The 72,089-nt window shown below is 45.8% G+C and overlaps 1 protein-coding gene across 2 annotated transcripts; it reads left to right on the forward strand.

Moving 5' to 3' along the window:
- Nucleotides 1–819: 819 nt before the first annotated feature.
- Nucleotides 820–54,909, forward strand: USH1G (USH1 protein network component sans). Of its 2 annotated transcripts, XM_040331605.1 has the most exons (3): nucleotides 822–1,241; nucleotides 15,660–16,499; nucleotides 54,484–54,909. In XM_040331605.1, the coding sequence occupies exons 1-3, from the start codon at nucleotides 1,003–1,005 to the stop codon at nucleotides 54,485–54,487; spliced, it is 1,083 nt and encodes a 360-aa protein (XP_040187539.1). In that variant the 5' UTR covers nucleotides 822–1,002; the 3' UTR covers nucleotides 54,488–54,909. The 2 variants fall into 2 exon arrangements, with proteins under 2 accessions (XP_040187540.1, XP_040187539.1); XM_040331606.1 differs by lacking the exon at nucleotides 54,484–54,909 and having other exon boundaries at nucleotides 820–1,241; nucleotides 15,660–16,602.
- The last annotated feature ends 17,180 nt before the right edge of the window (nucleotides 54,910–72,089 follow it).

A 72,089-nucleotide genomic window follows, 5' to 3' on the forward strand; every position in this document is an offset into this window, starting at 1 on the left:
CGCTCCACCGAAATAGAGCAAGGTCAGATCAACAGGGCAGCGCGCGGTGATAGCGGTGCCGCTATCCACGGGTGTCACCCCTCTGACGGATGTCACCCGGGAGCGGTCAGCACCCCCAGCACCCACCTAGCAACGCCTGTGTCGGGCGGGCGACTGTCCCGGTCAATTTTCCGCCCTGGGCAGCGCTGCCGCCGTAAGGCAAGTGCCCATGTTGCCTTGCGCTAGCACCGGCCCTGCATTTAATGAAGGTACAACATTTCGAAACTCACATTGTTGATGATTAAACAGGCACATCTAAGTATGCAGGCATCCAAGGTTAAGCTGGATAGACCATTCTCCTCACAGCAATTGATGTTGTCCCTTCCACGAGCGTTTCAAGCCTCACTTTCAGATCACTCTACTGAAGCTCCTGCTGGATTTTGCTTCTAATCCCCTTGTGGAGGCTTTCATTTGTGGATGGACATTTTATGGTTACACAACTTATCACATTGATATAATCTTTCTATATGGACTATAAACTGAAAGACCTATGAATAAATGGTTGTGGAACAAATCATTTAAGTTTCCATTATTTCTTATGGGAAAATTTGCTTTGATATACAAGTGCTTTGGATTACAAGCATGCTTCCGGAACGAATTACGCTCATAATCCAAGGTTTTACTGTATCAATATAAAAAAGAGCCATTCAGTAGACAGTTTGTGTATTTTAAGTGAGTTTTAATGCAAATGTCATATCTGACTGGATTACCTCTATCAAAAAACAAATCAGAAATTATTAAAAGAAGGGTCATGCTTTTGCTTTGTTCTTTGTAATCCATGTTCCTCATTTTAATCTGCTTTGTTGTGTCTCTTTTAGGGGGGATCCAGATAAATGGGACATTTGGGGAAACACCCCTTTGCATCTGGCTGCTGCCAATGGGCACCTAAATTGCTTGTCCTTTCTAGTGTCTTTCGGGGCCAACATCTGGTGTCTGGATAATGACTACCACACGCCATTGGATATGGCTGCCACCAAGGGCCACATGGAGTGCGTGCGTTATCTGGATTCCATTGCAGCCAAGCAGAATGGTTTAAATCCCAAGCTGGTTTCCAAACTGAAGGACCGTGCTTTCCGTGAGGCAGAAAAACGCATCCGCGATTGTGCAAAACTGCAACGCAAGCATCATGAGCGGATGGAGAGGCGTTATCGAAAAGAGATGTCTGACCGTTCTGATACCATGAGCTTTTCCAGCTTTTCCAGGTACCCGAATATACCCTCTCTTACTGTTATTCTGTTACTCTGCAATGTGTGCCATACTGCTCCATAGAGAATAATAATAAAAAAACAAGGGGCAGGTTCATGACAGCCTAGGTCAGTGGTTCTTAACCTTGTTGGAGGTACTGAACCCCACCAGTTTCATATGCGCATTCATCGAACCCTTAATTGGAAAAATAAAATATGATTTTGCATGTGATGGGCACAGTGGCTGCGTTTGATGGGCACAGTGGCTGCGTTTGATGGGCACAGTGGCTGCGTTTGATGGGCACAGTGGCTGCGTGTGATGGGCACAGTGGCTGCATGTGATGGGCACAATGGCTGCATGTGATGGGCACAGTGGCGACAATTGATGGCACAGAGGCTGCATGTGATGGCATAGTGAGGCTGCAATTTATATATATATATTTTTTTGCTAGTCAGAGAAGGCTCATTTAAAATAACACAAAAACATTTTTTTTATCTGCCATTTTATATTAATAAAGTGCTGGTCACCTCATCTCAGTCAGCCTCCTACCCTCCCCCCCAATCCAGCCATTTAATTATATGCTCTTAACAGGTTCTACTTGCTTTTAAACAAGTTCAGTAGTCTTTTTTTAGCACACTGTCTGCTAGGTTCAAATTCCACTAGTCAGGCAGGCTTCTCGAGACTAGTCCTTGCCTCTCTAGCTCGTCACAGGCAGCGCCGACACACAGCTCTCTGCACAGCGCTCCGAGTCCCCCCCCTTCTGGCCGTGAGTGGAGTGACGTCACGCCGCTGGAAGGGACCAAGAGACTCCTTCATAGGGGGAGAAAACAGGCTGCAGCAGACAGGAAAGGGAGCCGGGAGGTGACGGTCCCGAATACAGGAGTGCACTCGGCACACAATTTGTACAGTGCCGCTGGCCGCGCTGCGGCCGTGGCAGAGCTTCACCTGCAGCTGCGCCCCCCCTCCTATACGAAATGGTATCGCCCAGGGCACCCGTCCGCCCCTGCCTTGTACCGGCGGCCCTGTGTGACCTCCGCCGAACCCCCGAGACTCATTTACCGAACCCCTGGGGTTCGATCGAACCCAAGTTAAGAACCACTGGCCTAGGTGGTTCTTCAGAAGATGTGGATTAAATAATGCTAGCCATGGCAAAGGATTTGTCATTTTGAGCATTCGTGTGATATACATTCCACGGTCACATTCACACGATTTACAATAGAATGAATGTGCACCAGGAGCTATCACATATAAAATGTGAAGAATAATAATCCCTCTACAAGAGAATCTACTGGCAATAACTCTCCATGGTGCTTAAACTGTGTCCTTATACAGCTAAAACACTTGTGCCGCGTACACACGATCGGTTCGTCTGATGGACCGTTTTCATCAGACAAACCGATCGTGTGTGGGTCCCATCGGTTTGTTATCCATCGGTGAAAAAACTAGGAACTTGTTTTAAAATTATCTGATGGTTAATAAACTATAGAAAAAAACGATCGTCTGTGGGTATGTCCATCGGTTAAAAATCCACGCATGCTCAGAATCAAGTCGACACATCGGAAGCATTGAACTTCATTTTTCTCACAACGTTGTTGTGTTTTACGTCACCTCGTTCTGACACGATCGTTTTTTTAACCGATGGTGTGTAGGCACGACTGATGAAAGTCAGCTTCATCTGATATCTGATGAAAAAATCCATCAGACCGTTTTCATCGGATGAACCGATCGTGTGTACAGGGCATTGGGGGTCAATTTATAAAACATTTGTTACACTAATGTCAGAAACTGAACAAAATTTTACCATACTGTGTTTTTGTATAGCTTAATTCCTGTATCATCAGCTCCATCTGGTGGCCAAAATGCAGTATCATTTCCCATATTCCCTATACGGCATTTTGGCTACTAGATGGAGCTAATTATACACAGAATTAATCTATTCAAAAACATGCAGTGAAATTTAGTCCAGCTTGAATGAATGTTTTTGACATTTGTGCAACAAATGTTTTATAAATAGACCCTAAAGGTCCCTACATACGATACAAAAATCGGATGGAAAAATCTGTACGATGAGTTTGTCTGCTGATTTTCAGGTCGTTAGTATGGTGCTTTCGACAGCCGATTTCGGTTTTCCGTCAGACAAAAGCTGGATGTGCAGACTATTAAATTTCTGTCGTATGTGAACTCAACGTCCAAGTTTTCTTTTCATTAGTATGGTTTTCGTACGACAAAAATTGTAATGCCGCGTACACACGGTCGTTTTTTGTGATGAAATAAAATGACATTTTGAAAAACTTCATTTAAAATGATCGTGTGTGGGCTTCACATCGTTTTTTGTCTTCTGAAAAACGACAAAAAAAAAATTCGAACATGCTTCAATTTTTTTATGTCGTTTTTCAAAATGTAATTTTTTGTCGTAAAAAATGATCGTGTGTGGGCAAAAACAACGTTTTAAACCCGCACATGCCCAGAAGCAAGTTATGAGACGGGAGGTAAAACTACCATTCATAATGGAGTAAGCACATTCATCACGCTGTAACAGACAAAAAAAGCACGAATCGTCTTTTACTAACAAGTAACCAGCTAAAAGTAGCCTCAAGGCGAATAGACCTTCTCCTTTAGAGTGCCGTCGCTTTGTTCATCATTTTTCAAAAACGATGGTGTGTGGGCAACATCATTTTTAATGTTGAAGTTGGAAAAATTTCATTTTTTTTTTTTTTTTTTTATTCTTTAGTTTGTATCTTTTTCTTTCTCTTTTCAAAAGCTCATACAGAAATAGGTACAACATTAGACACCTAGGCATTCAAATTTACATATACAGTTTAGGTATTACTTTCACCTTATTCCTCTAACCCAGATCCCCACATTCTTAATTCCCTGTCTGTCATTATATTATGTATAGCCCTACCATTGTAACCCCCCCCCCCCCCTCTCAAAAAAAAAAAAAAAAAAAATCCCCCAAAAACCCCCTCTACCCCTCCCCCCATCTCTGCCCCCTCCTCAGGGGTTTTGATCTCTATACCCAATATATGGAGTCCACACCTGACTGTATTTCTCCTCCTGCTCTCTCATTCCCATGGTCAAATTTTCCATCTGCTGAATTTCCGTTACTCTGCCCAGCCATTGTTGTCTTGTCGGCGCAGTCGTGCTCTTCCACAAAATTGGGATACATGCCTTTGCTGCCGTCATTAAATGTCTAAGCAGAGAGTTTTTAAACTTTACCGTGGAGATTGGAAAATCATTTAATAAATAGGCTGCCGGATTGTCTCCCAGATTTACTCCAGTAATTTCCTTTGCTGTATCCGCAACCATTTTCCAAAATTCTTTCAGTTTTGAGCATTCCCAAAATATATGTATCATGGTGCCCTCCGCCTCCCTACATCGCCAACACTGGTCTGATACTTCTGGAAATATCCGCTTTAATGCTACCGGGGTTCTGTACCATCTGGTTAAGATTTTATATCCCCCTTCCTGATATCTGATGGCCAACGAGGCCTTATGTGTAAACCTAAATAAATAAATTTTCTGAGTCTCCGAAAATGTGATCCCCAGCTCTCTTTCCCATGCTTGAATAAATGACAGTTCTTGTGGGGCTTCTGATTCCACTAGCATGCTATACATACATGACAGACCATGTCTCATTGGTTCTCTCTTTAAACATAGTTCTTCAAATTCCGATAGTCCTCTAGTCGCTCCCCCTTGTGATTTCATTGCTCGAATGGCGGCTTTCAATTGCAATTGCCTCATTGGGTGACAGGCTGGATCCTCGATTCTTGTAGTCCCCCCAGTTCGGCCATCGAGCATGTGCCAGCCTTTTATCTACGCGCTGGGCCGTCCACGACATGCCCCGTTGCTCCAGGGGTGGCCGGTGAGCTATACGCTCCAGGGCACACATATGACCGGGCTCTATGTCTGTGTCAAAGTGTGCCGGGCCGACAGCCATGCCGTAACCGCGTCTGGGATGCCTTTAGCCAGTCGTCGCAGGATGGGTAAGTAGCAGTCCCCTTGCTCTGGCAGGGTGGTGCGGCTGGGCAATCCTGGGGAGGTCGATAGAGGGTCCGCCCTGCTTTCCTCTCTCCCTTCCTCCCCCTCCTTCCCTATGTTCTGGGTGGCTGGGTCGGCCGTGAGGTGGGGGGTCCACATGGGGGGCTTCATCCTGAGGCTGTGTCTGCTGCTGCTGGTGGGCCTGCCTGGGGGGCTCAGGTGTTTGCTGCTGTGTGGGTGTTTTTTTGGTGTGTTCACTCGCGGCCGCCATTTTGGCGGTGCCGGGCGCTTTTATTTGATATCGGCGCCCGTTTTCTTGTAGCCCGCATGCTCTACTTACAGAACGGCGTGTCGGCGGCCATTTTGGAAAAGATGTTTTGCCTCTAGTGGCTAAAAAATCGGCGCAAACGGCTCCAGCACACTTCCTAAGGGACGGAACAGCACGGGGCAGCACTCTAGGAGGCGGACAGCAGCGGTACAGGCCTGGTCGGGGTGGTGAGTCCTCTGGGGGTCCCCTGTTCTCTGCTGTGGCTGGGAGGGTAGCCTGTGGGTCTTGCCTTGCATCCCTAGGGTGGCAAAAGGGTGGACAAGCATGGCGTCGGAACCGGATGCTTCTCCCCCCAGACATGCCGGAGTTAACCCTTAGTGCCCCTGTACCTGCGGTCTCTGTGGATGCTATTAAGACAGTCCTAGAGGCGTTTGTTGCCAGGGTGGAAGCGGCGTGTGGTCAAAGGGAGGGTAAAAAGCGCCCCCTCCCCCGCCTTCTTCTGGGGATGCCTCTGACGCGGAATCGGGCCCAGCTACTGCTCCCGGCCCTGGTTCCGAGGTGTCAGAGGATGCAGGCCTAGTCCACACGGACAGTGAGGATGACTCTGCATCAGGGTCGGCGCATGATAGGGCGCTGGTGGGAGCTCTTATCACTGCGGTGCGGGATACTCTAAAAATTGAGGATTCGGCGGAGACATCAGAGTTGTTGGTCCCTTTTGGGTTCCGTAAGCTGGCCTGCACTGCTAAGGTGTTTCCTTGTCTGGAAACGTTTTTGTACAAGGAATTGGATCGGCCGCAAAAGGTTTTTTTCTGTTCCAAAATGCTTTGCGGTCCGTTATCCTTTTGAGGAGGATTTCCTGAAGAAATGGACTTCTCCTCTGTCAGTGGACCCCCCCTGTGTCCAGACTGAACAAGGCTACCACGTTGCCTGTGGAAGGGGATCCTGCTTTCATGGACCCCACAGATAGGAGAGCTGAGGCTGTGGCCTGCTCCATGTTCACAGTGGTGGGGTCAGCGGTGAGACCGGTTTTGGCCGGGGCTCTAGTGTCTTAGACACTTACTTAATGGGCAAAGTTGTTGCTTCAGGAGTTGGAGGAGTATCAGGCTCCCACGGACTGTGTGGCGCTGGCGACCAGTTGGTGCAGGGCCTTAAATTTGTCTGAGTCAACGCTGGATACGCTTCCCTTGCTCTCCAAAGCCTCGGGCCTATGCGGTAGTGTTGCGCCACCTGATCTGGCCCGCAGACCAGTCTTCTAAGAAGGCCTTGGTGGACTTGCCCTTAAGGGGTGAAAGGCTTTTTGGGGCATCTCTAGATGACATTATAAAAGATGCCACGGGAGGTAAGAGCACTCTGCTCCCACAATCCGGTAAGGGCAAGGAGCCTCACCGTAGGCAGGGGCCCTCCTTTTCCGCCCCCAATAATTTTTTCGTCCGCCCGGTGCTTCAGGTAAACGTTCCCAGGCCGCTAAGACGCCAGCTGAAGGACAGAAGCGCCCCTGGTTCCGCAAGCCCAACAAGCCTGTGGAAAAATCTGCATCCGCATGAAGGTCTGCCTCCGCCGTCTCTCGGGTGGGGGGCCGACTTCGCGACTCAGTGGATGTCTCTTTTTTCCGACCGGTGGGTTTGCAAAGTAGTTTCCTCGGGTACAAAATAGAGTTTCTCTCTTGCCCACCGAACAGATTTTTTCCATCCAACCTCCAGCTTCCTCCAGGTCGTCGGGAGGCCTTGTTTGGGGCTGTTCGGGATCTGCTGGTGAGGGGGGTGATCGTGCCGGTTCCTTTACTGGAACGGTTTCAGGGATTTTACTCCAATCTGTTTGTGGTCCACAAGAAGGAAGGGTTCCGTCCAATCCTGGATCTCAAGGCCCTCAACTGTTTTGTCAGAGTGCAAAATTTCAGGATCGAGTCAGTTTGCGCTGTCGTCTCAGCGCTCCATCCGGGGGATTTCCTGGCGTCCTTGGATATCCAGGACGCATACTTGCATATGCCCATATGTGCAAAGCACCAGAGATTTCTGCGCTTTGCGGTCAGGGAGGACCACTTTCAATTTGCGGCCCTCCCTTTCGGCCTGGCGTTGGCACCACAGGTTTTTACCAAGGTGCTCGCCCCGATTCTGGCCCTGCTGAGGCAGCAGGGAATCGCTATTGTAGGATACCTGGATGACCTTCTGAGAGCTTCTTCAAGCTCAGAGTTAGAGGTGGATATGTCTATCACCTGCCAGACCCTCCGGAAATTCGGTTACTGCTAAATATTCAGAAGTCGGTGTTGGTACTGTCTCAACGCCTGGAATACCTGGGGTTGGTCCTGGATTCCTCAGAGTTTTTCTTCCCATGGAGAAACTACAGACACTGCAGGCTGCGGTGCAGCGGTTGTCAACCCAAAAGTGATCGTCGCTTTTGCATGCGAGTTTGGGGACTCATGGTGGCCTCATTCGAGGCGGTCCTGTATGCTCAGTTTCATACTTGAGTGTTACAGAGGGAAAATCTGACGCGTTGGGACAAGCACCCTTCGTCTCTGGATTACCAAATCCGGGTGAGCCGCCTGGTCAGGTCCTCCGTAGTGTGGTGGCTGATGTCTCCGGTTCTTATGGCCGTGAAGTCGTTCCTCCCGTGTCATTGGATGGTGGTCACGACAGACGCCAGTCTCACCAGCTGGGGGGGAGTGTGGGGTGTTCAGTCAGCACAGGGGCGCTGTCAATCATCAGAGGGGCACACGAAGTTCGGCTGCAGCGGCGGAAGTCGCTCACATCCTCCGGTGGGCCGAACAGAACTTTCCGGCTCTGTCGGCCGTGTACATTCCGGGCGTACAGATCTGGCAGGCGGACTACCTATGTCGCCAAACGCTAGACTAAGGAGAATGGTCGCTACACCCGGATGTGTTTCAGAGTCTGTGTCTAAAATGGGGCACGCCAGACGTGGATCTCCTGGCGTCACGACTCAATCGAAAGGTGTTGAGGTTCATGGCCAGGTCAAAAGACCCGTGGGCGGACGCATCAGACGCGTTGGTGGCGCCGTGGTGTCACTATCGCCTAATCTATGCCTTTCCTCCTCGTCTGCTCTGCAGATTGGAAGCCGAGGGGATACCGACGATCCTAATTGCTCCAGATTGGCATCGCAGTCCCTGGTACGCAGATCTGGTGCGTCTGGTGGCAGATGTTCCTTGGCACCTGCCACTGCGAGAGGATCTTCTGTCATCCTGCTTTACAGTCGTTGGCTTTGACGGCATGGCTATTGAAAGCCAGGTGCTGAGGGACCGAGGTCTGTCGGACTCGGTGATCTCTACCATGCTGTGGGCACGGAAGTCTACTTCCAGGAAGATTTACCATCGTACGTGGAAGGCTTACATCTATGTGTGAGGAGATGAATTGGCACCCCTGTGCATATGTGATGCCTTTGCTGTTTTCTTTCAGCGACCCTTGGCGGCGCACTCTCTGGTGTGTACGTTTGTGCAGGGGGTTCGGCATGTGGCACCTTCGGTGCGTCCTCCACTGCCTCCGTGGGACTTGAATTTAGTCCTCTCGGTGCTTCAGAAGCCTCCGTTTGAGAACATTAGGGAGATTCGCTTATTGACACTTTCCCAGAAGGTGTTTTTTCTGGTGGCAATTACATCGGTCAGAAGGGTTTCTGAATTGGCGGCCTTGTATTGCAAGGCTCCCTATTTGGTCATCTACAGGGATAAGGTGGTGCTGCGTCCGCAGTCGTCGTTCCTGCTTAAGGTTGTTTCGGCCTTTCACATTAATGAGGACATTGTTCTTCCATCCTTGTGTCCTCGGCCGGGGAATCCAAAAGAAGCTGCGTTGCATTCCCTGGACGTATTTCGAGACCTGCGGGTGTACCTGTCTGCTACGGCTCTGTTTCGGAGGTTTCACTGTTCGTGTTGGTGACTGGTCCTAAGAGGGGTCTGGCGGTCAGGTCGTGCTTCAGGCCTATGCTCTAAAGGGGCGGGCGCCCCCCTTCCTGGTCACGGCGCATTTGACCAGGGCAATTGGTGCCTCTTGGGCTTTCCGCCATCAAGCGTCTGTTTTACAGGTGTGTAAGGCGGCGACCTGGTCGTCAGTCCACACCTTCTCAAAGTTTTACAAGGTTGATGTGAGTGCATCTTCAGCTGCTTCCTTCGGCCGCAAGGTTTTGCAGGCGGCTGTTTATGGTTGTAGTTCCTCCTTTGAGGAGCTCTGGTTTGTTTAGGGTGCAGTTGGTTTGCTGTGTTTTTCCCACCCCTCGTTTTTCTGACACTGCTTGGGGATGTCACTAAGGTCACGATGCTGCTGTGTCCATCCATGAATGGAAGAGAAAATAGGATTTTTGTACTCACTGTAAAATCCATTTCTCTGAGTTCATGGACGGACACAGTACCCACCCCTCCTTTGTTTGTACTGCTTGTTAATGGACTGAGGCTGCAGATGCAGGGAGAAGGGGATGTACCCCGGGAACCACCCCCTGGGAGGTACTGCACTGTGTGATGTGTTTTAAAACTTAACATGCTGTTTTTCTGCCTAGTCAATCTCCTAGAAGCAGGATAATACCCTAAGGCAGGGGTGTCCAAACTTTTTTCAAAGGGGGCCAGATTTGATTAAGTAAACATGTGTGAGGGCCGACCATTTTGTCTGACATTCTCTGAATTAAAATTCGGTCTAAGTGTGTTCGTCCGAGCACTAATACACTGCCCAACAAGAATTCTTCTGCCTTTGTGGACGTGTGTGGTTAAGACATGAGCTTGGGCGTGTTATTTGGATATATAAATATATATCTTTTGTGGCCCCAACGAATCCCGGAGCGCCGCTCAGGACTAAGGATGCGTTCGGGCGTGTTATTTGGATATACCAAATTTATCGGTGTATAACACGCACCTTCACTTTAAGAGGGAGGTGTCAGGGAAAAATAATATGTACATTTTAAATAAAGAATCTTGAAGCAAAATAAGGGTCAGAGCCCATCTGCAGCCTCACCATTGCCATCAGTGCAGCCTGATCGATGCCCATCTGCAGCTTCGGATGGGACAGGGAAGGGGCGGGATGAGCACCAACAGATTACATACAGAAGAATCTCCTGTTTACTCGGCAGCCTCTTTAATACAAAGTCCCACCTCCTATGATAGACAGAACAATCGTGCAATGGCAGCCCAGGAGATGGGACATACTATTACAGATGCCGCAGCGCCAATAAATACAGTACAAAACCTGGGGGCCACAAAAGATATATATCCAAATCACCAGGGGGGCCGTAATAAACTGGAATGTGGGCCGCATTTGGCCCGCGGGCCGGACTTTGGACATGCCTGCCCTAAGGTTAAGATGCTACTGTGTCTGTCCATGAACTCAGAGAAATTGATTACAAAAATCCTATTTTTCAGGAGCAGGAGAATTGAATTTGGGTTGTTCTTAGGTGGAAGGTTATAGTAGTAGGAAGAAATCTACAGTTACATTAAAAAACATTTTCTTTTTACTATTTTGGGCCAGTTTTTCTTTGATAAAAAATAAAATAACTCAGGAGATATTCATTACCATTTACCACCAAATAAAAGCCCAATTTGTCCTAAAAAAATAAATAGCATAATCCACCTGGATGCAGTAGTTGTGATGACATGTACAGGTTTTACTAACGCATGTCAAAGTTGCAAAGTTGTGCTTAGACACTAAGGCTGCATTCACACCTAAGCGACAGCCGCATTCGTGTGTAGCGGCAGATTTGCCGCGAGTACAAATGTTTCAATTTTTTTTTTTTTTTCCTAAAAGTATTCCCATTGCTGTCTATAGGAAAACGCGCCTGTCGCGTGAAAAAAAGGGTCCGGGACTTTTTTTCAGGCGACAGGCGTTACGCGTCTATGAGATGTGAACCATCTCCATAGACAGCAATGGGAATTCTCCCCTCTAGCGGCAGAAGCGTCCCGCATCGGGCGTTTTATCGCTTAGGTGTGAATGCAGCCTCAGGGCCAGATTCTCGTAGATCGGCGTAACTTTGTGCGGGCGTAACGTATTCTATTTACGTTACGCCTCCGCAACTTTTACAGGCAAGTGCCGTATTCTCAAAAGTTGCGGCGGCGTAGCGTAAATAGGCCTGCGTAAGCCCGCGTTATTGAAATTGTGAAGAGGTAGGCGTGTGTTATGTAAAATAACCATGACTCGACATGATTGATGTTTTTCACGAACGGCGCATGCGCCGTCCATGGAAATCTCCCAGTGTGCATTGCTCCTAATACGCCGCAAGGACGTATTGGTTTTGACGTGAACGTAAATTACGTCCAGCCCTATTCACGGACGAGTTCCGCAAACAACGTAAAATTTTCAAATTTCGTCGTGGGAACGACGGCCATAATTAACATTGGTACGCCGCACTTATGCCACCATATAGCAGGCCCAACGTAAACGGCGTATCTGTACTGCGTCGGCCAGGCATACGTTCGTGAATTCGCGTATCTAGCTGATTTACATATTTTGACGCGGAAATCAGCGTTCACGCCCCTAGCGGCCAGCGGAAATATGCAGTTACGATCCGACGGCGTAAGAGACTTACGCCAGTCGGATCTAATAGAAATCTATGCGTAACTGATTCTAAGGCCCCATGCACACGAGACGCTGCTAAACTCGAGTTCAGAGGCATTTGGGCATTTTTTTCAACTGCCCCTGAACACATTTAATGTTATCCTATGTGTCCATGCACACGATCACGTTTTTTGGCGTTTCAAAGCAGTTGGGTTTAGGACCGTTTTTCCAAACCCAAAATTTTGGGTTCAGAAGCTTTCAGCTTTTGCGTTTTAGACGCAAATCGCGGCTAAATGCGGCAAAACGCTGCTAAACGCGGCACAAATAGTTTGATTCTGAGCTTGGGGAGGGTCTACAGTGTTTTGGAGATAAACGCTGACAGCCGCAAATCGCGGTAAAACGCCGCAAAATCGCGGCAAAACGCTGCGCAATTCGCGGCAAAAACGGGCGTTTTAAATGCCGGTTTTTGCCTTTGAAAAGCTGAGATTAGAGGCGTTTGTAATAGCGTCTCGTGTGCATGGGGCCTAAGAATCAGGCTCATAGATACGACCGGCCAGACTCGGAGATACGACGGCGTATCTGGAGATACGCCGTCGTATCTCTTTTGAGAATCTGGCCCTAAGATTTGTTTTATTCTTATGCACGAAGGGCTTAGTATGTGCTGCGCTACCAATCTCAAAATTATAAATGTGACATACCATGCAAACCACCTAAGTACCAAGTGATAGCAATAGTGTCTTTCATACACATCCAGTGTTACACTGTATCAGTTCTTTAAAAAGTGACAGTTCATCAAAAGCGTATGATGTGAGATTCAAATCCAAATTCTTCTCAATTCTTCTAAACCACCTCTCCTGATCACCATTGTGCCCCTTACCTTAGTAGCATGATATACAATGTGTGTAAAATCATATCCAGCTTGGTTCTCATCAGTCAATACTATGTACCAGAGTCCTCCGTGGACCTGAATTGTGGCCTCCCACTTACTAGGGTGCTCATATCCTGTGAGGTGTTTCTCCAGGGTAATAAAGTGCTGGTCCCTTTAAGAGTGCCTTACCCATGCAATGTGCAGTGATTGCCATTCTATGTCAAATTAAAGAGGATGCCCCTGAAAGTGTATTGTAAAGGAATGCTTTATTACAGTTAAAATTATGTGTAACACTCTTTACCTAGGTAGATGCTAGGAGGTGAGATTTTTGTCGGAGCAGGTCAATTTGAACAGGCCTAGCTGGAAACTAGGCCTGTTTGTTTTGATCTGAGTGGGCTGGGAGTGGCTCATAGTAGGCTGGTGATTCAAAGATAGCATCATCTTTTAGTTACCTCCCTCTGGCTTTTAGATGATTCTAGAAGAGAGGAGGGGAAGAGAGGTGGAGCTGTCCGAGGTGTTTCAGGGAGCCCTGACCAATCCCCCAACTAGGATTGGCAGGGGGCAGGCTTTTCTTGATATACCCAGGGTCAGCCCAGCTGGGGAGGAGTTGTCGGGTGGAAGAAGCTGGAGATGGAGCACTAGGTTGTTGGGGCCTTTGAGGCACTCCCCAGTCTGGGAGTGAGATGACCTTGGGCAAGTGGGGTTTGGGTGCAAGTCGGAGCCTTTCTGAGAAACAAAGAAGAATCTGGACAGGAGGCACAGAGAGGGACCGAGAAGGACAACGGGAGTTAGTGTTGCCAGGCAAGTCTCCAGGAGGGATCCACTGGAGTGAAGCCAGGAAGGCTGGTGAGTGACAGGCACAGTTGGGAAAGCTGGGGATGCATGCTGGAGCAAACTGGGAGTGTGCAGTCTGAGATGGATGACGAGCCAGCAGGAGAGACTGTGATGTCATGGGCAGTGGAGTCAGGTAGCTGCTCATGTCTGACAGAGTCAGAGTTGGGCCTACCATGTCCTACAGTTTCTGTACCAGGAACCAAGTATTGTACAGTAGAGAGAGAAACAGTCTGAAAATAAGCGTGCTGGAGCTTTAGAAGTGTAAATAGAGGCTCCAACTGATCATGCAATTGATTTTACTATTGATTCGGGGCATCCCATAATTTCCCTTACCCTATCCAAGTTCAAAATCTCTCAATAGAATACAAAACAAACATACAGACTGTTCATTGTCTCTAAGGTGAATAGAAAGTGAATGCCGGGCTAGGCAGAGGTGACGACAACATCCAGCAGCCCCTATGAGGGTATCGCTACAGATGCTTACATTCATAAATGTAGCGCTACCCCCGCAGGAGCCGCTGGTTGATTTGGGACCGGCCTACCAAATTACCCTGGCAGTGTCTAGGGGTGTAACTGTGAGAATAGCAGCAGTAAGTGGAGGTCCAGACATCCAATAAAGAGTTTTCAATGCTTTATTGCCCAGGCCAAACACGGTCAACATCAACACACATTGGGAAGGTCAAGGTTGATGAACGAAGAAAAAAAAACATGCGGTATCAGGCCTGGATATAGAACAGAGCAATCAACATTGCTCTGTATAGAACAGGGGTCTCAAACTGGCGGCCCTCCAGATGTTGCGAAACTACAAGTCCCATGAGGCATTGCAAGGCTGACAGTTACAAGCATGACTCCCACAGGCAGAGGCATGATGGGACTTGTAGTTTCGCAACAGCTGGAGGGCCGCCAGTTTGAGACCCCTGGTATAGAACCAACTTTGCTACACGTCACCACTCTGCTTGGAGTGGGTAAAGTGCCCCCGGACAGACCCCTATGATAGGCCTGGCAGCCGGAGCGTCACTCTGGATAATACTGGGAGGAACAGGCCCCTCTCACAGACCTGACTCTAGGGCACCTGCCACGGGCCAATTTCAATAGAAGACTTGGGTGAATGAGGAAAAGAGAATCCTCCCAGTAGACTTTTCTATAAAGGGTCCCCGGATGACAGCAAGCATACCTGTCAGTGGTCTGGACACCCGATCCCAGACTGGGATTCTGTCAACAGCTCTTGGAACCCAGTGAAGCGCTGGGGTCCCTTCTCTCATCAGGATGAGGTTTGATGCAGAGTTCAGCTCTGGCCAGGTGGGCCGCGATGGCGGGGTCCATGGATGCGCGTACCCTGAAGGTGGGTACCTCACCTGGAATGGGGACCCCGCGAAGACTGCCTAACACATGACCCCTGTCCCAGATATATCCTCCCCCAGCATGCCCGCGAGGCAAAAACTCCTCCAATTGGCTGCTGGGGAAGAATTGCTCTGCCAGAACCCCTCTGGCGCCAACTGCCGGCCAGGGGTGGCATTGCACCCCCTGACCACAGACTGACCCAGTGGACTTTCTGGAACGACAGAAGTCCCAAATTTAAGTAAACACGGAATGGGAGCAAGGTAACTCTCCCACTCTCCACTAACTTTAGGCGTAGTGCCCATGCTGAAAGCAAGGGGGAGCTACATAAAAAATGCTATAAGCAATCACAGGGGTACAGTTCTTCCTGGTTTGACGAAACTTCCAGTCTGCGATCCCTTAGGCTCTGCCCTATGCGCTATGTCACACAGCACATATCAATTATATTTCATTAATAAAGTCTTGTATTAGGTCCAGGCTCCAGCTGACCGTGTCCAGGATTGGACACCTGTCCCTTACCGCATGTAACCCTGTGGTGTGTGACTGCATGCAATCTCATGTTCTCGTGACCCCCTCATGTCTTTTAGGAAACCGATGCATTATAATACAGCTACAATGAATCTAAAAGTGCAATCATAGTAACTCCTTGTCTGTTTGTTTCTTTTCCCAGCTCAGTGAGCCAGCGCCTCCCCAGTGCCACATTACTTGCCACCATGCCATATTCCCACACTGCGGGCACCACAAAGGGCAAATCAAAGATGCAGAAGAAACTGGAGAAACGGAAGCAGAACGAAGGAACTTTTAAGATATATGAGGATGGTCGAAAGAGTGTGCGCTCACTTTCTGGACTTCAATTAGGAAATGACGTCATGTTTGTGAAGCAAGGCACCTATGCCAGTCCCCGGGATCGAGGCCGACAACATCTCCGGGATATGTTTGTTCATGAGGAGGATTCGTTATCAAGGGCTGTCAGTGACCCTGGATTACATGTGGATTCTGCTCACTCTGAAGTCAGCACTGACTCTGGACATGATTCCCTTTTCACCAGACCAGGTCTTGGCACTATGGTTTTTAGGAGGAACTATCTGAGCAGTGGGCTGTTTGGAGTAGGCAGGAAGGAAGACAATGAACATACCATGCAAAGGGAGCTTGTGAAGCTGCGGAGTAGACTCAAACGTTCTTCAAGTTTGGACGATAGTATTGGCAGTGCCCGTAGCCTGCAGGAGAGAAACGAGCAGGAGCTGCCATGGGAAGAAGAGGAGTTAGGGTTTGATGATGAAGAGGAACCTGACACCAGCCCCTTGGAGACTTTTTTGGCATCGCTGCACATGTCAGAGTTTTTCACCCTTTTGCAGGCTGAAAAGATTGATCTGGCAGCTCTGACACTTTGCTCAGACAATGACCTTAAGGGTATACACATCCCCTTAGGACCTCGCAAAAAAATCCTGGAGGGTATCCAGAGGAGAAAACAGGCACTAGGTAGACCCCAATCAATAGGCGATACTGAGCTGTAAGTATTTCAACGATAAAAACATTCTTAAATGATATACTGTATTTTTATCTGAAGCGATGATGGTAAATTATATTTTTGCAGTTGTTCTAAAGAAGCATTGCTGGAGTATTCAACCAAACTTTGGAGTCCAGCCGGAAAACTTTGCATATGATCAATTAGGATGAGTTTATTGTGCAAACACCACCAGTAACTTCAAAAGTAGTAAGAGCTAAACACTGTTCATATGATAGTTTTCTTGGGCCCAGAGCAGCTCCTCAGCAGATTGATGGTTATCTGTAATAGAGTAAAATGGACCCCAGAGGGCACTTATAAGTGTAAGTTAGTATTTTTTATTATAAGGAATTTTAAAGGAAATAATTAACCACTTCAATACCCACATATTGCCATATGACATCTGCAGGTGGGATCTCCTGACTTCCTTGACTTCCCAGAGGTATAGGGGGCACGCGCGCTGCGTCACTTGGGAGCCGATGCTTCATACAAATAGAGCTTTCTTTTGGTGGTATTTAATCACCACAGGGTTTTTATTTTTTGCTAAATAAACTGAAAAATACAAACAATTTGGGAAAAAAAACGCGTTACCTTTGTTATTGTTATAAAATTTTGCAAATAAATAATATTTTTCCAGAAATTGGGCTAAAATGTAGACTGCTACATTTCTTTGGTGCGAAATAACCCAAATAAGGGTATATTGTTTAGTCTGTAGGAAAGTTATACAAACTATGGTATATATCTGAAAATCAATCAATCTTGATGTACCGATAGCCTATCTTATTTCTTGAGGCCTGAAAATGCCAGGACTGTACAAATATCCCCCAAATGACCCCTTTGGGGAAAGTAGACAGTCCAAAGTATTTAGTAGGAGGCATGGTGAGTTTTTTTAATTCACGTTTTTTTGGAAAATTAAGTAATTGAAAAAACATATTTTTTTTTACATACTGTCATGAGTGCAGCACATCATTATCATATGACTGGAGGGGTGCTGATCAGGGATAATAATCGTTTTTCCATTTTTTTTTCTTTTTTATTACATTCTTTTTCTTTTTTATTACATTCTTTTTCTTTTTTGTTACGATTTTTATTTTTACTGAATGAAATGGATTCATTCAGTGTTTACTATTATTAGCTGTCACATAGATCAACACAGTAATACACAATGATTGGCATTAATAAAAAACCCTGATCTTCTGTGATTGTCTGGTAGACACAGTGGGTAACAGATCGTGCTCTCAGAACGACAAATGCCGCATCCGCCTGTTATTTGACTATGGGAACCGGCTAAAGTCATCTCTGTTTATAACCCATGTTGTACAATGATTTAAGTGGTAAATTGTACCTTCTAGAGAATTATGTAATCTAGGCAGGCAGATACTTATTGCAGTAAAAAACATAGGCCCAGATTCTCAAAGGCGTTACGACGGCGCAGTCGTAAGTCCTAATCTGGCCCCGGGTATCTATGCGACTGATTCTTAGAATCAGTTACGCATAGATACCCATTAGATCTGACAGGCGTAAGGCTCTTACGCTGTCAGATCTTAAATGCAATTATTTTTCCCGCCGCTAGGTGTCGCCGAAGTTGTTTTCCCCGTCGCTTATGTAAATTAGCAAATTACGACGATTCCCGAACGTACGCGCGCTCGACGCAGAGAATTTACGTAGTTTCCGTAGCCTTTGCGACGCGTAAAGTTGCCCCTGGGTCTATGGAGGCGCAGCCAATGTTAAGTATGGCCGTCATTCCCGCGTCAAAATTTAAAAAATCTACGTCGTTGGCGTAAGACGTCCGTGAATGGCGCTGGACGCCATTTACGTTAACGTCTAAGCAAATGACGTCGGTGCGACGTCATTTAGCGCAATGCACGTCTGGTAATTTACCCGACGAAGCATGCGCAGTACGCTCGGCGCGGGAACGCGCCTAATTTAAATGGTGCCCGCCCCATTTGAATTGGGCGGGCTTGCGCCGAGCGCTTTTACGATACACCGCCGCAAGTTTACAGGTAAGTGTTCTGAGAATCAGGCACTAACGCTGTAAACCTTCTATGAGAATCTGGGCCATAGATTACTCTTTTTGGACCCTTAGGGGTTTATTTACTAAAAATTGGAGAGTGAAAATTCTGGTGCATTTCTGCATAGAAACCAATCAGCTTCCAGGTTTTATTGCCAAAGCTTAATTGAACAAGCTAAAGTTAGAAGCTGATTGTCTACCATGCACAACTGCACCATATTCCAAGTGCTCCAGGTTAAGTCTCCCCCTTAGAGTCTCGTCTTGTATCAGGCCCTGTGGACAGCTAAGACCGCCCACTTTTTTATCCTTGCTAGTCTTTTCTTATTATGGAGATATGGAGAGTTGGAAGCCTGAAATACTTGATTGATGATTCGGCTTTTCTGTAAGCAATTTTTTTAAGAAATTATTGTAAAATCGATGTAATTAATTAGAAGAGTGAAATTGTTGCTACTATGGTACTTACCTTTCTCTAGCATGGTACTTACCTGTTTTTCAATGCGACACAGCTTTCACAGTTCCTGAAGACGTGGGGCAACTGACCCAAGATGTCTGTTGAACTCACTCAAACCTTACTATTGTAATCAACATGCTAGACCAAATTGATATATATTTTCAGCATGTATGCTTCATGGAATGAGAAAGATGTATGTATATTATGTTGATACGGCAACACATCCAAAGAATTACAGTTCATAACATATTAGCGCCAACCCTGTCAGAAAGCCAATGAGACTAAATAAGTACCAGGCATATGACAAGAGATTATTGAAATTCAACATATTGTGTCAAAGATAGATTTCCTTTCAAAACAGGAGAAGCTTGCAATGATTTGCTGGCCCAGTCTGTTGAAACAAGAAGAGAGACACACACAGACACAACTCTCTTGCTTTAGAATGGAGAAAGGGCTGAGCTCCAGCCAGGCATCAGCTTTAATAGCCTCATGACATCACAAATACATGCATTTGATTGGTTCACATTAAACAGACACACTGTCAGGTCACCTGTGGCCAGGTGACAAGTGCACCCTGTAGGGGTCAGGGATGCACCGCAGGGAAGTGAACCCTATAGCCGACTACTGCTGGCAGGGAGGAAGCGTGACCCAAGATCACCCAGGGCGCGGAGTCTAAGACCCAGTTTTGTATTCACCAGAGCCCTTGGTGGTAGGGATGGTCTTGGCCGCAACTGGGTCCAGGTCGCGTTCCCGGGATTCCTCAGATCACACTCCGCAGGGAGAAGGGGGAAGCAGCCAGCAGAACAAACAGTGGTGATGGACAGGCCGAGGTCAGGGCAACAGGCAGACAAGGATAGCCGTGGAACATGCAAATAGTCAGGGGCACAGGCAGACAGGGAAGTCGGGGACAAGCCAAAACGGTACACGGAAGAAGATCGTAGCACTCTGCAACCAGGAACTAGCAATACACTGCAGACAGGAACTGAGCATTGGAACACTGTTGAACAGCACTGCAGACCTGTAGAGCAAAGGTTAATATAGGCTTCCTGGGATGGACTAGGGTGGAGTCATACAGGAAGAGGAAGTGATAAGAAGGGAAACCAGAACAGGATCTGCCTCTAATGACCACATGGAGATCAGGTAGGCAAACAGACATGATGCATATTCATGACAGTACCCTCCCTCTTACGAGGCCTCCCCCTTCCCTGCCTGGGTCCAGGTTTAGAGGGAAACTTCAGATGAAAATTCTTCAATAGACGAGGTGCAAAGACCTCTGATGCAGGAACCCAAGACCTCTCCTCAGGACCAAAGCCTTTCCAATGAACAAGGTACTGAAGAGCGCCTCTACAGAGTCGGGAATCCAGTACTTGACTGACCTCATATTCCTGATTCTCCTCAGAGACTGGTGCCGTGGTGGGGAGAGGACGAGAGAACCTATTAAGGACTAAAGGCTTCAGAAGGGAAACATGGAAGGAGTTAGAGATTTTGAGGTTTTTGGGAATCTGAAGCTTGAAACAAACTGGATTCAGCTTAGCCATTATGGTGTATGGACCAATGAATCTTGGAGCAAACTTCAGAGAAGGAACTCGGAGCTTGATGTTTCTGGTGGAGAGCCAGACTTTGTCCCCTGGTTGAAGAGATGGCGGTTTACGCCTGCGGCGGTCAGCAAAGCCTTTGAATTTGTCGGCAGCTGCCCGGAGGGAATCATGGACGTCGCTCCAGATGGAATTGAATGACTCTTGAGCTGAAGCCAAAGCTGGGATATCCAGAGAACAGGTCATGGGAAGTGGAAGTTGAGGATGTCTTCCATACACTGAGAAAAAGGGTGTTCTCTGCGAACTGGTATTCACATGATTGTTATGGGAAAATTCCGCCCATGGAAGTAGAGAGGACCAATCGTCATGATGAGCGGAGACTAAGGTACGAAGAAAAACCTCTAACTCCTGATTAACCCTCTCCGTCTGCCCATTGGATTGAGGATGGTAAGAAGAGGAAAAATCCAAAGCAATATTGAGGGATTTGCAAAAGGCTCTCCAAAAACGAGACGTGAATTGAACACCCCTGTCCGAAACAATATGAGAAGGAACCCCATGAAGACGGAAAATCTCTCGAACAAAAATGGGGACCAAAGCAGGAGCAGAAGGCAGACCAGGAAGGGGAACAAAATGTGCCATTTTGGAGAACCGATCGACTACCACCCAAATGACCGTATTACCGTCAGACAGTGGAAGATCGGTGATAAAATCCATGGCGATGTGAGCCCAGGGCTCCTTGGGAATGGGCAAGGGCATGAGGAGACCAGCAGGAGCTTGTGTGGAGGATTTGAACTGAGCACAGACATGACAAGCCTTGACATAGTCTTTAACCTCTGAGCGGAGATTTGGCCACCAATAGTGACGAATAATGAGTAGGAAGGACCGGAGGAAACCAGCATGGCCCGCCACCTTGGAATCATGTCCCCAACGAAGGATCTTGGCTCTTAGCTCAGTGGGGACAAAGGTCTTACCAGGAGGAATTTTAGAGTCCAGGGTGGTAGAATGGGCAACAATGCATGAAGTTGGAATGATCGGCTCAGGTTCAAGAGTGAGATCTTCGTCCAAGGTGTCAAAGGATCTAGAAAGCGCATCAGCCCGACCGTTGCAGGAACCAGGTTTGTATGTAATCGTGAAACTGAAACGGGAAAAGAAGAGACTCCACCTGGCCTGTCTGGGATTCAGACGTTTAGCATTCTGTAAGTACTGAAGATTCTTGTGATCGGTGAAGATCGTTATGGAGTGAGGAGAACCCTCCAAAAGATGACGCCACTCTTCTAGCGCCAATTTAATTGCGAGAAGTTCCCGGTCACCGATGGCATAATTTCTCTCTGCCTGAGAAAATTTTTTGGAAAAGAACGCACATGGTTGACGTCTCTTCTCAAAAAGTTGAAGAAGCACCGCTCCCACTCCCACAGAAGAAGCGTCCACTTCAATAAAGAATGCCTCCTCAGGGTTTGGTCTCCTCAAAAGAGGTCCAGAGACGAAGGCCTGTTTCAGATCGTGAAACGCAGAGACAGCTTCGGGAGGCCAGTCTTTGGCATTAGCACCCTTCTTGGTCAAAGCGATAATAGGCGCGGCAATGGAAGAATAATTCCTGATGAACTGCCTATAATAATTTGTGAAACCAAGAAAGCGCTGTGTGGCCTTGAGGCTAGCAGGAAGAGGCCAATTGGTAATGGCTAAGACCTTCCCAGGATCCATACGAAGGCCCAAGCTTGAAACAAAGCATCCTAGAAACAGGACCTCAGAACATTCAAAGGAGCATTTCTCCAGTTTGGCATAGAGATTATTCTCTCTGAGGCGCTGGAGTACAGTGCGAACATGGTTCCTGTGGACATGCAGATTTTCCGAAAAGATTAGAATGTCATCCAGATAGATGACAACAAACTGGTACAGCAGGTCCCTGAAGATTTCGTTGACAAAGTTTTGAAACACGGCTGGGGCATTACATAACCCGAAAGGCATGACCAGATACTCATAATGGCCATCTCGAGTGTTAAACGCAGTCTTCCACTCATCGCCTTCTCGTATTCGAATGAGGTTGTACGCCCCCCTGAGATCCAACTTAGTGAAGATGGAGGCACCCCTCAACCTATCGAACAATTCAGATATCAAGGGTAAGGGGTAACGATTCTTAATAGTAACAGCGTTTAATCCTCGATAATCAATACAGGGTCTCAAGGTACCATCCTTCTTGGCAACAAAAAAGAACCCTGCTCCTGCAGGCGATGACGATTTCCGAATGAAACCTCTGTCAAGGTTTTCTGCGACATACTCAGACATGGCCTGGGTCTCTGGGATGGACAAAGGGTATGTGCGACCCCTGGGCAGAATTGCTCCAGGAACAAGGTCAATGGCACAGTCAAAAGATCTGTGGGGAGGAAGCACCTCGGCTGATTTCTTACAGAACACATCCCGGTAATCGCTGTAAGCAGTAGGAAGATCCGAAGATACTGATGTGGTAGCAACCGGAAGTTCCCCCTTAGGAGTCACCTTGGAAAGACATGACGAGAAACATGAAGGACCCCAAGCCAGAATCTGCCCAGAAGCCCAGTCCACATGGGGAGAGTGGAGCTGTAGCCAAGGAAGGCCCAATACAATGGGAGTGGAGGCTTTAGGTAGGATGAGAAAGGATATCCACTCCTGGTGAAGAATCCCTATCGACATCCTAATGGGTAGTGTCTGGAAGCGAATAGGACCCCCTGGGAGAATAGTGCCATCAATTGCCGAGACTACCAGCGGCGTAGTGAGGGGTGAAAGGGTAAGCTTCATAGAAGAAGCAGTTCTCCAGTCCATAAAGTTGCCGGCAGCCCCGGAATCCAGATATGCAGAGATCGATAGGGGAGAAGTGCCTACATGAAGGGACACCGGAAGGAGCAGACGGGAAGGTGATGTTTCTGGGTCCAATACTCCACCTTCTAAATGTATTAGACCTGAGCGTTTCCCGGGCGAAGCGGGCAGGAGGCACGAAGATGGCCCTTGCCTCCACAATAGAGGCACAAGCCCAGAGTTCTGCGTCTAGCACGTTCTTCGGGTGTTAGTCTGGTCCGGCCCAACTGCATAGGTTCCTCAGCAGGCAGGGGGTGGTCTACGGAACGAAGTGAGGGAAGCACAGACTGACTACGACCTAGGGAGTGCTGGTGTCTTTTCTCAATGGACCTCTCCTGAAAACGAATATCGATCTGATTGCACAGGGAGATGACATCGTCCAGACCGACGGGGATGGTTCTTCCCGCTAATTCGTCCTTCACTCGGTCAGAGAGGCCATGTAAAAAGGTAGCGACCAGGGCCTCATTGTTCCAGCTCAATTCAGCAGAGAGTATACGGAACTGAAGAGCATATTGACCCACTGAACGAGATTCTTGGCGGAGACGTAGCAGAGCACTGGCTGCTGAAGAGGCCCGAGCCGGCTCTTCAAAGATGTTCCGAAAGAGCTTTAGGAAGTTGAACAGGCTGGAAACTACCGGATCATTCCTCTCCCACATAGGGGCAGCCCAGGCTAAAGCTTCACCGGAAAGGAGGGAAATAATATAGGCTACCTTTGCCCGATCAGACAAGAAGTTTTGAGGCTGTAGTTCAAAATGGATGGTGCACTGGCTAAGAAACCCCCTGCAGGCCTTGGAGTCTCCAGAAAAACGGACTGGAGGTGGTAGCTTCAGTGAATGCGACTCTGCGACTGGTGCGACGGGCGCAGCCGCTGCCGCTGGTTGTACTTGGGGTTGTAGATTCGGGGCTCCCAACGAGGTCTGAAGCTGATCAAAGCGGGAAGCCAGATCCTGAAGGAAACGCATCACCTGAGCCTGATTAGCTTCATGCGTCTCGAGTCTGTGAACAACGCCCTGTAATGGGTCATCTGCAGGAAGCGGCACGTCGGTCGGGTTCATGGCTGTTCAAACTGTCAGGTCACCTGTGGCCAGGTGACAAGTGCACCCTGTAGGGGTCAGGGATGCACCGCAGGGAAGTGAACCCTATAGCCGACTACTGCTGGCAGGGAGGAAGCGTGACCCAAGATCACCCAGGGCGCGGAGTCTAAGACCCAGTTTTGTATTCACCAGAGCCCTTGGTGGTAGGGATGGTCTTGGCCGCAACTGGGTCCAGGTCGCGTTCCCGGGATTCCTCAGATCACACTCCGCAGGGAGAAGGGGGAAGCAGCCAGCAGAACAAACAGTGGTGATGGACAGGCCGAGGTCAGGGCAACAGGCAGACAAGGATAGCCGTGGAACATGCAAATAGTCAGGGGCACAGGCAGACAGGGAAGTCGGGGACAAGCCAAAACGGTACACGGAAGAAGATCGTAGCACTCTGCAACCAGGAACTAGCAATACACTGCAGACAGGAACTGAGCATTGGAACACTGTTGAACAGCACTGCAGACCTGTAGAGCAAAGGTTAATATAGGCTTCCTGGGATGGACTAGGGTGGAGTCATACAGGAAGAGGAAGTGATAAGAAGGGAAACCAGAACAGGATCTGCCTCTAATGACCACATGGAGATCAGGTAGGCAAACAGACATGATGCATATTCATGACACACACCCACTCCATGATCCCTCCCAATCACCCTCATTTACGCCCTCTGTTCAATGTCCATATTTGGAAGAATTCCTCTGGTTACAAGATTCAAACAGTCCTTTGGGTGAGGGGGAGACATGATGAGGGGGGAGTGACAGTTTCTTCTTGAAGCTAAGGAAAGCTATACAGGAAATGCAGGGGGGATGGGTTGACTTCCTCTTGAATGTCCACACAAGGCTCAAAGTGTGTAGAAGGGGAATGGGGAGGCTTGGACACATCTGTTCTTAATAAAAGTCTTTTTGTATAATGCTGGATTCATAACTTTAAAAATCATTATATATCATTCCTGATATAAACTCTTTAACCACTTAACGCCCGCCCACTGTATATATACGTCCTCTTTTTAAAGATGGATATCTCGGTAACGGCAGCAGCTGCTGCCACAACCGAGGTATCCATCTCTTCTGTGGGCGGGCGTGTAAACAATAATGGCGGTCTCTGCGGCGGATTCGCCGCGAGATCGCCGTTATCGGTGGCGGGAGAGGGGCCCTCCCGCCGCTCTTCCGCGCCCTCCGCCGCTTACCGGAGCCATCGGTAGCGGCGGAGGAGATCGGATGCTGCTGCCTGAGCGGTGAGGACTCGACTTAGGGCAAGATGGCCCCCACCCGTCCTCATAGCTTTGCTGGGCGGAAGTGACGTCAAAACGTCAGTCCCGCCCAGCGTCTTAAAGAGACAATTTTTTTATTGTCATTTTTTTAAATGACAAATTTTCCCTTTTTTTTTTTTTCTTGCATTTAAGTCTAAATATGAGATCTGAGGTCTTTTTGACCCCAGATCTCATATTTAAGAGGACCTGTCATGCTTTTTTCTATTACAAGGGATGTTTACATTCCTTGTAATAGGAATAAAAGTGATACATTTTTTTTTTATTATTTCAGTGTAAAAAATTATAAAATCAATAATAATAAATAAGAAAACCAAAAAAAAATTATTTTAAAGCGCCCCGTCCCGACAAGCTCGCGTGCAGAAGCGAACACATACACGAGTAGCGCCCACATATGAAAACGGTGTTCAAACCACACAAGTGAGGTATCGCCGCGATCGTTAGAGCGAGAGCAATAATTCTAGCCCTAGACCTACTCTGTAGCTCAAAAAATGCAACCTATAGAATTTTTTAAACGTTGCCTATCGAGATTTTTATGGGTAAAAGTTTGACGCCATGCCATGAGCGGGCGCAATTTTTAAGCGTGACATGTTGGGTATCATTTTACTTGGCGTAACATTATCTTTCACAATATATAAAAAAATTGGGTCAAATTTATTGTTGTCTTATTTTTTAATTAAAAAAAGTGAATTTTTTCCAAAAAAAGTGCGCTTGTAAGACCGCTGCGCAAATACGGTGTGACAAAAAGTATTGCAATGACCGCCATTTTATTCTATAGGGTGTTAGAAAAAAATATATATAATTTTTATATATAATTTTTGGGGGTTTTAAGTAATTTTCTAGCAAAAGTCTTGTAAACGCCGAATCTGAAAAACACCTTCTGTCCTTAAGTGGTTAAGGAAAATAATCTTGTTGTGATACATATATTTCACACATGCATATATATATGTATATAAAAAACAATATAACTTCATAAAAATATATAAGAAAAATAAATTAAGATAATATAAAAAGGATAAGACATTTCTGTTGTTCTAATAACTAAAATCAGCTTAACTCAATACAATAAAACATCACCACAACTAATATAACCAAAAACAAAATAGCTATACCTATTTGAGTGCAAATGCGTTGCCACCCTTTCATCCACCCAAAATACTGGTCCCAGGGATCTGTCAGCCCTAAATTTCTTTTTAACTCCTTGGAGAGTTCCTCTAATTTCTTAATGGCCAATGTTACCTTGCCATTCGGACCTGTAATGTCCGGAATGTATGTACAACATGTACTTGTTCCAGGTAATATTTTACATACACCCCCCTTTTCAGCTAATATCATGTCTAGGGCCATGCGATTTTGGAAAGTCATCTGTGAAGTGGCCTCTAGTTGTTCAGCTATTCCCAGGAGTGCATCCCTGGTGTAGTTAACAAACCTTTGTTGATTATAGTAAATATAATTAATCCAATCTACATTCTTATTTATGGTGATTATGGGAATCAGGAACTCAAAACCTGCAGCTACTTGATCTCTAGCTTTAAACTCATCCGGGACCCCCCTTGGAACCCCTATTGCATCTATATATATATATATATACATGAGGGTCAAAACTACCAGCTGGGGCACTTCTACGCTCTCTATTGGAGTGCTCCCCTTGTGTAACTAGGTCCTCTACAGAAAAGATGTGCAGGGGCATTATGACTTTAGCAAGTGCACATTCCCCTGTCCATCTGTCAGTTAATTTAGTCCTAATCTTCATGTCCCTACAGATCAAATACACGTCTCCCAAGGATTGAATTTGATTTTGGACTAGATCTGCGGATACACTACTGTATGAAGCACAGTATCCCTCAGAGAAGTTACCCAAGAACCTCCCTGCTCCCTGGTATTTCCCATAGCATGTGTAATTACCGGGATATATAGTGATACCCTCCCCGGGCCTTGCTGTCTTCGTTATTATTGGATATTCCTTTTTCCATGTTTCACACTGGCAGTGATCAGTAGTAGTATTGGTAAACAGGCTCAGAAAACACTCCTCTTGAGTAGGAGGTATGTTTAATGGTACTGTTCCCAAATGGGGTTTAGCTCCACTACACACGTAACAGTTGGATCTATTATGTTTACCTGCGCTATACCTCATCCATTCGAGCCACAAGTTGACAAACCCGAGAAACCAGTCTCTGCTGCCATTGTGTCTTCGAATGTGGGATCTGCTATGGCCACTATATCATCTAGGGTGCGCATATCTTCTTGTGGTTCAGGGGAATCACTGGCTGCTTGAAGGGCCTGCCATTCAGATGAATTATACATGTCTTTGATTTGGAACTGTTTGGCTGGTCCCCATCTCCCCTATACCTAGTAGTATCTCCCCTTCCTTATATCGTGGCCCTATAACATATGTAGCCGCATCCGCAGGACTGGGATTCCTTATGGTTAGGATAAGTTTGGTCAGGTAGTGAGGTGGAACATAGCACCATATTCCCGTTTTTTTCAACTTCAGTCTATCAAGTAATGGCTCCCCATATTTGTCTTTTTTATCCAAGGCACTCTGTGGTCTATTTCCCTAGTCATCACCTGTATTCCAACCCATTGATCCCCAATTGTCACAATCCTCAGTTACATCACATAGATATATGTCTCCACGGGCGACCAACAATTGTCGGTATGCCTTACACCCCTGCACCATATCTGGAGGACCAGGAAGATATAAATCACAGTAATTAAATATAAAAGTAGCCACATGTGTGTTTGATGAATTATACCAGAATTGCATTATTTGTTCTGTTTTTCTAATAGCCACCTCCTGTGTATACACAATTGTCACTGTAAAAAAAAGGATATATAAGTTCATTCTGATGCGGGTGGTGCACAGTCCTCAGGAACTGGAGCCTTTTTGCAATGGGATGCATGTATCCAAGTGTTCTTTCCGGCCAACTTTACTGAAGTAGCTGTTGTCAGCAACACTTGGAATGGACCATCATATCTTGGCTGTAGAGAATGTTTTCGGAGGAACCTCTTAACCATCACCCAATCACCAGGAAGTATACTGTGAGTACCGGTGTGACGGTAGTAGAATGATATCCCCGTCAAACATTCCCTTCTTCCCATAAAGAAAATCACCCAATATTCCGCGAGGAGGAATATTCCTGGGATCGCCCAATAATCCACACATGAGCCAAGCTTACTGCTGGAACAAGAACACACTTTAATGGCAGCATGCTGCTAGGTATATATGCAGTTTACAAGCTAATCCTCAATCAAAGAACAATGAAATCTCCACCCCCTTTTCACACACAGTGGGGGCTCCCATACAGATTATAGGCAGACACTTCGGCGCCGCCTCTGAAGACACATTTCTTTAGATAATGACATCAGTGAAGTTAATAACTAGTTGTAACAGAATACGTTATCTAGACAGCTTGGCCCCGCGTATAGAAGAGGTAATTACCACAAAGAAGCAATCAGAATAATTAACATGAGCCACTTATCTAATCATTTAGACTCAGAGGAATGAGTCACACCTGAAATCACCTTTTACCTCTAACACACACAGCATTACTAGCAGGGAGAATTAAACTGAAGCATATCCTTCACAATGGCCCCCCTTTTTCTCCCTGCTCCGGCAACCCGGTTGGACCTTTCCTGGTCCAGTAGGGTTGACGGGTTCAGAGCTTTTAGTCCGAGGTTAACTCCGTTTGGCGTGACAATCCATTGGCATTCCCGTTTTGCTTGCCTGGGTGATAATGAATCGTAAAGTCATAGGGCTGTAAGGCCAAGCTCCAGCGTAGCAAACGGCTGTTGTCCCCTGAAACCCGGTTAAGCCACACCAAGGGGTTGTGATCGGGGATGAGAGTGAAAGCCCGGCCATAAAGGTAAGGTGTGAGCTTTTTGAGTGCCCATACCAAGGCCAAACACTCTTTTTCAATGGTGGCGTAACTGACCCGCCTTGGCAACAGCTTCCGACTCAGGTATGCCACCGGGTCGTCAGATCACACGCCGGTCAGTCCCCAAGTCTTTGTGCGATCTGCAGAGTCACCAGAAGTCAGTGTGAAGACGGCGGATGGGTCTGTGTGCCGCCGTCTAGGTGTCCCACTATGGGAGGAGGCAGGTTATGGCTCTGAAGTGACAATCACAGGAGATTCATAAAAAGAAAAATTGATATTTGTTGAAATGCTGTAGCACTGGTGCTCAGAGTCCGGGGGGAGGGGGGGGTTGGATCAGTGCCCCATAGGGTCAGCCACCCCCTGCTCCCTCCGCAACCGCCGGTTCTCCTCTTTGAGCTGCTCCATCTCCAGTTCATGGAGCCTGGGGGGGTCGGCCTGCTGTGACCTCAGGCGGTTGTTCTCCTCCTCCATGCGGCTTATGCACTCCTCCAGCTCCATGTACTCACGGATCAGCTCCTGCTTGCTCATGTCCTGCAGGCTCTCCACGTGGTACTTCATCATCAGGAACTGGGTGGTGGTGTAAGGAGCCACCGGTGGGCCCTTGGCGAACATCTCGGCCCGCATCTGGGACGCCCGCTGCGACTCCCTCTCCTCCAGTCGCTTCTTCTCCTCCCAGGTCAGCTTGTTATACGGCTTCCAGGACCTCTTCTTCTTGGAGGGTAGCCGGCGGTGCCTCTTTCTGCCCAGCTCCCTCCAGGGCCCCTCCGGCTCATGGTTGTCACCCACCCGGCTGTCTCTTAATCCCCGGGCGGTTTTTCCATTACCCATGACCAGCTGACAAGGGTGTTCCCTGTTGTCCGTAATAACAGATTGTACCATGAGGGCTTCGTAAGGGGTGCCCAATGGTTCTTCCTGACCCAACTCCTGGGTTTCCCAAGCCGAGTCTACACAATGGGCTGCTGCTGGTGGACGGTACCCAGATTGAGACCAATTTGACCTGGTGTTGTCGTTCATGGGGCAATTCTGCTTGAAGTGACCCAGCTGTTTGCACCGGAAGCAGCGTTGTTCGTTGTCCTCCTGGCGTGGATAGCGAGGGCTAGATGTCACCGGTCTGTTAGGAGGTTGGTATCTAGCGGCTGGTGGGTGTGAGGGCACCGTTGGTCGTGGAGGTTGTACCTGTGGTGTGACCTGGTTCGTCTTGCGAGTATCCGCATATTCATCCGCCAACTTAGCGGCCTCTGGTAGAGTCATGGGCCTGCGATCTCTCACCCAGTCTTTGACATCCGTCTGGATGTGATTGTAAAATTGCTCCAGGAGCATTAGTTGCAAAATGTCCTCTGCGGTGGTGGCCTGGCTGCTGTTAACCCAGTTAGAGGCCGACAGGGATAACTGGCATGCCCATTCCACGTAAGAGTCTTTTGTGGTTTTGCGTGAGTCCCTGAACTTCTGTCGGTGGGACTCTGGGGTTACTGCATAACGAGCCAGGAGCACTTCTTTAACCCTGGCGTAGCTATGGATCTCCTGATCTGGCACGGTCCGGAAAGCATCAGAAGCTTTGCCTGACAGTTTGCCTGACAATATTGAAACCCACTCTCCTCTAGCTATTCGGTGCAGGTTACATTGTCGCTCAAAATCTACCAGGTAGTTATCAATTTCACAGTCCTTTTCATCAAAAGCTTTAAAAGCGCTAAACGGAATCTTCCTTGTGCTGTACTCACTGTTTGGAGAATGTGCGGCTGCTTGTTGGACTGCTGCCAGTTTTTATAAATTCTTTATTTTACCGTTTTTCATCATTTCACATACACATTGCCTCTAACAAAGGTTTGTATCTTATCATACAGCATAAATCAACTTAATTCTTAACATCAGGCAATTTTTCCATTCTTTGATCAGGTCTATCTCATTATCCTATACACCTTTTTCTTTATTAATAGACTAAAATGCAAATGGACCATAGCTTTCATCCTTTGCATCACCCGCATCTTTGACGTTAACTCTCCCCGTTAGAGACCTTGAAACCCCTTACTTTCCCTCAAGGCTTCCTCCCTCCCCCTCCCCCCCCCTCCCCCCCTCCATTCGAGCCCGTTGTTCAAAACCGTCACGTTCTCAAAAAAAAAAAAAAAAAAAAAAGAGAGACAAAGAACTCCAAACTACTTCCTCTCCCCTCCTCCTACTCCTCCCTTCCCCTATATCTGACAAAGGGTGCCCATATCTCCCCAATCCCCTCCTCTTGTTCCCTCAAAGCTGCCGTGAGATTCTCCATGTGATGCATTTCTGTAATTTTTGCCATCCATTGTGGTCTACTTGGGGGGCATGTACTCTTCCAAAGAGCTGGCACACATGCTCTGGCGGTGACCAATAGATGCCTTACTAGGGATTTCTTATATTTTTCTATTGATATCGGAATGTCTAGCAACAGGTATGTCGCCGGGTCCTCTCCCAAAGACATCTCAGTTATTTCTTCTGTAACTTCAGATACCATTTTCCAGAAATCTTTCACTCCCTCACAGTTCCAAAAAATATGTAACAGAGTTCCCTCTTCTTTTTGACAGCGCCAACAAAGATTTGTCACTTGTGGGAAGATCTGGTTCAGAACTTCCGGCGTCCTATACCACCTGCTTAGGATTTTATACCCTCCCTCCTGAAATTTAGATGCCAGTGATGCCCTATGATTAAATTGAAATAGTTTTTTCTTCTGATTTTCTGTAAAAGTTACCCCTAAATCTCTCTCCCATGCCTGAATAAAGCTTATCTCTTGTGGGGCTTTTAATTCAATTATTAAAGAGTAAAACAGTGAAAGTGCATGTCTGACCGGTTCTCCCTTAAGACACAGTTTTTCAAATTCCGTCAATGTTACTCTAACCCTTGTTTGTCCTTGGATTGAGCGTAGAAAGCCCCTTAACTGTCTTCTCCTATAAGGGTCCAAATCGTCAGAGAATTCCCTTTCTATTTCTTCATTTGACATTACACGATTCTCTCTCAAGAAGTGTATCAATCTGGTTTTGCTCTGAATTTTTAAATTCCCAAAAATCGAGTCCCTTAGACCCGGAGTAAACGCTGGGTTCCCTAGTATTGGTGTCATCGGATTCACGTCAGTTTCCCCAGCTGAGTTTCTAAGTGTTTTTTTAACTACACTAATTGTTGTCCCTATCGTTGGGTGTCTTTTAACTGTCTGTGATAAAACAGATTTAGAGAGCCAGATTAGGCCTTCCAATGGAAGCTCCGACATTGCCTGTTCTAAGAGCACCCAGGGTTTATCCTTCGGTGCTATGCACCAGTCTAATGCTCTTGATAGATGTACCGCCTCATAGTAGGCCACTGGGTCCGGAAATCCTACCCCTCCCTTTTCTTTTGGTAGTGTAAGTATATCTCTTCTCACTCTGGCAGGTTTCCCCGCCCATATAAATCCCGCAAACTTAGCTCTGATTTCTTTCAAAAATCCCTGAGGTATTCTGATTGGGAGTGTCTGTAATAAGTACAGTAATCTTGGTATTGCATTCATTTTTATGATGTTGATTCTGCCGAACCAGGTAAACACCTCTCTATCCCACTTCAGTAGATCTTTTTTTATTTGTCTCATCAATGGGGCTAAATTTAACTCTAAGATTCTGTTTAATTTCTTCGGAATTTTAGTCCCCAGATATCCTATATGTGAGTTTGTCCACTTAAACGGGAAGAAGTTAGTTAATTGTAGTTGTTGCGCCGTGCTCATCTCAACCCCCATTGCCTCAGATTTATCGTAGTTCACTTTAAAGTTTGAAAGTGCACCATATTTATCTATCTCCGAGAGCAGTGGGGGCAGAGATAACGCCGGCTCAGTTATAAAAAACATTAAATCGTCCGCGAATGCTGCAAGCTTGTGTTCTCCCCCTCTCACGTCAATACCTCGAATATCTGTTCTTAACCTTATTGTCCTTAAAAAGGGTTCTAACGTTAAGATGAAGATAAGTGGCGATAATGGGCACCCTTGCCGCGTCCCATTACAGATGTCAAAGGGGTCTGACATAATGCCATTTATCTTAATCTTAGCTTTCGGTCGAGAATACAAGCTCATAATCCATCTTTGCATCCCCTCTCGCAGTCCAATGTATTGTATAATTGTTTTTAAAAATTTCCAATCCACCCTATCGAACGCTTTTTCGGCGTCGGTCGAAACCAGTACTAAGGGCTTTTTGTTTGACTGTGAGAGGTGGATTGCATTTATCACTCGCTGCGTATTTTCTCTACCTTCTCTTCCTGGGGTGAACCCTACCTGATCCTGATGTATCAGACCAGGGATATAGGGTAGTAACCTATTTGCTAGGATTTTTGCGAAAATCTTTAAGTCTGTGTTCAATAAAGATATTGGCCGATAATTTGTACATTGCGCTGGATCTTTCCCCTCCTTATGTATAACCGCTATGTGTGCCATGAGAGCTTCTTCTGGCATCTCCTGTCCTTCTCGTATTGAGTTATATGCATCCAAGAATCTTGGCATCAGTTTTTCTGCATAGGTCTTATAATAAAGGAGGGTAAATCCATCTGGACCGGGGGCTTTGCCTGGTTTTAGTAATTTAAGCGTGTTAGTGAATTCTTCTGCTGTAATCGGGCCTTCTAAGCTTCTCCCTATCTCCTCCGATAGTTTCGGCATTCCTGACTCCTCCATATATTTTTTTAATCTTTCCTCCCTCCCCTGAATCTTTGCTGTGTTCTGCTTCTCCTTTAACTGGTACAAACTCACATAATAATTTCTAAATATTTTCGCAATTTCTTGCGGGGATTTGACTATCCTGTCTCCTGTTGTTTTGATTCCCTCAATGTGATTTTTGGCCCTTGCTTCTCCTAACGCTCTCGCTAGCATCCTACTAGGCTTATTCCCATATTCGAAAAAGGCTTGTTTACTTCTACTTAATGCCGCTTTTGCTTTGTCAGTTAGTAGTAGGTTCAGTTCATCTCGGGCCTTCTTCAGCTTCTCCTCTGCCTGTATTGCCAATGATTTTTTGTGTATTTTTTCTAGTCTACGTATTTCTCCCATCAACGATTCGATCTGTGCTCCTATCTGACGTTTCCTATGTGCTCCCATTGATATTAGTATTCCTCTAATGTAGCACTTATGCGTTTCCCAAACGCAAGTTGGGGTCACCTCCCCTACCTCATTATTAGCAAAAAACATCTCTAGCTCCTGTGTTATCTTTCCTTCATACTCTGGGTCTTTTAACAAGGACTCGTTAATTTTCCAGTGCCACTCACGTGCTACGTGTTCCCCCAATTCCAATATACAGTTTATCGGTGAGTGGTCCGATATTGAAAAAGAACCAATGGAGGCCTCTACTATTCTGTGTACAAAGTTTTGAGATATAAATATATAATCTATTCTGGAATAGGTTTTATGTTTAGCCGAAAAAAAAGTGTAGTCTCGCTCATGTGGATGGGTAGTCCTCCAACAATCTACCACCTGTATCTCTTGTAACAATCTATTTGCTTTACTTAATTTACTGTATGCTATATGCGAGGTTCCCTTAGATGTATCGAGTATAGGGTCTAGAGCAATGTTTAAATCACCTGCCATTATTACCATGCCTTCCCTATTCTGGTGCACCTTGTCTGTGTACTTCTCCAACGCTGCAATCTGTCCCTCGTTGGGCAAGTACACATTTACCAAGGTGACCTTCTGATCATTTAGATAACCTTTCACTATAAGAAGACGTCCTTCCTCGTCCTGGATTACGCTTGTCTCTTTCCAGGAGATCATTTTTGAGAACATAATTGATACCCCCTTTGTCTTTGTTGTCAATGAGGAACTGTGATACACTGTTGGGAATCTGTGGTTCCCCAGCTTTGGGATTTTATTTTTTCTAAAATGTGTCTCCTGGAGGAATACTACATGCACTTTTGCTCTCCATAATTCTGCCATCAGTTTAGATCGTTTCTCCGGGTTATTTAACCCTTTTACGTTATAGGACATCACCGATATCTTTGCCATTTTGATGTTTTACTAAAATGTTTTCCCCACGGCTCCTATAGGGATGGGGACGGGATGAGGAGAAGGATCGGCGAGTCGGGATAGAGAGAGAGAGAGAGGAAGGAGGAGAAGAGAGAGAGAGAGGAAAAAAAAAAAAAAAAAAAAAAAAAAAAAAACGAGGGGGAGATGGTCCCAGGAGAAAAAAAGAGAAAGAAAAAAAAAAAAAAATTCTTTCCCTTCCCCTTTCCCCCCCTCTTCTTCAAATCTGGTTGGTCCCCTAGGATCCCAGAGATGAGAAAAAAAAAAAAAAAAAAATAAAAAAAAATAAATAAATAAATAAATAAATAAATAAATAAAAAGGAAAGAAAGAGAAAAAAAAAATAAAAATAAAATAATAATTTGTTAGCGCCTCCGACTTCCCTCCACACGGAGGAAAGGCGCTCTAATGGGGATAGGTGTATGAGCACCGAGGAGAGTCACATCTTCCTGTTAGTCCGGGTGCAACCCGTTGATTAACCCTTGAACTCCTATATATTTTTTTTTTATTATTTTAACCCCCCCTATACAGACAGAGAAAGACCATTTTAGTAACTAGGCATTTTATCCACCTACCATATGTTTCCACCCCGCATTTCTACCAGCCCCTTATCAACCCCTCTCCCTCCTGTGCCTCCCCTCGCCCTCTTTACATCACTTGCTTTTTACACTTCCAATAATTCATTCGTCCATACACTTTTAACCTAAATTTTCCCTATTCCTTATCTTCCCGGGCTGGCTGTTATCCCACTTTATATCCTCCCCACCCTCCCCCTCCCCCTCCCCTCCCCTTTTCCCTGTGTCACACACTAAATTTACCCTTTCCCTTAGTATCTCTATGTGTGGTATGTCTACTATACATTAATGTGAATTTTATTATAGCGCGCTAATTTAGTGACCTTCATTGGTTTCACAAGTGATATCCAGTGATCCATTTTTCCGTTATTCCTCTCCCAGTGAATAAAACATCAAATTAATTACATAGAATTCCCAGTTGGATTTGTGGCTAAGTGATTGGTTTATGACCCCTTCCTCCCACCCTCCTTACTTGATTATATTTACCCCATTAACTACCCTTAGGTTAGTGGAGAAAAAAAAAAAAAAAAAAAAACACACCCCACACTTATCTACCATTGTCCCCCCCCTCTATCCCACCCCTCCCCTTTCTATAATAATATATATTATCTTTACCCCTAAACTACCCTTAATTCAAAAAAAAAAAAAAAACCCCACTCTTTATCCACCCTTACCCTCCCCCCCCCTCATTCCCCCCCCTACCCCTCTCTGGGTGGGAGAGGTTTCTAATCATTGGTTAACCTCTCTAACATCAACCCCTTCAGATACATATAGGAAAAAAAAAAAAAAAACTAGAAAACCAAATAAGACCATCAATCTTAATAAGAAAAAACATATATACATTTGAGTCTAGCCAAAAAAAAAAAAAAAAAGGGAGTCTCAAAAAAAAAAAAAGACTGCTGCCAGTTTTAACTGTAGTTCTGTGTCTCTTATTTGTTTAGCCTCCTCCGCTAACAGGTCCATCACTTTCAGCACCACATCCGCCGTTGGGTTCGGACCGAACCATGCTAGCTTCTTTCTCATTACTTTGTTGGCTGGTGATTCCTCTTCCTGAATCACTGGTGTCTCCATCTCTTGTACTGCTGGCGTTGCTGCAACCAAGTTCTCCTGGTCTAGCTCCATTAATTCTGCTATGATGACCCGCTTGGTTTTGTTGCTAGCAATCCTTCCACGAACTTCCAGTAGTTCTTCCAGTGTCTGCAATGAATCCGGGTGTAAAGGAGAGTAGAAGGGAAAATCCCGCTGCTGCCAACCAGTTGTGACGGTAGTAGAATGATATCCCCGTCAAACATTCCCTTCTTCCCATAAAGAAAATCACCCAATATTCCACGAGGAGGAATATTCCTGGGATCGCCCAATAATCCACACATGAGCCAAGCTTACTGCTGGAACAAGAACACACTTTAATGGCAGCATGCTGCTAGGTATATATGCAGTTTACAAGCTAATCCTCAATCAAAGAACAATGAAATCTCCACCCCCTTTTCACACACAGTGGGGGCTCCCATACAGATTATAGGCAGACACTTTGGCGCCGACTCTGAAGACACATTTCTTTAGATAATGACATCAGTGAAGTTAATTACTAGTTGTAACAGAATACGTTATCTAGACAGCTTGGCCCCGCGTATAGAAGAGGTAATTACCACAATGAAGCAATCAGAATAATTAACATGAGCCACTTATCTAATCATTTAGACTCAGAGGAATGAGTCACACCTGAAATCACCTTTTACCTCTAACACACACAGCATTACTAGCAGGGAGAATTAAACTGAAGCATATCCTTCACAACCGGTATCTAAATCAGGATCTGGAATGGAAGAAAATACTTGTGCATGGATATTAGTTAATTCCTTGGCAAGAGCCGTTACATAATCTACCAAAGTATCAGACTGTAATTGCAACTGTTGTGGGTAATAACAACCTAACCTAGGAGCTGTACCAAACAAGATTTCAAAAGGGGACAAAGAATGCTTCCCTCTCGGGGAGTACCGTACACTGAACAAGGCTATTGGCAAACTTTCAGGCCAGGACAGACCTGTGTCCTTGGCCATTTTCAACATTCGGGTTTTAAGTGTCTGGTTCATTCTTTCCACCTTCCCACTACTCTGAGGATGATAAGATGTGTGAAACGCTAACGTGGTACCTAGGGCCTTCCATATTTCTTTTGTAACTGTAGCAGTGAACGCAGGACCTTGATCACTCTCTATCACCTCGGGTACCCCATATCTGCAAACCACCTCCAAAAGTAACTTTTTAGCTGTGGTTTTCGCTGTCTGATTTGCAACTGGATAAGCCTCGGGCCATCCTGAGAACATGTCTACTACTACCAGGGCATACTCGAATCTACCACTCTTTGGCATTTGTATGTGGTCGATCTGTATCCTCTCGAAGGGGTAGAGTGGTCTGGCTGAATGTTTCGGGGGTTTTCTCCAGCCTTCCGGGATTGCATGCTAGGCAGGTGTGGCAGGACTTGCAGTACTGGTTAGTTAAAGTAGTGATTCCTGGAGCTACATAGTGTTTGTTTATAAGTGAGTTCATCAAAGTCTTTGAAAGATGGGTTGGCCCATGGGCCCACTGTACCACAGCTGGGTACAAAGCTCTGGGGAGACATGGGCGGGTTCCTACAGTCCAAAGTTCATTCATCCGTATTGCTCCCATCTTATTCCACATAGTTTTCTCTTGGTCTGCAGCGTCTGTTTGAGTCTTTTTAAGTAGGTCTTTGTGTACCGCTTCCGGTTGTGGATGGTATATCCCCACAAAGTCTGTGGTTTGAGCCTCTAGAGGAGTCATGGCTGCTTGTTTTGCTGTTTCTTTGGCAAGGTAGTTTCCTCTGGCTTCTGGTGTGGTTCTCTTTCCATGGGCTTTAACCTTGAGTATTGCTACTTGTTCAAGGAGTTGGAGTGCTGTCAGGAGTGCATCTATTGCCCTTCCATGCTTCACTGAAGTACCGGCTGTAGTCAAGAAGCCGCGAGTCTTCCATATCACCCCAAAGTCTTGGGCGACGCCCAGTGCGTACCGCAAATCGGTATAGATGTTTGCTGTTCGTCCTTCTGCAATCTGGTAAGCTACTGTAAGGGCATAGAGCTCAGCCTCTTGAGCAGACATGGATGCTGGGAGCGAGGCGGCTTTCATAACTGTAGTCTCTGTGGTAACCGCATATCCTGTATGGTAATTGCCGAATGAATCTGCAAATCTGGAGCCATCAACATACAAGGTGAGTTGAGGATCTGGGATCGGTGAATCCAGGACAGAGGGTAGATGGGTGGTTTCCGCCTTCATGAGTTCAAAGCAATCATGTTCATGTTCATTCAAGGTAAAAGCAGGTAAGTCTGTGTTCTCTTCTTCCTGTTTGTCCAGAGACATGTGCTGATTCCCCCCTTGGACAAGAAAAAGAAGGGTAGCGGGGTTCAGCTGCTGGCATCGAAGCAGTGTGACATTGTCAGGCAGAAGATATATGCTTGGGCTGCACTTGATTCAAGATGGCAGAGATATCGTGAGGGGCAAGCAGCTGTAGGGGATAACCCAGAACAATATCAGAAGTTTTGTCCAACAGGGCCTGGGCAGCAAAAACAGCTTGGAGACAGGAGGGGACACCTCTGGCAACGGAGTCCAGACGGGCAGAATAGTAACCAATGGGGCGGTTACAGAGTCCATAACTTTCTGTCAGCACCCCTGAAGCGTGGCCCTGGGTCTCAGAAATAAACAAGTGAAAGGGCTTTCCATAGTCAGGGAGACCGAGTGCAGGGGCAGAGCTGATCGCCTTTTTCAAAAGGTAAAAGTTAGTAAGGGCTTCTTCGGACAGCGCAAAGGGGACACATGGCAGGTTGTCATACAGTGGCTGCATTAGAAGGGAAGCCACAGGTATCCAGGCTCTGCAATATGAGATCAGTCCCAAAAAAGCATGTAGGGCCTTGGCGCTACTGGGGGGCGAAATGGCTTGGATGGCTTCAACGCGTTGTTGCGTAATGTGCTTCGCGCCATGAGATATGCAATGTCCCAGGAAGACAACACGGGGAGAGCACCACTGTAATTTCTCTTTCGAGGCCTTGCATCCTTGGTGAGCCAAGTACACCAACAGGCTCACAGATGATTGTTCTGCTGCTTCTTGGGAGGGGGCACAGACGAGCAAGTCATCCACATATTGGAGAACCACAACCAGGTCCGGGTGGGGGTTAGCCCAGTTGGAGAGGATAAGGGACATGGCCTTGGTGAACTGGTTGGGCGAGTTCTGTGCACCTTGAGGTAGAACAGCCCAGGTATACTGTTTGGAGGCGTGGGTAAATGCAAACAAGTACTGGCAGGAGGGGTCCAATGGGACACTAAAGAAGGCATTTGCCAAATCGATGACAGTGAAAATCTTTGCAGATGGGGGAACCCCTGACAGAAGAGTGTGCGGATTGGGGACAAGTGGCGTCTCCAAAACGGTGGCCTCGTTTACTGCTCTAAGATCCTGTACCAACCGAAACTTATCTGGGTGACCCTTGGGGGTCTTCTTTTTAATAGGAAACAAAGGGGTATTGCAAGGGGAAGTACAGGGTATCAGGGCACCATTCCCCAACAAAACTTAAATTTGCTCAGTAATCGCCTGAGTCTGGACAGGTTTGAGGGTGTATTGTGCCCTTCTGGGAAGAACAGCTCCTGGTTTGAGAAGGACTACCACCGGGGGAACTGACAACCTACCTACATCCTCCGGGCCAGTGGACCAGAGGCAGGAAGGTATTTGATCAAGGAAATGGTCAAGTGTCCACAATAAATTTGGTGGGGCGGCCCTCTATAGGAATCAAAATATTTGCTAGAGGACCCGCCCCTGACCGGGTTGTGGTGGCCATTATCAGAAGGGAAGGGTAGGAGACAGAGGACACAGGGTTGCCGTTATCCTATGCGACAGGTTGAGGGCGCTCCCCTCGGGGAGGAGGGAAAGCCCTGGCATTCGGGCGCTGGTCATACCTGGAGTCAGGGTACTGATCATACCTGGAGTCCAGGTACTGATCATACCTGGAGTCCGGGTACTGACCATATCTGGAGTCCTGGTTCCGATCATATCTGTAGTCCTGGTTTCGATCATACCCACGGTCATACTGGGGGGGGGTCACGGCTAAACCGTCTGGGGGCCCTACAGTCCCTCTGGTAGTGACCCTGAATCCCACAATTAAAGCAAATAATATGGGCTCTCTGGGGCTGGCCGGGGGCCACGGCCAGTGGCGGGTTGGGCGTCACAGTCATTGGTCGGGCGGGAGACACAATCATTGCTGGGGTGGAAGTCACAGGCATTGGTTGGGTGGGAGTCCCAGGCATTGCCAGGGTGGAAGTCACAGTCATCAAGGGTGTCACCTCTTGGAGTGGGTGTTGTACTTCTAGACCTTTAGCAACAGGCAATAAGGCGTCTAAGTAATGTCCTATACTCTGGATGGGCCACTATCAGTCCCTTCCGTATCGGTTCTTTCAAACCTGCAACGAAAGCACTTGATAGCATTTGATAATGGGCTTTGGTATGTAAAGAGAATCCTAGATCAGTAAAGACCTGAGTGAGTCTCATGTAAAACTTTTCCACTGACTCCGTTGGGTCTTGTGTCACATCCTGAATGCTAGTGGCCTGATCTGCTAATTTACCCCTAGCCCAGTCCTGTAGCTGTTCACAAAACACAACCCCCGAATAATATGAGACCTCGCTTGCTAACCGGGCATTATTAAAATGTTTCTCCATTATGGGCCAGTATGCATCTCCTGCTTTAATTTCACACAAGCTAGCTAAATCCTTCCATGCCGACGAGTACGTCTTTTGGATCTGTGCAATTCTACGATAAAATGGCATGGGATGTAACTCGGGGTCAGGGAGAGAGACTACTAGGGTGGATGCTTGCGAGGGGGAAAAGGAGGCATACCTGAGCGGAGTGTCTGGCAGCATACGGCCGGGCCCCGAGTTCCAGGTTATCTCGTCCTTCAGGCCCTGGGTTCTACACCTCTCATCAGCACCTTCCCATTCAGAACCTGCTGGGTCATAGGAAGGTAGGCTGGGAGTTTGGCTGGAGGGTGGGGGTGGTAGTGCTGCAGGGGGGACTAGTGCCCTAGCAGGGGTAGACTGAAGGGGCCCTGATACTGGAGCGTATTGAGCGGAGGCAGCGGATGGCTGAGCCAGTGAGTCCGATACTGCAGGCATCACCGGGACGACGGCCGGTGGGCAGTAGTAGCTGCCATCTATGTTCAATACTGGACATAGGGGATAGAGAGGTGTGGGTGGGGGGGGTTGCGAGACAGGAGGCGGGCCTGTTTGCAAGGGGGAAGACTTCTGGGGGAAGTCCTCCGACTTACAACTGCATTCGTGGCAGAGCCCAGGGTGGTCAGAATGTGGGAGTCCAGACCTCCCACATTCCTTACACGCCCAGTTGGAGCCACCCTCATAGGGAGGGGGCAGGATTTTACCTTTGTGATATACATACATCAGCCCCTCCTTATTCTGCATTTCCTGTTCCACCCAACCCTTCATCCATCAGACCTCGTGCAACACGAAGCCAAGCTTCCGCTGCTGAAAACAAATTACTATTAGCCAACAAGCCCTTCTTTTCAATTAACAAGATCCTCCATTGTTCTGGTTGAAGTCGGCCGCCACTACCAGAAAAATTGGCAAGCTTCATTAACTTTCTCCAGCCTTTCACGCCCTGCTGACCCTCCCGCTAAAGGACAAGGTCATAGGCTAGTGTACCCTCAGCTGGCCTAGTAAGTTGGGACCTCATGCTCAACCCTCCCTTAGGTAATGCACCAGCAATGGGCTAAAATCCAGCTCCCCAACAGAAATATTAATTATGCAAAACAGGAGAGATAGTTAAAAAGAAAGAGAGGGAAGTAACTTAGGTAAAGAAGAGGAGGGGGGTGAGAGGGGTGTTTCAGCAGTGAAGGGTTGACAAGATGGAGGTGAACAAGAAAAGGCGGGGGGAAAAAAAAGAAAATGGAGAAGAGGAGAGGGGGGGGTGTGAGGGTAGGGTGATCACATTTCCAAACTGCCATTCAGGGACAATTTTGCCAAGGACTGGGGGGGTGGGGGGGGTGTTGAATGTAGTTTCGGGGTTGATGGGATTTCGGCGGTGAGCGAATTGTCGGGTGAATGGCTGGTTTTAGCACTTATATCATCCCAATACCATGCTTGGAATGTATTTTTATTATTACATTGTAATAATGGACTAATAGACCCCCTTCCCTCAGTACGGGTCCCCTCTACAAACTATAGACCCCCTTCCCTCATTATAGACTCCTCTCCCTCAGTACAGACCTCCCCTCTACTAACTATAGACCCCTTTCCCTCAGTACAGACCCCCCTCTACTAACTAGACCCCCTTCCCTCAGTACGGACCCCCCTCTACTAACTATAGACCCCCTCCCTCAGTACGGACCCCCCCTCTACTAACTATAGACCCCCTTCCCTCAGTAAGGACCCCCTCTACTAACTATAGACCCCCTTCCCTCAGTACGGACCCCCCTCTACCAACTATAGACCCCCTCCCTCAGTACGGACCCCCCTCCACTAAGTATAGACCCCCTCCCTCAATACGGATCCCCCCCTCTACTAACTATAGACCCCCTTCCCTCAGTGCAGACCCCCTCTACTAACTATAGACCCCCTTACCTCAGTACGGACCCCCCTCTACTAACTATAGACCCACTCCCTCAGTACAGAGCCCCCTCAACTAAGTATATACCCCCTCAGTTAAGACCCCCCCCCACATGTATAGACTCCCCCTCCCTCAGTACAGACTTCCGCCTTCAGTATAGACCCCCCACTAAATACAGACCCCTTCTCCATCAGTATAGACCCCCCTGACTAAGTATATACCCCCTCCCTCAGTATAGACCCCCTTCAGTACTGACTCCCCTCCCTCATTATAGACCCCCCACTAAGTACAGAGTGACCCCCCCTCAGTACAGACCACCACCTTCCACTTGTGCTAGTATAGAGGTGAGTGTCAGAAACATGCTGGGGGCACTTTTTACCCTTTTCCTGATCACTATCCCTGTGACCCTGTCCCCCTCCTCTGTCCATCTACATACATATAAGCTGAAGTTCTGAACAGAACTTCAGCTTATATGTATGCAATGCATGAATCTATCAATGATAGAGGGATGGCAGGAGAGAGGGGGTGGCGCCTGTGCGCTCTTTATGGACGCACCGCCACTGATTACATACATTAAAGGGAGTTTACTAAGACTGGAGCAGCTGTGCATGGCAACCAATCAGCTTCTAGCTTTCATTTTCAAAGCTTAACCAAACAAGCTGAGGCTAGAAACTGACTGGTTACTTTACACAGCTGCTCCCCTCATTCTGCTTAGCAGCAAGCATATTACAACTTTGTAGGCATTTAGAATGCATTCAGTTGTCACATAACCTGGCAAAGTTACAAACACCAAAAGGATTTATTTAATAAACAGCAATGCAGAATATACAGTAATAAGCAATGATTATATGCACAAGTACAGAAGACCATCAGATGTAGCTGATGACAATGTAAGGTACAGTTTGATTGGCTGCTATGGATAACAAGTAACAACACTAGTTAGCACATGGCTACTTTACTAAGTAAAAAATGCTGACACTCACAAAGCAATCTAATACAAGTGTACTGAGTGACTTGAAATGTGCAATCCTTTGGACCTTGTTCAGATGTGTACATTCTATAGCAGAGACACTCACCTGGGAAACTTCATACAGCAGTTTAGTGCACAGATTGCAACCCATTGTAATCTGGATGAAGGGCTCAAGACATCGAATTCAATGTTCTGGGAGCAGAAGAAGCTGTGACAGGAGATCTCCCTCTTGACTGTGTGCTGTTCTATCAGTCACTCCCGACTCCTCTACACAGGCACACCAGTGTGAGCTGCCAGCCAACTTAGCCAAGTAAGTGATTGCAGTGTCCTCCTGCACTGCATCGCTGCACTCCCTGCCACTTCCTGTCTGGGGACAGCAGTCACAGAGGAGGAAGGGCAAGCCTACGAGGCCCCGATCCTCACTGCAAAGCCCAGGCAGCCATGTCCATCCTGTCAGACACAGCCCTGCCCCTGCTCTTCACTGGAGTTGCCACATCCTCTCCTCGGCAGACAGTAATCGGGCATTACAATGTGTCTGAGCCGCTGGATTATTGTCTTTGGAGCTTCCCCTGCTGAGTCCTGATAGCCTCTTCCGGGATGGCAGAGTCTGGAGAGCGTTAGGCGCGGAGGAGGAAAGTTAACAAACTCCTCCACCGCTTTGCATGCTGGGGAGAGTCGGGCTGTGAGGTCACTGGTTGTTAGATGCCAGGCGGCCCTAGCAACCAGTGACCAGAGTCTCAGGTGGAGCTGGAGACAGAGCGAGTGCCAGCACTACCGCAGGGTTTGCTCGCTCTGTCAATTCCATTCCGGGACACTCTATTGTCCCGCAATGAAGGTGCCCGGGACCCAGGACAGACCTGCTAATTGCGGGACACGTGGGCACCCTATGTGAGGGGTGTTTCAGCAGTGAAGGGGTTGACAAGATGGAGGTGAACAAGAAAAGGCGGGGAAAAAAGAAAATGGAGGAGAGGAGAGGAGAGGGGGGGGGGTTTGAGGGGGGGTTTCAGCAGTGAAGGGGTTGACAAGATGGAAGGTGAACAAGAAAAGGCGGGAAAAAAGAAAATGGAGGAGAGGAGGGGGGGTGTGAGGGGTGTTTCAGCAGTGAAGGGGTTGACAAGATGGAGGTGAACAAGAAAAGGCAGGAAAAAAAGAAAATGGAGGAGGGGGGGGTTTGAGGGGTGTTTCAGCAGCTTGTTCAAGATGGAGGTGAACAAGAAAAGGCGGGAAAAAAATAAAATGGAGAAGAGGAGAGGGGGGGGGGGGGGTGGTGTGAGGTGTGTTTCAGCAGTGAAGGGGTTGACAAGATGGAGGTGAACAAGAAAAGGCGGGGAAAAAAGAAAATGGAGGAGAGGGGGGGGGGGTTTAAGTAAAAAGTAAAAAAAGAAAAAACTTCAAACTTCTGTAAATCAAAAACAAAAGTCAGCAACAACAGCAGTTGATATATAGAACAAGAAAAGCCAGATACATGTACAGATATATATATATATATATATATATATATATATATATATATATATATATATATATGCAGAAAGAAAGGGCAACCAGCGCGTGTTTCTCAAAAAAAAGTAATTGATTAACCACGTGTTCCCTCCAGACTGGCAAGGAGAGTGTTAATATGAAAAAAAGGGGGTGAGGTTGCAAGGCAGCAGATTAGTTAGAAGCAGGCAGGAAAAAAGGAAAGAGGACGGAAGTTTGATAGATTTCTATTCAGTCAAACACATTGCTTTCCAGCATAAAAAGAGAGAAAAGTTAAATATGCTCAGGGTTGGACTGGCCATCGGGACTACCGGGAGTTTCCCGGTGGGCCGATGGCTCAGTGGGCCAGTTGTCACTCAGGGGTGTCGGGAGAGGATGGCTAGAGCCCTAAATGGGTCCCCAAAAAGCCCGGAGTCTCGCCCTGAGTGTAAACATCCAGTGATTGGTGGGCAAGCGGGGGTGTGCGGCTGCAGTGAGAGTGGAGCTGTCAAAACGAAGCACTGATGTCGGGGATGGGCCGGGCCAATATGCGGGGGCACCCCCATCCCCGACATTATTGCTTAGATTTGACAGCTCCACTCTCACTGCAGCCGCAAGCCCCGATACCAATGTGCGGGGCCCCTTCGTCCAGTACATTTGCAAACACTGCCTGTATACACTCTGACAGTCAGAATGTATACAGGCAGTGTTTGCTATGTACTGGACGAAGGGGCCCCGCACATTGGTATCGGGTCGTGCGGCTGCAGAGTCTGACTGCTGGCTGGGGAGGAAGGTGGTGGCCGCACCCGTTGCCACTACTGCTAGTGCACGGTTCCAGTGCAGGCTGCAGAGTATCGCTGCTGGAGGGGGTGCATGGTGGGTGGAGTGCATGTGCAGGGTGACAACAGTGAACCTGTTGAACATCCTGCCTGTGTGTCCTCTTCTCTCCCGTGTAACTCCTCCTCCCCCTGTCCAGACTGTCCGAGCAGAAAACAGAGCTGTCTAACTTTTCAAGTTAAAAAGCTTGTGATTGGTTGCTAGGGGCGGTCCTAGCAACCAATCGTCTGTTACATGAAAAGTTAAACAGCTCCCGCCTTCTGCTTGGACTCGTCTGCCGCCTCTGTCTTCTCCCTGCTGTGTAAGGTAAGGTAAGGGAGAAGGCACTGACATAAAGGGAGTTGTGTTTGTTGCAAAGAAAGAAGATGGTTGTAAAGGAAGTGGGTGTCAGTGTATGTGTAAGGAGGGGGGGGTCAGTGTATGTGTAAGGAGGGGGGGTCAGTGTATGTGTAAGGAGGGGGGGTCAGTGTATGTGTAAGGAGGGGGGGTCAGTGTATGTGTAAGGAGGGGGGGGGTCAGTGTATGTGTAAGGAGGGGGGGTCAGTGTATGTGTAAGGAGGGGGGGTCAGTGTATGTGTAAGGAGGGGGGGTCAGTGTATGTGTAAGGAGGGGGGGGATCAGTGTATGTGTAAGGAGGGGGGGGGTCAGTGTATGTGTAAGGAGGGGGGGGGTCAGTGTATGTGTAAGGACTGGTTGGGTCAGTGTATGTGTAAGGAGGGTGGGTCAGTGTATGTGTAAGGAGGGGGGGGTCAGTGTATGTGTAAGGAGGGGGTGGTCAGTGTATGTGTAAGGAGGGGGTGGTCAGTGTATGTGTAAGGAGGGGGGGGTCAGTGTATGTGTAAGGAGGGGGGGGGTCAGTGTATGTGTAAGGAGGGGGGGTCAGTATATGTGTAAGGGGGGGGTCAGTATATGTGTAAGGAGGGAGGGTCAGTATATGTGTAAGGAGGGGGGGATCAGTGTATGTGTAAGGAGGGGGGGATCAGTATATGTGTAAGGAGGGGGGGATCAGTATATGTGTAAGGAGGGGGGGGATCAGTGTATGTGTAAGGAGGGGGGGGTCAGTGTATGTGTAAGGAGGGGGGGATCAGTATATGTGTAAGGAGGGGGGGATCAGTATATGTGTAAGGAGGGGGGGATCAGTATATGTGTAAGGAGGGGGGGGGGTCAGTGTATGTGTAAGGAGGGGGGGGTCAGCGTATGTGTAAGGAGGGGGGGATCCGTGTATGTGTAAGGAGGGGGGGATCCGTGTATGTGTAAGGAGGGGGGGTCAGTGTATTTGTAAGGAGGGGGGGATCCGTGTATGTGTAAGGAGGGGGGGTCAGTGTATTTGTAAGGAGGGGGGGTCAGTGTATTTGTAAGGAGGGGGGGTCAGTGTATGTGTAAGGAGGGGGGGGTCAGTTTATGTGTAAGGAGGGAGGGTCAGTATATGTGTAAGGAGGGAGGGTCAGTATATGTGTAAGGAGGGAGGGTCAGTATATGTGTAAGGAGGGGGGGTCAGTATATGTGTAAGGAGGGGGGGATCAGTGTATGTGTATGGAGGGTGGGTCAGTGTACGTGTAAGGAGGGTGGGGTCAGTGTACGTGTAAGGAGGGTGGGGTCAGTGTACGTGTAAGGAGGGGGGGGTCAGTGTACGTGTAAGGAGGGGGGGGTCAGTGTATGTGTAAGGAGGGGGGGGGGTCAGTGTATGTGTAAGGAGGGGGGGGGTCAGTATATGTGTGAGGAGGGGGGTCAGTATATGTGTGAGGAGGGGGGTCAGTATATGTGTCAGGAGGGGGGTCAGTATATGTGTAAGGAGGGAGGGTCAGTATATGTGTAAGGAGGGAGGGTCAGTATATGTGTAAGGAGGGGGGGTCAGTGTAAGGAGGGGGGGTCAGTGTATGTGTAAGGAGGGGGGGTCAGTGTATGTGTAAGGAGGGGGGTCAGTGTATGTGTAAGGAGGGGGGTCAGTGTACGTGTAAGGAGGGGGGGGTCAGTGTACGTGTAAGGAGGGGGGGGGTCAGTGTATGTGTAAGGAGGGGGGGTCAGTGTATGTGTAAGGAGGGGGGTCAGTGTATGTGTAAGGAGGGGGGGTCAGTGTATGTGTAAGGAGGGGGGGTCAGTGTATGTGTAAGGAGGGGGGGGGTCAGTGTATGTGTAAGGAGGGGGGGGTCAGTGTTTGTGTAAGGAGGGGGGGTCAGTGTATGTGTAAGGAGGGGGGGTCAGTGTATGTGTAAGGAGGGGGGGTCAGTGTATGTGTAAGGAGGGAGGGTCAGTATATGTGTAAGGAGGGGGGTCAGTGTATGTGTCAGGAGGCGGGGGTGAGTGTATGTGTCTGTGATTTTTTTAATATGCAGCATGGTGGTGGGACGGGGGTAAATGCACTGCCACTGATCATAGTAACTGATGTATTAGACCCCTTTCACACTGAGCCGCCCATAGCCTCGGCGGTAAAACGCCGCTATTTTTACCGCCGACAATTGCGTATAGTTTACTGTGTTTGTGTGTGTGTTTGCAAAAATTAAGTGGGCCGGTCTGGATGAAGTCCAGGGCCAAATTTTTGTCCCAGTCCACCCCTGAATATGCTTAGAGAGAGAGAGAGAATTAATTAAGCACTTCTCATTGTACCAAAGAGTTAAAGGAGGGGGGGAAGAGGGGTGTGGGTGGCAGCGGAGGGGTTTAAAAGAAACAGGCGGGAAGAAGGGGAGAAGAGAGAAAAAAAAAGGTTTTTCTTTCCTTTCCCCTTTTCCTCTTTGAAAGTATTGGCGCACTAGCCAGCAAGGAGAGTGTTAATATGAAGAGAAAGGGAGGGTTTTTTTTTGAGCTGCTGGGCGATGAAAGAGAAACAAAGGGCCAGATTCACAAAGAGATACGACGGTGTATCTCCTGATCGTATCTATGCGCCTGATTCATAGAATCAGTTACGCATAGATATGGCTAAGATCCGACAGTGTTACACTGTTACACCGTCGGATCTTATTTTCAATTTGAAAATGGCGCGGGGGGCGTTCCCGCTGATTTACGCTGAATAATATGTAAATCAGCGAGATACGCAAATTCACGAACGTACGCGGACCCGACGCAGTGTTGTTACGACGTTTCCGTAGCGGTTTTCCCGGCGTATACTTACCCCTGCTTCTATGAGGCGCAGCCAATGTTAGGTATAGCCGTCGTTCCCGCGTCGAGTTTAAATTTTTTTACGTCGTTTGCGTCTGCCGATTCAGAAACCCGCGCGTCGCAAGTTACGTTCACGTCGAAACCACTGACGTCCTAGTGACGTCAGTGGGACCAATGCACGCCGGGAAATTTCGCGGACGGCGCATGCTCATTTAAATCGGCGCGGGAACGTGCCTGATTTAAATAGTACACTCCCCCTAGCCGCGGAATTTGAATTCCGCCGGGGGATTTGCGAGACGCCGCCGCAAGTTTGGAGGTAAGTGGTTTGTGAATTACCCACTTGCCTCTCAAACTTGCGGCAGCGTATCTTAAATCAGATAGATCGAGCGGATCTAAAGATCCGCTGATCTACGTGAATCTGGCCCAAAGCCTTTGAAAGAGAATTACGTGCAGCAGTGAAAGGGGTCGGATGTCTGTCCTATGGGGAGATCCTTAGGCAGAACAGGCAACAATAAGCAGTTAGTAACACAAGTAACATTAAAGGGTCACTAAAGGAAAATTTTTTTTTTGCTGAAATGACTGTTTACAGGGTATAGAGACATAAAAGTTTTTTTTTTTCTCAAACAAAAGGTTTTTATTGACCCAAAATGACAGTACACGTAAAGAGCTCCAGAGCTCGAACATTACCCATAATCGCTGTGACGCAGCACGTCCGTACATCAGAGAATAGGCACCCCACCAAAAGCATAAACATGAAATATGAGCCAAGGAAAAACATTAGTTACATTTCGTCCCGACACAGTCCACCTCCCCGTCAGACAGATCACAATTTCCCACATAGCCGCCCCCCCCCCCCCCCACTACAGCACGGCACCCCATATCCTGTGTAAGCCAGCCAGTATTTTATCCGAGTCTAGAAATTCGCCCCCCCCCCCTCCTCCCTAAAATAGAAGGTCATACACCAAATCTAGAGACATAAAAGTTAACTGATTCCTTTTAAAAATGATTACAAATAGATAAAAAATCAATCATATAATGTGCCTGTAGGTTAGTTTCACTTTTAAACTGTTTTCATGTTCCTGTGAACTAGAGAGACACAGAACAAAAACAAACAAATCCAGGGCAGTGTTTTGTTTTTAAAATGAATCTGATTGGTTCTGTTAAGTTTTAGACACACAGTACTGACAGCTTAGACCTACAGTGAAAAGCTCCCAGTATGATGGTTATAATGAAAAAGACAACCAGGAAGTGTGGAGATCAGAGCAGAATTACAGCCACTTCAAAGCAAAAACGAACAATAAGGACATGAAACCAGTACTGCAGTAAGGTAAAGGAAGCTAAAAAATTTCCTTTAGTGATCCTTTAGGCAGTTAGGATAACATTAATACAACATTAAACAACCCACAATCTGAATACAGCCATTTTTAGTGTGTCTGTCTGCAAAACGATAACCCCTAACCCCAATCTTACAGCTAACAAAAAGAGATTTGGTATACATATACCACAAGTCATATGTATAGCAAACCCATATAGAGTACTTAAACACCCTTCCCTCCAAATCGCGGCCCTCCTGGCCACGCCAAATCCGAGCGCTTCACGCAAGGCCAAAGCAACCCCCAATAACACCCTGTTCCCCAAATCGCAGCCCTCCTGGCCACGTCAAATCCTGACCCCAGTCAGGCCAAATGCCAACGCTAATCGCTAGGCCAAAGCAACCCCCCCAATTTAATCAATTATTCCACTTGCCTCCTACAGACATGTACTAAAATAAATGGCCACATTCAGTTAACACAGAACAACACGAACGACAGGACAAATATCACAGCAAAGCAATGCAAGCTGACGGGTTCGCTTTTTTCTTTAAAAAAAAGTTTTGGACAAGAATAAATACCGTCTTTGCAAAGGCTAGGAATTTGCAGACGGGCTGTATTGGGGACATAGTCTAAATTGAACAAGGCAAGGAGTTATAAAAAAAACTTCACTTACCGTGCTTTGGGGTCATGACGCCCCATTCAATGTTAGACGGTCCCTCAATTCTCAGCCAGCCCCTTGCAGTCCTGCCTCAAGTCCAAAATAAACACTTTGAGCGCCAATTGTCAAAGATAGATTTCCTTTCAAAACAGGAGAAGCTTGCAATGATTTGCTGGCCCAGTCTGTTGAAACAAGAAGAGACACACACACACACACACACACACACACACACACACACACACACACACACAGACACGGACACAGCTCTCTTGCTTTAGAATGGAGAAAGGGCTGAGCTCCAGCCAGGCATCAGGTTTAATAGCCTCATTACATCACAAATACATGCATTTGATTGGTTCACATTAAACAGACACACCCACTCCATGATCCCTCCCAATCACCCTCATTTACGCCCTCTGTTCAATGTCCATATTTGGAAGAATTCCTCTGGTTACAAGATTCAAACAGTCCTTTGGGTGAGGGGGAGACAGGATGAGGGGGAAGTGACAGTTTCTTCTTGAAGCTAAGGAAAGCTATACAGGAAATGCAGGGGGGATGGGTTGACTTCCTCTCGAATGTCCACACAAGCCTCAAAGTGTGTAGAAAGGGAATGGGGAGGCTTGAACACATCTGTTCTTGATAAAAGTCTTTTTGTATAATGCTGGATTCATAACTTTAAAAATCATTATATATCATTCCTGATATAAACTCTTTAAGGAAAATAATCTTGTTGTGATGCATATATTTCACACATGCATATATATAAAAAAAACAATATAACTTCATAAAAATATATAAGAAAAAGAAATTAAGATAATATAAAAAGGATAAGACATTTCTGTTGTTCTAATAACTAAAATCAGCTTAACTCAAAAATAGGCATATTATAATCTATCACACTGGCTGCCTGGTCGGTGTGAGAGGCCTGTCCAGGTACACTATACCCACTCCGACTGGAGTGGCGACGAAAGCAAAGTGTCATTGGAAGCAGGGCTGCTTCTGTACTGTTGAGCCTGAATCTGCTATTTCCTCTCCTCATACATCTTTACTATCTACCTCAAGTTTATTGTTTACCGTGTTGGTTAAAATAAAGCACAAGAAAAGACACCTGCTGTTTGGACATTCCATCATTGCTGCTCTCATCAACTACCCTAGATGGCGGAGTCACAGAGGTAACAGGCCATCCCAAATATAACCAGCGGCTCCTTCGGGGGTGAGCGCTATATATATATATATATATATATATATATATATATATATATATATATATATATATATATATATATATATATATATATATAATTTTTTTCTTCTATTTTTTTAACTTTTTTGTCTTTTTTACATTTGTTTCTCTATTTTTACATATTGTGACCAAAGCCATGCAGTATTACCATAGTGACACTGTACTACTCTGGGGAGGTGATCAGGATTTTTTTTATACTATGATTTCTTATTACAGTGGTGACCACTGTTATAAACAATCATTTTTATGAATGATATCCATTCATTCACAGGGTATACTATTATGATAGCCGTGATTGGTCACAGACATCACATGGTACAGCTCTGATGTGATTGGCCCGGTCTGTACCATGTGATCACTGTGGCCAATCACAGAGATCACCCCAATAGTACACAATGAATGGCTCTGAAAGCCATTCATTGTGTTCAACTGTCATGTGATCAATGTGAGTGGTCACCATGACCACATGATACTGGGGCCATCTCGGCACAATGATCTGTCACTGGTGACAGATTGAGCTGCAACATGGCTGCTAGAGCATGTGGGAGGAACACTGCTAGGTGGAAGTCATTTGATGTCCACCTGCAACCAGAAAGCCTCTTGCTTGCCCGTCGTTAGGCCTAGGCAAGAAGCAGTTAAGTTAAGTAAAGCATTGGAAAAGCAATGGACTGGTGTATCCATGGCCTATTCCAAAAAATAACCAGACTCTGCAGGGTGCTAATGGGGCAAAGATGGTATGTGACAGGATATGTGTTTAGACTGTATGCTATTGCACCCTCCTGGCAGAGGGATTCACACAGACAATGTGAATTAGAGGGCAGGCCAGGAAGGTTATGATTTGTTCATGTCTGGTTGAATCTGCGTACATGTTTCCATCTAATTGGGCCTTGTGGTACATTAGGATGGCTCCTTTATATGAAAGGACTGTCAACAAACCACCATGGACTGAAAATTGGACACACAGCCTATCTCTGGAAAACAATGCACCACAAATTATGTTAGTTGTGTTAGTGTGTTGGGGTAAATGGCTCTAAAGCATGTATAGTGCATTGCCATGCTTGGCTGTAACATCTGCATTACTAAAAACACATAGTTGTGAATAGGATGGCCCTTTCATGTACATTATCACTAGATCCTGACCATGGTGTAGAGTGTGCTTTGTATCCCTGCTGATAAAAATACACATTTTCCTCTTTTTATTACAGATAAGGGCTTGACGTGTGTGAGCAAGGACTGAATTACAGTGCCAGAAACTAGACGGGCTTTTACCAAGACAGTGACTGCCCTGAGCCAAAGATGTGCCACTAGAGGAGACCCGGAACTCTTCACAACTCATGGGTCACTCAGGTGCCAAGAACCTCTACCTCTCCCCTGATGTACCTTCTCTTCACATGGAAGGAAATCCATCCTGAAACCCTTCTGTTTGCTTTTTTGTATTATCTGTGCATTACCAGGATCAGTTCCGGGTCTGCTGTGAAAACACAAGCGGTGTCCGCTTTGAAGAGCATTAAATAGCAAGGTTGGGGTGGTGTTTTCTCCCTATCCACTGTGCTAGCTTCTCAGTTATTATCTGGTATTTACATATATACATATTGTGCCGCCCTCAAGGAGCTTACAATCTAAGGTCACTATCCCACATTCACATACTGGGGGGGGGGGGGGGCAATTAACCGCATGTCTTCGGACCATCCTAATTGAGCAAGGTAGGAGTGCTAGTCACTGTGCTGCCCAGTTCTTTGCTTATGCGTTTGCCTTGCCCCAGGCCAATAGTGGTCATGAAGAGTCAGCTTTAAGGACCCATTTACACTGGAGCAGGATCCCGTACAGAGTGTGGTTATGCACCTAGGAGTAAGAGATGCTACATGTAGCTGCAGCCAGATCTTCTCACAGCTTTTACATCCTTACAGGGACAAGTCTGTCTTAACTGGTACCTTTGCCCACAGCAACCAACCATTCTTCACAGCTTAAGAATTATAAAAGTAAAAGCTAATTGGCTGTGCTCCATTTGAGACAAAGTTTGTCTCAGGAACTATGACTTCCCCCAGCCTGTCTATGTCCTTGGCCAGGTATATTTCCCTGTATGTGTGGGGAGATCTGTACAGCTGCTGTGTCTGTCAGCCTGTCATTGATTTTTATCAGTCTGTACAGACCATCTGTCACTCCAGGACATGTACTGTACAGGACTCTGCCTTTATGTGAAAATATTATTGAAAGCAAACATATGGATTTGATTTCCAGAAATCCAGGATCAGCACAATATCCTCTCATTTCTGTATAATGTATTATTTTCCTGTGTTTTATATGATTGTATTGTGGTCTTTTTATATCTGCACTGCACTATCATTCTCCGTCACACAGCCTCATCTATAGACATGGCCAATATGGTTTCACTGAAAGGCACATCCATCAGAAATTGGTGTATAAGGATAGTAAAGAATGATTCAGGTACCATAAGGGCCTGTTCACACCAGAATGCTGTGAGGGAAATGCACTGCCTTTGCGATCTGCTGAGGGTGCCAATACATTTTTAACACCACACCAAATACAGATCGCACAAGTAGTGTGTTTTGGGTCAGTCATTAGATGAATGGGAATGACAATAGATGGATCCATTAATTGTATTCCTCCACATCAAAACTTCTATTACTTTATTCGACCATCTTATTACTAGTCCTCTTCATCTTTACCACTCAACTTTTCCAAGGATAACTTTTTCCCAGCTGCTTGGTTCTTCTCATATTTTTCCCACAATAACACACATTTAGACTGGCCATACACCACTTTAGAGGCTTCCTTGGCTGTAAAGGATAGAGTTTAGTTAAGCTGTAAGGCTCAACTCCAATAATTTTTTTTCTTTTTAGTTTTGGATGGACATGGAAGAGTAAGGATGTGCATCAAGTTTTTATTGCTGTCCATAACCCTGCTACATTACACCTCACTTATCTCTCTGTAAAAAGAAAAATTGGAAGTTATTAGAACTGCTTTCAGGTTTTTAAAAACCTAGGTATAGTCTTGTTACAATCTCCAATTGAATGTGTGAAAAGTTTGACCAGTGAGATCATGAGATCAAGAGTGTGGGATTGTCCTACAATAGAGCACCAGTAGAGCAGAAAAACCTGGTGCTCATTAGATGGAAGTAAATGTTCTGATGGGGAGTTGAAGAAAGAAGGGTTACTATGTTCAGCACACTGACATCCCTCTTCCTATGTACTGTACATAACAGCCAGGAATTTTCTGTTGAAATACACTATTCATCACCATGACCATTTTGCATTGCTCTGTGCACTTCAAACCTTACTTATTCTAGTGCTCCATGTTGAAACAAGTATCAGAGCTGCATCAGCCATTTGAGAGATTGCAGGTTGTAGTTGAATGTTTGGACCCCCCCCCCCCCCCCACACACACACACACACACACACACATAATGGGGCCAGGTTAGAAAGAAGCCAAACAACCATCAGCATGTCTTTGGAATATGGAAGAAAAAAAAAACAAGCACAAAGAGAACATGCAGACTCAATGGAAATCTGATAGTTGTAACCTTTCTTTGCCATTCAAGATTTAAAAAAATTTGAGCTGACCATAACTGTCTATGCTCCATTTCCTTTCTTATAATGTGCCACCCATGATATTCCCCTTTTTGTCTTGTTATTTTAAAGCGGAGCTCCACCCTAAAGTGAAACTCCCACTGATTGGAACCCTCCCGTGTCACATTTGACACCTTTCAGGGGGAGGGGGTGCAGATACCTGTCTAAAGACAGGTATTTGCACCCACTTCTGGCCACACAGTCTCGGGCAGACTGCGGGCATGACGTCACCCCCCCCCCCCCGTTGTGTTCTGGGAACACTCGGCTCCCAGTACACAGCGGGAGCCAATCGGCAGGCGTAGCGCGACTCGCGCATGTGCTGTAGGGAACCGGGCAGTGAAGCCGGAGCGCTTCACTTCCTGGTTCCCTCACCGAGGATGGCGCGGGAGGGGGGGCAGCAGAGTGACGAGCAATTGTTCGTCCTCTGCTACGGACGGCGCTGGACTCCAGAACAGGTAAGTGCCCTAATATTAAAAGTCAGCAGCTGCAGTATTTGTAGCTGCTGGCTTTTAATATTTTTTTTCAGCGGACATCCGCTTTAAATACCTCTACCATGTGGTTTCACCAAATTAAAATCCACTCTAAAGGTTGGCAATAATATGGATCTATGGATCTCTTTATGATGGCCTGTGAACTGCAGTTTGGACCCTATGCAAGTTGTGGATACACTGGATGTTATTTGTTTTTTGTCACAATGGTAATATGTGATCTTCTCCATTACAACAGTGACAAGAAAACCCATAGACACTTATCTCATCCACTTTAAGGGAGATTCATTATTACCCTGGCCATACGTCCATTCAACCTGAATTTTCTATGTATTTAAGGTGCTATGTCAATATGCTGATGACTTTGTGTAAATGGTAGATGTTTAATATATATATATATATATATATATATATATATATATATATATATATATATATATATATACTCTTTGTATATATTTACATATGATGATGTGTAGAACTTCTATGACCATAGAATGTAACACCAGTGCATTAAAGTGTATGTGAACCAAAACATTTGTTGTTTTCGATACAGTAGTAGAGGATTAAAACCCCCATCAGGCTATGTTTTGCTGTCTGTGTCCCACTGGGGAGGCTCATATGCACTTCCTGTCCTGGAGAAAGAACAGGAAATTAGAGGAATAGTGGAGGATCAATATCTTAGACGGGTGTCACCACATCATTTGCCCCCATTAAAGCGGATGTTCACTGAAAAAATAAAATTTAAAAGGCAGCAGCTACAAATACTGCAGCTGCTGACTTTAATATTAGGACACTTACCTGTCCTGGAGTCCAGTGCTGTCCGCAGCAGAGGACGAGCGATCGCTTGTCACTCTGCTGCCCCCACCGCCAGCGCTCCGGCTTCACTGCCCGGTACCCTACGGCGCATGCGCGAGTCGCTGACTGGTTCCCGCTGTGTTCTGGGAGCTGTGTGATTCCCAGAACACAACGGGGGGGGGGGGGGGGAACGGATCTGACATCCTGCCTGCAGACTGTGTGGCCGGAAGTGGGAGAAAATACCTGTCTTTAGACAGGTATCTGCACCCCCCTCCCCCCTGAAAGGTGTCAAATGTGACACCGGAGGGGGGGGTGGGTTCCGATGAGCGGGAGTGGAGGTGGAGGGTGGATCTCCGCTTTAAGTAATTTCCCTTTACCACTTGCCCAGGTGACAGTTCTAAAATGTTGGATTTCCTCTTAGGGCCAGTTCAGACCAGACGCAGTTCAGTTCCGTGTGCATTTTTTCTGCACAAAATGCATGCATATTGTTTTCCATGTGTTCCAATGGCTCTAGTTTACACCATGCAGTCAGTTTTCGGTGAGTTTCTGCACCGGAAACTGACTGCATGGTGTGAACTAGAGCCATTGTAATAAATGGAAAACACTGTGCGTGCATGCAGAAAAAATGTACACAAAACTGTACGGAACTGCGTCTGGTGTGAACTGGCCCTTACTGTTTATTTCAGTGAAAATGGACCACACTGGAAAAAGCATCTAAAAGGTTCTGGGACTTTGATGTGAGTTCATACAAAGTAGTGAGAGGTAAAAACCATTTGGAGAGCTCACTGGCTCACAACAGACATGGCTACCCTCCTGTGAGTAATCAACAGGTTACCAGAAAAAAAACATGTATCTATGGAAGGAGCACCAGACACAATGATAAGAGTCCAAATCAATCTATTGGTTTGCACTATAAAAAACATTCAAGATGTTTTGGGGTCAGAAACATGTTAGATGTTTTTAGTGCAAACCAATAAATTATTTTGGACTCTTTTATCATTTGGTCTGGTGCCATTTCCATTGGTTCATGCTTTCCATGCAATTGGCCACCAGGACAGATAGAAGGGTTACTCTACTCAGCTGAGACAAAGAAAGTGGGGACTAACTCTCTCATGTCCTTTCAAAAACAACATTTTTTTTTACCATTACTTATACTTTAATGTGCAGCAATGCCTTGTAATGTATTTTTAAGAAGAGCAACAGATAGTCATGGGGTATGTACTAAAAATACTGTGTCACATTATATGTTTACTCTGTCACCTACCTGTATGCAAGTCATATGTGTTGTGCATTGTCTGAGTGTCACCAAACGTTGTATTCTGTATTTCCAGTATCAGATGTGATAACTATGAATTACATTTTGCTCACATAGCCATACTCTGTAAATAAACCATGACTGATGGGAAAGTGATGTATTCAGGTCCATTGTTCTCTGTAACATGAGTATATTTTTCCACATGGTCACATGTGTCTTGTTTGTTCTAACATGAATTATCATGATAAAATACACTTTTTTTAGTTAACATAGTCTGTGAGTCAGTGCATTCATGAATGATACTCCCTCTGGTCTGTTGTGTCTTCCCTAACCCATGGCTTGTTTTGCTGGTCTGGTGAGAGCCTAAGCCAAGGATGGATGGCAGAAACTTGGGCAGTGCTGATAATTCTGGGTTTCTGCAGGGGGAACCACTAGTCATGGGGCCCAAAATCAAATTTTGATGGGGCCCCAGGTAACTCTGGAACAGCTGTCAATGTCAACTATAACAATATGGGGGATATTTACTAAAACTGAAGCGTGCAAAATCTGGTGCAGCTCTGCATAGAAACCAATCTACGTCCAGGTTTTATTGTCAAAGGTTAATTGAACAAAGGTAAAGTTAGAAGCTGATTGGCTACTATGCACAACTGCACCAGATTCTGAGTGCCCCAGTTTTAGTGAATCTCACTGTATGTGTCAGCCATCTTAACATAACGCATGCCAAAATCAAGGGCAGGAAACAGGAACACTGCCAACATGATAAGACTACTAGAGACTAGGGATGAGCCGAACATACCCGGGTTCGGTTCGCACCAGAACGTTCGAACAGACCGACCGTTCGCGCGAACATTTAGAACCCCATTGAAGTCTATGGGACTCGAATGTTCGAATTCAAAAGTGCTCATTTTAAAGCCCTTAAACGTCTTTGAGAACCCGGGTCTTGCCCCAGGGAACATGTATCAATGGGAAAAAAAGTTTTAAAAAGTGTACTTTTTTCTTGAGCAGCAATTTTAATGATGCTTAAAGTGAAAATAAATAAATAAATTTCCTTTAAATATGGTACCTGCTGGGTGTCTATAGTAGTGGCACGTGTTTAGAAATGTCCCTGCACAACATGAGATTACTCTCAGAAAAAAAGTAATTTAATACTGCCTGCGGGTTTAATGTAATGCTTGGTCCCTGCAATATGGATAAAAATCATTGAAAAAAATAGCATGAGTTTCCCCGCCACCACTCCCCCCAGGTCATTACACAAGACCCAGTGCCGATCCTGACCTCCCTGGGGCCCTAAGCAAAATGACATGGCACATTAAAAATGAGAAGCAGGGGGGCCCTGACGACAGTACATGTCACATTAAAGAAAGTTGAGAAGCGGGGGGAGGGGGTGTTCTGCTGTCGGAAATTACTCAGCGAGTTTAGAAGCGGAGTGAGGGTGTGAAAATGACTTCTCACCAGGCGGGGCCTCTAGTACTTTGGGGGGCCCTTCGCGGCTTTGCGGGGCCCTAAGCGGCTTGCATAGTGAGCCTATAGTGAGGATCGGCCCTGACAAGACCTTTTGGCCCTATATACTTTGAACAGCAGTATACAGGCGTTGCAAACAAGATAAGGACTGTAGGTTTCTTAAGTAGAATCAGAACCATGTCATACTTTGCTCCTGCATATTGCACAGTTTCCTAAAGAGACCCTCAACAAACTACATGACACTTGAGGCCACTGATGTTCCAGTGGTGGTGGCCCATGAGACTGTCCATACAGGCTTGGCCCCCCAAAGTGCACGTACTGTGTGGCAACAATATGTAGATTATTTTAGGGGTGGGGGGGGGCCATTACAATGCCAGATCTTGGCTCAATAAATAATTTATTTGTGAAATTAAAATTCTAGACAAAAGGGGGGTTGCCATCCGGGGCCCCCTTTGAACAAATTCTGTGAAGAACTCCTGTTCTCTGAAGGCCTCCATTATTTCTGCAAATCAAAATTTAGCAAAACAAAACTAATGTCAGTCAAGCCTTAGCTTTCTCCCCATATCTAACCCACAAACTCATCCACTGATCATAAAGTCCAAAAATCAAGTTTCGAATAGTCGTATTGCACGATCGTTTTTCCGATGTTTTCTACCGACTGTGAACGACGTTCTCATTCATGCAATATCCCTTTATACACTGCGCATGTGAGAAGCTCCGCACGTTTCCACGCCCATGACGATCGTTCTAGTGATTGACACGCCCCTTTTCAGTCGGTCAATGCAAGAGTCAGAAGAAATGATGGAGGGAAGACCGCAAGCTGCAACCAGGCAGGAGAGAGGCCTGGCACACACCAGGAGGAGCAGGAGGTACAAAGCCACCAACATGAGCTTCGAAGAGATGGTAGAGATGGTGGCTGTTCTTAAAAAGGAGGACTACGACGGCAAAAAAGGGCCTTACAAGAACCCCAATAAAGTGAAGGCCCAGATCATAGAGAAGGTGCGGAGGACTCTCAATGCAAAATTCGGGGTGCAGAGGTCCAGGGAGCAGTTGCGCAAGCGATGGTCTGATTTGAAAATCAGAGAGCCGGACCAGATGGATAGAATTAGAAGAGTTCTCATAGACGTAAGTAAATTTCAAATATTTGTTTTTATTATTTTGCGTCATTTGGTTTTCTTTCAGGTTGTGTATATAGACAGTCCAAGAAGAGATGTTTCAAGGTTCATGTTTGTGGGCATAATAATTGGTTGTTCATTGTATTTAAGATCTTTTTATGTGAGACCAATTTTTTATTTAATGTAGATGTGTTATTAACTAGATTTAAATAATCCAACTTAAGTCAAAAGGAGAGTATGCTCAGCACAGCAGTTGATTACACATATGGACTCAGTAGCACAATGGTTGGCATAGCGGATCCGCCCTATAGGCTCGCTATGCGAAGGCCCCCCTAATAACTAGAGGCCCCGCCTAGTAAGAAGTCATTTTCGCCCCCTCACCCTGCTTCTCAACTCGCTGACTGCATGGGAGAAGAGGCAAGAAGTCAGCACCCCTTGCTTCTCAATTTAATGTAAGATGTCATTTCCGACAGCAGAACACCCCCTCCCCCCACTTCTCAACTTTCTTTAATGTGACCTGCCACTGTCGTCAGCGCCCCCCGCTTCTCATTTTTAATGTGCCATGTCATTTTGCTTCGGGCCCCAGGGAGGTCAGGATCGGCACTGAGTGTTGGTCACAAGAACAACCTAGTTAGCGTGTCACACAGAGGTGATCCAGTGTATACTTGTTGTTTTTCCATGTAGGAAACTTGTCCAAAGATGGAGAAATGCAGCAGCTTTGGTAATGGATAAAATCCAGTGTTAAGCTTAGAAGGATTGTAAAAGCAGACAATTGTACAACACTTTGTAAAAAAAGGGATAGACGAATCAAAAAGATTAGAGTCCTGAAAGAGGAATATCAATCATTAGTGGGAATGCTTTAATAAGCATTCCCAGTATTGATATCCGTAAATTTATTAGTGGGAATGCTTTAATAAGCATTCCCAGTATTGATATCCGTAAATTTATTATTCTTAATTAGTGGGAATGCTTTAATAAGCATTCCCAGTATTGATATCCGTAAATTTATTAGTGGGAATGCTTTAATAAGCATTCCCAGTATTGATATTCGTTTTTTATTATTATTCTTAATTAGTGGGAATGCTTAATAAGCATTCCCAGTATTGATATTCGTTTTTTATTAGTGGGAATGCTTAATAAGCATTCCCAGTATTGATATTCGTTTTTTATTATCAGTGGGAATGCTTAATAAGCATTCCCAGTATTGATATTCGTTTTTTATTATTAGTGGGAATGCTTTAATAAGCATTCCCAGTATTGATATTCGTTTTTTATTATTCTTCTTAATTAGTGGGAATGCTTTAATAAGCATTCCCAGTATTGATATTCGTTTTTTATTATTAGTGGGAATGCTTTAATAAGCATTCCCAGTATTGATATTCGTTTTTTATTATTAGTGGGAATGCTTTAATAAGCATTCCCAGTATTGATATTCGTTTTTTATTATTAGTGGGAATGCTTTAATAAGCATTCCCAGTATTGATATTCGTTTTTTATTATTCTTCTTCTTAATTTTAATTTTAATTTTATTCCGTACGTTTTTTGGCTCTGCGTAACTTCTGCATACTTTCAGCTATTGAGACCATTTAACTTTTAAAATGTTCATCTCATTCAGCTAACGATGGGACTTCTTCAAGTTTTTTTGTACTATTTATACTTTTTAAAATATTAAGCTTTTAGACACTTTTTTTTAACATTGAAGTCAATGAGAACATCCTTTTTCCTGCTTCAAAACACACGTTCTGCCAAAAGTTTCAGCTCCTTCATACTTTCACTTACAGACACCAAACAAACTTTAAAGCGGTCACAAAATATTCAGCTATCCAAACATGACTTTTTAGATTGATATCTTATACGGTTTTTGTGAAAACGCAATTTACGTTTAGTGATTTTTTTATCGGTTATAATGTAATCCTATGGAGCAGGTTTAGAGTGTGTCATGTGACCTTTAGAGTGGAGATCTTTGAAAACAAAAATTATCTTTAAAAAAAGGGCGAACAAATTGCTCTCACGCCCACAAGATCTACTTGTCATACACAATTTATATATCAAAACGTAGGTATGCTTGTCTGGTTTCAGGCAATGTGATCAGTTTTGTGATACGTATTTTAGTTTTAGTTCCAGGAGCTTCTAAAGGACAAGAGTGACAAAACCACTCTCATTGACCGTCCATGTTAAAAATTTAAAAAAATTTCCTGCAAAACACACAAAGACGCTCTTTTCTAAATCGCTGGCATGGCCACAATTTTAAGTTTATCAACATAAATTTCATATCGATGCGTTCACAAGGGCCGTGTCTTTCAAACGGTGAAGTCGCTGTATCGATCGCATGTACGGTTGTGGATTTATTACGTTTTGTTTGGAGGCGTAATTAATGTATTGGTCTGTGAATTAAAAGGCGTTTGTAATGGAATTTCTTTCCATAAATAGCTTTCTACCTCAGTGCAATATTCCTCCTCACTGACCTGGGGGGAGGGGAAACCTCTTGAGGGGGGAGGGGCGACCAGGAAGTCAGCATACTCTCTACTTTGCAGATAGAGAAAGGAGCTGTGTGTCCTAAAGATAGTGTAGTGGTTATGGTGAATGGCTTTGGTGCGGGCTCAGCAATTCAGCATTCCCACTCGCATTTTCCTCAGGGAATGCATTTTCTAGTTCTTAATTTTAACTTTAATTTTATTATTCCGTACGTTTTTGGCTCTGCGTAACTTCTGCATACTTTCAGCTATTGAGACCATTCAACTTTTAAAATGTTCATCTCGTTCAGCTAATGATGGGACTTCTTCAAGTTTTTTTGTACTATTTATACTTTTTAAAATATTAAGCTTTTAGACACTTTTTTTTAACATTGAAGTCAATGAGAACATCCTTTTTCCTGCTTCAAAACACACGTTCTGCCAAAAGTTTCAGCTCCTTCATACTTTCACTTACAGACACCAAACAAACTTTAAAGCGGTCACAAAATATTCAGATATCCAAACATGACTTTTCAGATTGATATCTTTTACGGTTTTTGTGAAAACGCAATTTACGTTTAGTGATTTTTTCAGAAAATGGAATCGGTTATAATGTAACCCTATGGAAGGGATTTAGAGTGTGTCATGTGACCTTTACAGTGGAGATCTTTGAAAACAAAAATTATCTTTAAAAAAAGGGCGAACAAATTGCTCTCACGCCCACAAGATCTACTTGTCATACACAATTTATATATCAAAACGTAGGTATGCTTGTCTGGTTTCAGGCAATGTGATCAGTTTTGTGATACGTATTTTAGTTTTAGTTCCAGGAGCTTCTAAAGGACAAGAGCGACAAAACCACTCTCATTGACCGTCCATGTTAAAAATTTTAAAAATTTTCCTGCAAAACACACAAAGACGCTCTTTTCTAAATCGCTGGCATGGCCACAATTTTAAGTTTATCAACATAAATTTCATATCGATGCGTTCACAAGGGCCGTGTCTTTCAAACGGTGAAGTCGCTGTATCGATCGCATGTACGGTTGTGGATTTATTACGTTTTGTTTGAAGGCTTCGATAACTGATTTTGTGTGTGGATGAAAGCGTTTCTAATGGTATTTTGATTCCCTAAACAGCTTTCCTTACCTCAGTGCAGTCCTCCTCCCCCACCTCATGTGGAGAAAGCCTCTTGAGGGGGGAGGGGCGACCAGGCAAGTCAGGACACTCTCTATATTGCAGATAGAGAAAGGAGCTGTGTGATATTAGGCTTTATAAGTACTGAAGGAACACTGCTTGTATGTCCTAAAGATAGTGTAGTGGTTATGGTGAATGGCTTTGGCGCGGGCTCAGCAATTCAGCATTCCCACTCGCATTTTCCTCAGGAGATGCATTTTCTAGTTCCGTACGTTTTTTGGCTCTGCGTAACTTCTGCATACTTTCAGCTATTGAGACCATTCAACTATTAAAATGTTCGTCTCGTTCAGCTAACGATGGGACTTCTTCGAGTTTTTTGTACTATTTATACTTTTTAAAATATTAAGCTTTTAGACACTTTTTTTAACATTGAAGTCAATGAGAACATCCTTTTTCCCGCTCCAAATCACACGTCCTGACAAAAGTTTCAGCTCCTTCATACTTTCACTTACAGACACCAAACAAACTTTAAAGTGGTCACAAAATATTCAGATATCCGGCTATGACTTTTCAGATTGATATCTTTTACGGTTTTTGTGAAAGCGCAATTTACGTTTAGTGATTTTTTCAGAAAATGTTATCGGTTATAATGTAATCCTATGGAGCAGGTTTAGAGTGTGTCATGTGACCTTTAGAGTGGAGATCATCCACAAAAAATATTATCTTTAAAAAAAGGGGGAACACATTGCTCTCACGCCCACAAGATCTACTTGTCATACACAATTTATATATCAAAACGTAGGTATTGTTGTCTGGTTTCAGGCAATGTGATCAGTTTTGTGATATGTATTTTAGTTTTAGTTCCTGGAGCTTCTAAAGGACAAGAAGGCCCAAATCACTCTCGTTGACTCTCATGTTAAAAATTTTAAAAATGTTCCTGCAAAACACACAAAGATGCTCTTTTCTAAATCGCTGGCATGGCCACAATTTTAAGTTTATCAACATAAATTTCATATCGATGCGTTCACAAGGGCCGTGTCTTTCAAACGGTGAAGTCGCTGTATCGATCGCATGTACGGTTGTGGATTTATTACATTTTGTTTGAAGGCTTCGATAACTGATTTTGTGAATGAATGAATGAATGAAAAACTTATAAAGCGCGGCGCATGCGAACTGAATCGCTTCTGGGCGCTAGTTGTTTGTGTCTCATGACATCAAAAGAGCAGAGTTTTGATCCGTCTTCTGAAAGTCAGGTGGTTTTCCTCCAACCGAATGCTGGTTGGTAAAGCGTTCCATAGTCTAGGACCCTGAAAAGCAAACCTTCTTTCTCCTTTGGACTTGTATTTGGTTTTTGGTACCCTGACCAGATTTTGGTCGGTGGATCGCAGAACGCGATTCGAATTGTGAGGTTCTATCTTGTCGCAAAGATATTGCGGAGCCTTCCCATGGATGCACTTATGTGTCAGGCAGAGTGCTTTAAATGCAATTCTGTCTTTTACTGGCAGCCAGTGAAGGGTTCTCAACGAAGGTGAGATTGATTCCCATTTTTTTTTCCCAGTCACCAGTCTGGCGGCCGTATTCTGAACGACTTGCAGACGGGAGATTTGGTACTTTGGGAGTCCGAGGTACAGGGCGTTAGCATAGTCCAGTCTGGAATTCACGATTGTTCCCACCACGACTGCTACGTCTTCTTTGGGGATAAATGGAATAAGTCTGCGTAGTAGGCGCAACAGATGGTGCGCTCCGCTGACTACTGACCCTATTTGTGCGTCCATTGTCATGAAGGTGTCGAAGATGACCCAGAGACTTTTGACTTTGGAGCTAGGGGTGATGATTTGGCCCAGAATGGGCGGGGGTGTCCATGCTGTTGCCAGTTGACTCTTTCGGCTGGCGTGAAACATAAGGAGTTCTGTTTTTGAACTGTTGAGTTTAAGATAACTCTTAGTCATCCAGTTTTCTATCAAAGAGAGACATTTCTCTAAACTGAGATGATGATCCTTTTTGTTGCAGATGCGAAAATACAGTTGCGTATCGTCTGCATAAGAGTGATAGAGTAGTTCTTGGCTACTGATAATATCAAAGAGAGGGCGAAGATAGATGTTGAAAAGCACCGGTGACAGGGGGGATCCTTGGGGGACTCCACATGACACCGTGCGCTTTTCCGACGTGAAACAACCCAATTTAACTGTTTGTGATCGGTTTTCAAGAAAGGAAGAAAACCATGGTAAATCACCTTCTGCGACTTCTGCTACCTTGGCTAGTCGCATCAGTAACAGTTTGTGGTCTACCGTGTCAAAGGCTGCGCTTAGGTCCAGCAGAACCAGGAGACAAGATTCTCCTTCGTCTGCGGCCTCGAGGGCATCGTCCCATATTTTGAGTAAGGCCGTTTCTGTCCCGTGTCCGGGACGGAAGCCTGATTGTAATGGATCCAGTAGATTGTGGGTATCTAGATGCTGTTGCAGCTGTTGTACCACTACTTTCTCCATTATCTTGGAGAGAACATTTAGGCCTGTTATGGGACGGCGGTGAGTTGGGTCCTTGGGATCCAGGTTAGGTTTTTTCAAGATGGGCTGGATTGTGCCCTCTTTCAACAGGGATGGCACTGTGCCTTCCTTAAATGACTGGTTTATAAGCTGTGTGATCGGTGGTGCCAGGATGTCGGCACATTCCTTCAGCAGTTTGGTGGGGATGATATCATTGGGCGATGTGCTGTTCCGCAAAGCACCAATGATATTTTTTGTGGTATCGATGGAGATCGATTCCAGAGTGAACTTTGTTGATTGTAGAGCGTTTCTGTGGGTGTTTTGTGGTTGATTGACGGTGGGGTTGAGGGGGGTATTGTTTTGCATGATGCTTTCCCGGATTCTTTCAATTTTGTTGATGAAGAAATCCGATAGTTCATTGCAGAACTCTTGGGTGTCTGAGTTGGAGACTTCAAGACATCCTGGATTCATGGTCTGGGTGACCATCTTGAAGAGTTCGCGGGGGCGGTTTAGGGCGCTGTTAATCGCCATAGAAAAATGATGTTTCTTGGCTTTGAAGATTTCTTTATGATATCGTGTTGTTATTGCCTTGTAGATGATGAGGTTATCCTCTGCAGGACTTCTTTTCCAGGCGGCTTCCGCCCTTCTGCGCTCTTGCTTCAGAAGCGACAGCTGGTTGTTGAACCAGCCGGACTTTCTTTTTTGGATGCAGGCTTTGCGTTTCGGTGCTACTAAATCGGCTGACTGTAGCAGGGCTGCGTTTATGGCATCCAGTGTATCTGCGGCTGTTTGATGTGGATGGATTGTTTTGATTCTGTTTCCCAAGGTAGATTTGAAGAGTTCCGAATGGAGCTTCTTCTAAGATCTAGCCCAGTGTATTGTCACCGGCTTGGGTGCTTTTATCACTGGGGGAATTTTGGAGATTATGAAATTAATTGCATGGTGGTCTGTCCATGGCAATGGTTCATTTTCTAAAATGCTTATTTTCAGATTTTGTCTGAAAATTAGGTCGAGTGTGTGACCTGAAGCATGTGTTGGCCCGCATATAAGTTGCTGTAGCCCTAATCCCTCCAGGTGATCAATGCAGGCGTCCGCAATGGGATCCTGTGCGGAGTTGGCCCACAGATTAAAGTCCCCGAGCAGCAAAAGGTGTTTGCTGTTAAGGGTATAAGTGGATATAAACTCCGTTAATGATGGCAAAAACTGCGATTTTGGCCCAGGTGGCCTATAGCAGAGGAGAATGTGAACAGTCTCCTGGGGGGAAGTTTGAAGTTGAAGAGTAAGGGTTTCCATGAATGGAAGAGGATTTTGAAGGGCTGGCTTAGTGATTGTAATGCGATTCTTGTGGATCACCGCCAGGCCTCCTCCTCTTTGCCCTATTCTGTTTTCCGTTATAATGCAATAGTTTTCTGGCACCAATTCTCCGAGAATGGTGTTGCAGTCGTCTGAGAGCCAGCTTTCTGTAATAAAGAGGCAGTCTAGATCGTTTTGTAGTAAGAAATCGTGGATTTCTAATCAGTGTTTTACTGCCGATCTTGTGTTGATCAAAGCACATGATATGTGCTCGAGCTGGGTTAAATAGTTAAAATTTTTGATGGTCGATCGTCGATCGAATCTCAAAAGCTGCTCTATTTTTAAGGCCTTTTTGGTGACGGCTGGTAATGCTGTTGCGAATTGTCTCAGACCCCGAATAGAGTCCGCAGAGTATCGCAGATTAGCCATTGTCGCCAGCCACATTGTCGTCAGTCTTTCCTAATTGCGGCGACCGCGAATGAGGCCTGGTCTGGCGCGGATGCGGGGAGAGCCGCGAGACGCCCGACGTGATGGGTGGAAGACTGTCCAAGTGAGCCGTCACTTGTTGAGTCTTCTCTCCCCGATTGGTCCAGAGGAAGGCGAAAAACCCCAGGCGTGCTGTGCCAATCTGCAGCAATCGGGGGAAAAAATTCCTTCCTGACCCCTTAACGGCGATCGGTGCAACCCTGGATCAATTGGCTAGGGGGGTGTGGTGGACCCTGCCTGGCTGCACTATCCCTGGGGAGAGCCGACTCGTTTGAGAGCGTCCTGCTCTCACTATCCCTGGGGTGAGCAGACTAAGATGAGAGCGTCTGCTGCACCGCTGAATCTATATAGCAAGAGTTCCAACTTTATTAGCTGCAAGCTTGTTCTGGATCAGTGATTGAAAAAAATAATGAAGACTCCTGTCTTACCTCCGGTTTCAAACTCCTGGTTTTTAACTCGCACTTTTGATCAAAGAATGCACTTCTGATCAGAGAGTCCACATGTGAAGCCACCATCAACTGGGAGCCAGCTCCTCTGGGAGCTTGTACAGCCACTTTATACTCACCTGTGAAGACCTGTGAACAAACACACACCTGTGAACAATTAAACCCTCCCCTTAATTGTGTGTGGATGAAAGCGTTTCTAATGGTATTTTGATTCCCTAAATAGCTTTCCTTACCTCAGTGCAGTCCTCCTCCCCCACCTCATGTGGAGAAAGCCTCTTGAGGGGGAGGGGCGACCAGGCAAGTCAGGACACTCTCTATATTGCAGATAGAGAAAGGAGCTGTGTGATATTAGGCTTTATAAGTACTGAAGGAACACTGCTTGTATGTTCTAAAGATACTGTAGTGGTTATGGTGAATGGCTTTGGTGCGGGCTCAGCAATTCAGCATTCCCACTCGCATTTTCCTCAGGAAATGCATTGTCTAGTTCTTAATTTTAATTTAAATTTTATTCCGTACGTTTTTTGGCTCTGCGTAACTTCTGCATACTTTCAGCGATTGAGACCATTCAACTTTTAAAATGTTCATCTCGTTCAGTTAACGATGGGACTTCTTCAAGTTTTTTTGTACTATTTATACTTTTTAAAATATTAAGCTTTTAGACACTTTTTTTTTAACATTGAAGTCAATGAGAACATCCTTTTTCCCGCTTCAAATCACACGCGCTGCCAAATGCTTCTTCTCCTTCATACTTTCACTTACCGACACCAAACAAACTTTAAAGCGGTCACAAAATATTCAGCTATCCGAAAATGACTTTTTAGATTGATATCTTTTACGTTTTTTGTGAAAACGCAATTTACGTTTAGTGATTTTTTCAGAAAATGTTATCGGTTATAATGTGTTTCTATGGAGCAGCTTTAGAGTGTGTCATGTGACCATTACAGCACAGATCATCCACAAAAAAAAATTATCTTTAAAAAAGGGGGAACAAATTGCTCTCACGCCCACAAGATCTACTTGTCATACACAATTTATATATCAAAACGTAGGTATTGTTGTCTGGTTTCAGGCAATGTGATCAGTTTTGTGATAGGCATTTGACTTTTAGTTCCAGGAGCTTCTAAAGGACAAGCACCTCAAACTCCCTCCCATTGACCGTCATGTTAAAAAGTCTAAAAAATGTTTCTGCAAAACACACAAAGACGCTCTTTTCTAAATCGCTGACATGGCCACATTTTTAAGTTTGTCAACATAAATTTCATATCGATGCGTTCACAAGGGCCGTGTCTTTCAAACGGTGAAGTCGCTGTATCGATCGCATGTACGGTTGTGGATTTATTAAGGTTTGTTTGAAGGCGTATTTCACGTATTTGGTCTGTGAATTAAAAGCGTATGTAATGGTAATTCTTTCCATAAATAGCTTTATACCTCAGTGCAATATTCCTCCTCACTGACCTGGGGGAGGGGGAGAAAACCTCTTGAGGGGGGAGGGGCGACCAGGAAGTCAGGATACTCTCTACTTTGCAGATAGAGAAAGGAGCTGTGTGTCCTAAAGATAGTGTAGTGGTTATGGTGAATGGCTTTGGTGCGGGCTCAGCAATTCAGCATTCCCACTCGCATTTTCCTCAGGGAATGCATTTTCTAGTTCTTTTTAAAATCTCATAGGCCGCAATCAAGCTGCAGAAGTGGAGCCGACCAACCCCACACAGTGCCAAGCCCCACCCTCGCCGGATGTACAGGAAGTGCAAAATGCCACCACATCAGGTCAGTGTAATACAGCACAGCTTTAGGTAATACATGTAGGCCTGCATA

Source organism: Rana temporaria, chromosome 12 (genome assembly GCF_905171775.1).
Source record: "Rana temporaria chromosome 12, aRanTem1.1, whole genome shotgun sequence".
Lineage (NCBI taxonomy): Eukaryota > Metazoa > Chordata > Amphibia > Anura > Ranidae > Rana > Rana temporaria.

Excerpts from the sequence above, each read along its gene's own strand:
- USH1G (XM_040331606.1), top strand. The coding sequence starts at position 1,003 with ATGGCTGCCACCAAGGGCCACATGGAGTGCGTGCGTTATCTGGATTCC. Across the intron at positions 1,242-15,659 it reads AGCTTTTCCAGCTTTTCCAG|CTCAGTGAGCCAGCGCCTCC; the intron begins GTACCCGAATAT and ends TTCTTTTCCCAG.